General features: G+C 46.0%; 3 protein-coding genes across 4 annotated transcripts in view; all 3 read left to right on the forward strand.

Moving 5' to 3' along the window:
- Positions 1-545: 545 nt before the first annotated feature.
- Positions 546-6,489, forward strand: Ecscr (endothelial cell surface expressed chemotaxis and apoptosis regulator). The gene is made up of 9 exons (XM_050135112.1): positions 546-700; positions 1,372-1,431; positions 1,990-2,127; positions 2,475-2,546; positions 3,267-3,380; positions 3,754-3,852; positions 4,024-4,060; positions 5,875-5,971; positions 6,151-6,489. The coding sequence occupies exons 1-9, from the start codon at positions 628-630 to the stop codon at positions 6,157-6,159; spliced, it is 699 nt and encodes a 232-aa protein (XP_049991069.1). The 5' UTR covers positions 546-627; the 3' UTR covers positions 6,160-6,489.
- Positions 6,490-16,169: 9,680 nt separating this feature from the next.
- Dnajc18 (DnaJ heat shock protein family (Hsp40) member C18) lies at positions 16,170-50,217 on the forward strand. 2 transcript variants are annotated; one of them, XM_050135077.1, is made up of 8 exons: positions 16,170-16,313; positions 18,435-18,621; positions 22,398-22,543; positions 32,877-33,062; positions 36,830-36,939; positions 37,895-38,004; positions 39,550-39,722; positions 46,343-50,217. In XM_050135077.1, exons 1-8 carry the CDS (start codon positions 16,274-16,276, stop codon positions 46,465-46,467), a joined length of 1,077 nt encoding a protein of 358 aa, XP_049991034.1. In that variant the 5' UTR covers positions 16,170-16,273; the 3' UTR covers positions 46,468-50,217. The 2 variants fall into 2 exon arrangements, with proteins under 2 accessions (XP_049991034.1, XP_049991035.1); XM_050135078.1 differs by lacking the exon at positions 16,170-16,313 and adding an exon at positions 16,834-16,930.
- Positions 50,218-54,296: 4,079 nt separating this feature from the next.
- Spata24 (spermatogenesis associated 24) overlaps positions 54,297-59,176 on the forward strand; it is an 8,934-nt gene continuing 4,054 nt past the window's right edge. Inside the window, exons 1-4 of the mRNA XM_050135081.1 lie at positions 54,297-54,469; positions 55,603-55,668; positions 55,860-55,990; positions 56,083-56,153. Of these exons, the coding sequence (XP_049991038.1) occupies positions 54,353-54,469; positions 55,603-55,668; positions 55,860-55,990; positions 56,083-56,153 (385 nt within the window). The 5' untranslated portion in view covers positions 54,297-54,352. The remainder of the gene's footprint in view (positions 54,470-55,602; positions 55,669-55,859; positions 55,991-56,082; positions 56,154-59,176) is intronic.

Raw genomic sequence — 59,176 nt, forward strand, 5'->3', positions numbered from 1 at the left:
AGAGAGAGAGAGAGAGAGAGAGAGAGAGAGACAGAGAGAGAGACAGAGAGAGAGACAGAGAGAGAGAGAGAAAGAGAGAGAGAGAGACAGAGAGAGAGACAGAGAGAGAGAGAGAGACAGACAGACAGACAGAGACAGAGAGACAGAGACAGAGAGAAACCCAAAATAAATCTTAAGTCCCACCCCATTTCATTCACCTTCCCCTCTCCTCCCCTTGGAGTGGGTCCAAAAAACGACAGTCTTCCCAGGGGTAAGTAAATGAGCCAGTAGTGGCATAGGCCCAGAGACCTGGAATTCTGGGTATTTGTCCAGACATGTCGCTAGTTTAAATAACCATCCCCTAACCTTGTGTCAGGTTGGTGGGATACCTATAGAGGATTGAAGACACAGTAAAAGACTCTAGGACCCTGAACCATAAGGTGGCCAAGTGTGCTCCCCTTCTACCATGGGGGTTTTAGACAGCCAGAAGACCCAGTTTCCCTCGTGAGCTCTGCTTGGCAGAGTTACTAAGGTAGTCTACATATTTGGTTTGATTGTTTTGAGACAGGTAGATCAGGCTGGCCTTGAACTCGCAGCCATCTGCCTACCTCTGCCTCCGGAGTGCTGAGAGCAAAGGCGTGCGCCACCATGCCCAGTCTGTGTATTTTTGCTTCTCTCACAGGCTACAGCTCTCAGTCCACGACGACTCAGACCTCCCCAGGTAAGGTTCGTGGTCTACTCCAGCATTTGTGCCGAAGGATTTAGAAAGGTATTAGACAGGGAGTGCTGGACTGTTTTTCTTTTCTTTTTGGTTTTTCAAGACAGGGTTTATTATGTAGCCCTGCCTGCCCTGGAACTCTGTCTGTACACCAGGTCAACCTCAAACTCAGAGAGCGGCCTGCCTCTGCCCCCAGGTGCTGGGACTGAAGGCCGTGTGTACCACTACCTCTTGGTCTGTTTCTCACTGAATACAAGTGATGTGAGCTTGGGCCAGAGGTCTCTGGGGTTCACTTCTCCAGCCTAGTCTAACATAGCTTGCAGAGGGAAGAGATGAATAGTCAGAGGCAGAGGAGGGGAGGAAAAGAGACAAAAAAACCCAAAGCAAAACCTAGCTTCAGAGAGGGAAAGAAGGGCACAGAATGGTTGGAGAGCAGCGTAGCAGACCCCTCAAATGATGTGTTTCAGGGCTCTTCAGGAGTCTGAGCCCCTAGCCAGTTTCTCTCAGCTCAGGTGAGTGAGTGAGTGTGGCCTCTGAGAAGGCCAGCTCTAACCACCCATGCCATCCCCAGCCATTTAGACCTCCTTGGAGCTTGGGGGTTCTCAGATGGGCAAAGGGTATGACATCACCAGACCTGCCCCACTTCCTCTCCCCATCTCCTTCTGTTCTTGCAGGAGACCAACCTTCCTCAGGGCCCGGCAGTTCAAGGCTTCTGCTTAGCACCACTTCCCCAGGTACTCCGCTGCCAGGACTATAAATGGTGCCCAGAGAGGGCCCAGGAAGAACTTGGCCATGTCAGCTCTGCAGGAGAATGTAGACTTGTAGCAGAAGGAACAGGGCCTTACACTGGTGATACCAAAATAGGGAAGCAAAAGCAGGTGTCACAGGACCCGTGCAAACATCACCCGCATCCGACATCAGCTCTGGAGGACCCTCCCCACAGGCAGTGGCCTCAAGATCTGAACCTGTGAAGGAGTGAGATGAGCAAATGGAGGTTGTGGGGTGGAAGGTGGGGAAGATGGGTTCCAAGATGAGCAAGCTGCAAAGACCAAGGTTCAGAGGTGAGCCAGAGAATGGCTCCTTCAGGAACGGAAAGCAGGGATGCGAAGGAGGGCAGGATTGGAGCACAGGTATAGTGCTTGCCTAGTGTAAAAGAAGTCCTAGCTTTATAACCATAAACACACACACAAGAAAAGAAACAGAAAAAAGGAGGATATGTTAGGCCAAGAAACCCTCCCTGTGTATATTCTGGCTGATGCTTTGAGGGGGTCATGTGTGCTCCCAATCCACAGAAATTCTACAGAAGGCCTCACAAGTCTCCTTCGTATCCAGTCAGCCTGTAACGCCCAGGCCAAGCACCACGGATAGTCACACCCTTTCCTTGCCTGGCCTGACATCACTACAGCCACAGAAGCACACACTGGGACTTGGTGAGTACCTAGGGCAGGCAGGCAGGAGGTGGTAGACCCTAGATATGTCTGGATGTGTTCCTTCTTCCTTTAGTCAGATGGCCTAAGTGCTGGATGGAGGGTCTAGAAGCGACACCAGTGGTGCCCTGGTTTGGAAAATCATAAGAGAGCATTGGAGAGAAATAGAAAAAGAAAGTTGGGCCTTCTCATTGTCCAAGGTTAACAATCTTGAATTTGGGACAGAGAAAAGAATAGACAGGAGAGGGTAATGGGAAGGGGACTCCCAAATGCAGAGCTGGGAAAGGGCTAGACCCTTCTCAGGGCATGCTGGGAGGGATGGGAACCCTCCGACTTGGCCATTGCTTCAGGTGCAGGCACGGGAACCCCAGACAGCGGTGGCGGTGGCAGCAGCAGCAGCACTGTCAACAGCACAAGAGGAGGTATGTCCAGTGTGTGTTCCCAGCAAACAGGAATGGTCAGACATGCCTATTGACCATTTCTTTTCGATCATTTTTTGATCCTTGGACATTTTCTACTCCCAAGCTTATTCAGGAGGTGAGTAGAGATAAGGAAATAGGATGGCAAGTAGGTCTGAAGTATGGGACTTGTACAAGGGAAGAGGAATGTGACATTGGCTCTCTCCTTCATCACATAGGTCCCAGGGTTTGAACTCAGACCATCAGTCTTGGTGGCAAGCACCTTTACCTGTTGAGCTATTTAGTCAACCCAATATCATTTTAAGAGGACCAGAAACCTATGCACTCTCCCTAGCACCCTAGTTCTTTGGGTCAATGCCTTCTCTCTTCCCATCTTCAACTGTTGGCAGAACAGAGATGGCTCTACATTGCCCAGTATGTTTTTCCTGTTCCTGCAGCATAAATCCTTTCTTCTGGGCACTAAGGGATGGTGGGAACATCTTGAACCTTCTGGAATCCTCTGAACCCAGTAGTGTAACCAACCGGCAGAGCTATTTATGCAGGGACATGAGATCCCTAACCTCTGTCTTTGTCTTCAGGTGGTCTAGTCAGAGGCAGGGAGGAAGTCTTTTCTAAGGGCTGTTAGCCCTCTGCAGGCTCTTACCTCGGGGATCAGGAGAGATCTCTCTTTGCCAGCTCCTGCCAGTTCCCTTCACTGATGCACGGACACATACTCTATTTCAGAAATGTCTCTGAATGCTACTGCCAGTTCAGTAACCACAAGCCTGCAGACAATGGAAGATGTGAACATCCAGCCCAGCCCCACACCACAGCCAATGATAACTGTGATGGCCTTTGGTGAGATGGCGGGGAGGATGGGGCATGAGAGGGTGGGTACTCTGCCTCAGGACTGACTTAGACTCTGGATGGGAACGCGAGTTCAAATCTCATCGATTCATTCTGGGATGGACTTGCTGGTGAGCAAGTCTCTCATGGAAAGAAGTCTTCTCTGGCTTTCTGACCAGCTCTTCTTGGCTAGGGGTACCAGCTAATACAGAAGCAGAATTCACTTCACTCTGAGTAAATATATATATATCATGAACACACACGCACACACGCACGCCTGTGCGAGCGCGCACACACAAACACACACCTTACCAGGGAGGGAATTCTAGACACATCCTTATTGCCACACCTCTTCCCCTGTGCTCCCCATCTCTTCCCTGCTCAGGTGTTATCAGCTTCATTGTCATCCTGGTGGTTGTGGGGATAACCTTAGCCAGTGTGGTCAGTCTAAGGTTTATGTGTCGGAAGAACAAGGAGTCTGAAGGTAATTGTCTTGGCTTGCCAGGCTCCCTTGACCCCTGTGTCTAGGGAGCTGAACAAGGGGCTCAGGCTGACAGCACATGAAATGGGAAGGGGTGCTCGGGTGGCTTTGAGAGGAAGTCTGGGATCTGAACTATAGTGTGTGACCCTAATTTGTGTCCTTGGGATTTTACAGATCCACAGAAACCAGGCAGTTCAGGGCTTTCGGAAAGGTAAGATGTTAGAAGTCTATGAAAGGAATCTTCTATCTAGCACACACACTTCTGCCTCCTCGACACATGCTGCACCCACTCACACCACTTGCAGACATATGCCCCACAGTCCTGCAGACTTCACTGAAGCTGGGCCAGGCTGGCAGGCTCAGGTGAGCAAAGATAAGGGAGGCTCTTCAGCACCAGAGCTCAGCTTCTGGTGTCTCTTCATGAAAAGTGCAGGAGCGCAGATTCTGGCCTAAGATACATCCTCTCTAAGCCCAGGAAACATTTTCTCTGTGGTTTTGGAGCCTGTCCTGGAACTAGCTCTTGTAGACCAGGCTGGTCTCGAACTCACAGAGATCCGCCTGCCTCTGCCTCCCGAGTGCTGGGATTAAAGGCGTGTGCCACCACCGCCCGGCCCCAGGAAACATTTTGAAAACCTACTCTGGGGCTGGAGAGATGGCTCAGTGGTTAAGAGCATTGCCTGCTCTTCCAAAGGTCCTGAGTTCAATTCCCAGCAACCACATGGTGGCTCACAACCATCTGAAATGAGATCTGATGCCCTCTTCTGGCCTGCAGGCAGACACACAGACAGAATTTTGTATACATAATAAATAAAATATTAAAAAAAAAAAGAAAACCTACTCTGAAGCAGGGTGGGGTGGCTCACACCTTTAATCCCAGCACTTGGCAGGCAAAGACAGGCAGATCTCTGAGTTTGTGGCCAGCCTGATCCACAGAGCAAGTTTCCAGGACAGACAGGGCTACATAGAGAAACCCTTGTTTTGGAAAACGAAACAAAAACAAACCAACTATACACCATACAAAATGGCATAAAACTTGTGATATTGTCTCAAATCTTTACAGTAATTCTTTTTGTTTGTTTTTGAGACAGGGTCTCACTGCGTAGCTCTAGCTGTCCTGGAACTCACTAAGTAGACCAAACTGGCCTTGACCTCACAGAGGTTCACCTGCCTCTGGCTTTTATAGCAATTCTTTAAGGGACATTTGACTTTATTTTACACATTAAAAAGTTGTCAGTGCCAGAGATGCAGTTCAGGAATTAAGCATGTACGTCTCTTTCAAAGGTTCTAGTTTGGGTTCCCAGCACCTACATTGGGCAACTACAGTCACCTGTCGCTCTAGCTCCAGGGACTCCACTGCTTCTGTCCTCCAGGGACACCCGCACTCCTGGACACCCTCCCCCTCCCAACACATACATACATATAAGGTTTAAAAAATTTAAACTTAATCTTTTAAAAAATTGGGGCTGAAAATGTAGCTCAGAGAGTGCTTGTCTAGTATACAGAAAGCCCTGGGTTCTAGTTCAGTTACTGTGTAGTCTAGACCTGGTGGCACATAACTGGAATTCCAGGCAGGAAGATTGGAAATTCAAGGTCATTAGTGTCTCTGTGGCCAGGGACACGGGAGACCAATCTAAAAAACAAACAGACAAATACCACCAAAATAAAGCGAGCAAACAAACAGAAACCAGGTTGTAACTTTGTCAACCTCAAACAACTAAAGACTGCTGTCTTGCTTAGAAGAGAGCCTCACAGGGCCTGGGTTGGTCACTATGTAGCTGAGGATGGCACTGAGCCCCTCATCTCCCTACCTCTTACCTGCCAAGCGCTGGGTTTCTAGTTGTACCACCAACCCAACTCGCAAAAGAACAAAAACATACTAGCTTTAAGTACAAATCTCCTGGCTTTCAGAGTATATTCTCATTTTATCATGACCCGTCCCTAAATACATTTGTCTGTAATGAAGATGGAAGGTACGGTGCCCCCAAGTTCCCTTTACCCCCTTGCTCTGTCCCCTTCCCATCTCAGCCGGTCCACAGCCAATGGAGAGAAAGACAGCATCACCCTCATCTCCATGAAGAATATCAACATGAATAACAGCAAAGGCTGCAGTGCAACGGAAAAGGTACATTCTTAAATTTTCTCTCCTTCCCCAAATTCACCCATTTCCTCCCCTCCCACCCCCAACACTATTTTCAGGCTCTGGTTCCTTAGACAGGCTAACACCATGATCAAAGTCTCTTCCCCTGCTTCCCTACCTTGCCCCTCCCAAGTTCACTATTCCTCATCATGACTGTTTTTCAGATTCTCTAAAAGTGACCCGGAGTCCCTATGGGTCACAATGTGATGCAGCTGCCCAGTGACCACGAGGAAGAAGAGATGAGATGAGATTGCTGGAGGCAAGAGTCGGCATATAAGTTATTTTGTTTCGTGTCTGCCCCAGCTCTAAAGGACATTGCATTCCTCTAGGATCAGAAACAGCGCACCGTGTGAGAGACTCCATCCCAGTACAAGCCACTCTAGCATTTGGCCTGCTCTTCCTCCTCCTCAGAGACTAAGGAACGAGGAGTCAATAGAGCAAGAGTCAAGGAAGGAATGAGGTAGACTGATCGATTCTGCTCACATTAAAGTTGTTTTTCTGGCCTGGAATCCAATTTCTTTTAAGGTCTATGTTGCCATCTACCTATTTCCTTCCTGGCTTTCTTCCTGTTTGTCTTTCTTCCTGTCTTTCTTTTCTTCCTTTCCCTTTCTTTTTCTCTCTCTCTCTCTTTCTATGAGCGTGTGCTTGAGCGTATGTATGTATATGCACCATGTACATGAAGGAACCCACAGAGGTTAGAAGAGGTCATGATCCCCTGGAACTGACTTACAGATAGTTGTGAGCTGGGTACTGGGAATCAAACCAGGGTCTTCTTTGAGAGCAGTCAGTGCTCTTAACTACTAAGACATCTCTTCTCTCTTCTCTCTCCTCTCTCTCTTCTCTCTCTCTCTCTCTCTCTCTCTCTCTCTCTCTCTCTCTCTCTGTCTCTCTGTCTCTCTCTCTCTCTGTCTGTCTCTCTCTCTCTTTCTCTCTCTCTCTCTTTCTCTCTCTCTCCCCCTATATAATTTCTTAGCAGCATTCTAGCAACTTCGGTATCTTCTCTCCTAGGCCAGACATGCCTGTGTGTTTCTACCTCTGTAGGTAGTGCTGAAAACTTGAGGGAGTTTTTGTTAGATTTACCTGTTACATCTTTCTTTCTTTCTTTTTTTCTTTTCGAGACAGGGCTTCTCTGTAGCTTTGGAGCCTGTCCTGGAACTAGCTCTTGTAGACAGAGTTGGCTTGAACTCACAGAGATCTGCTTCTACATGTCTTTTCATTTACTAATTTAGTTATTTTCGTGTGTGTGTGTGTGTGTGTGTGTGTGTGTGTGCGTGTGTGTGTGGTAGTTGGGATTGAAACTCAGGTGGCACTCTACTGCTAAGGTATATGTGCTGAGGTATACTTTATATTTTGAGACAGTCTCACTGAATTGTGCAGGCTAGCCTTGAACTTACTCTGAGGTTAGGTGGGCCTTGAATTTAATAATCTACTCGCCTTAGCTTCCTGAGTACCTGGAATTACAAACTGTGCAACCAGGCCCCAGCTTTACTGATCTTCTTAGGTAACATGGAAGCAGTGAGTAACCACTTCAACAGAAGAAAGAGAGGCCATAGTCGGTGCCCAGTCATCACCAATAGTGAATGGAATCAGGCCATCAGGATGGTTCCGTGCATGGGGGTGCCTGTTGTAGGATGTTTGTACACTGTGTGAAAATGTATTGCTATGATTGGTGTAATAGAAAGTTGGACAGCCAATAGCTAGGCCAGAGAAGAGGCAGAACTTCCAAGAGGAGAAGAAACTCTGGGAAGAAGAAGTCAGGGTTGTTAGCCAAACACAGAGAGGAAACAGGAGGTACAAGATAGAAAAGAGGCAGAATATAGATTAATATAAATGAGTTAATTTAAGTTATAAGAGCCAGTTGAGACAAGCCTAACTAAGGCCAAGCTTTTACACCCAATAATAATTCTCCATGTTATTATTTTCGGGTTTGCTGTCCCAATGAGAAAGCTTGCTGCAGGTGCCTGCCACCAAGATTGGTGACTTGAGTTTAGTGCCCAGGACCCAAAGGTGGAAAGAGAGAACCAACTCCTGCAGGTTTTTCTCCAACTTCTACAAGAACCTACACATATAAACACACACATGCAACAGACAAGCAAGAAATCCTTCTTAAATTAATTTTTAAAAATTAAAATATAGCTCGGGTAGTGGTGGTGCATGCCTTTAATCTCAGCATTTGGGAGGCAGAGGCAGGAGAACCTCTGTGAGGTCAAGGCCAGCCTGGTCTATACACTGAGCTCCAGGACAGCCAGGGCTATGTAGAGAGACCCTATATCAAAAAAATCAAAATAAGAAGAGAGAGAAATAAAGAGAAAAAGAAAAAAAAAAAGAAATCTTCAGGAAAAAGAACACGAGAAAGACAGCTTACCTGACAAAGAAGCTCTAGGGCTGAGTGCTGACAAATGCCCTCTGCCTGCTTCAGCGTGAGCAGGCGTCATTTTGGTCCTGGCATGGGAGGGAGACTGGAAAGGTTTACAAGGGCAGGTAGTGGGGCTTCGTACACCAAAGACTCACTTTGCTCTGTGCAGCTGATAGGCTTATTTCCTAGAAACAGAATTAAGGATCTTAGGTACACTGTGACATCACATGATCTTTTTTTTTTTTTTTTTTTTTTACACATGATCTTTTTTTAATTTACTTTTACGTGTATGGGTGTTTTGCCTGATATTGTCTATGTTCTACAGAGGACAAAAGGTCACTGGAGTGACAGATGGTTGTGAGCTGCCATCAGGGTGCTGGGAATCCAACCAGCAAGAGCAGCCAGTGTTCTTAATGGCTGAGCCTTCTCTCCAGCTCTGTGACATGACTTTTAAAAAGGAGAGGAAAAAAGGAAAGATATATCTTCCTAACAATAGCTGTGTGCTACTATGTTAGTTTGGAAAGGACAGAGGGAATGGTTCTGTATGTGTCTGCAGAGTGTTTAATTTAGAACCCAGAGAGAATATCACGTACTTAATCTGCAGAAACAAAAAGCCATTTTCTTCTGGCTTAAACTTCACAAAGTGATATGAAAGAGGAAGAACAAAAACTTGTATTCTCCCTACCCCCATCTTGTTAAAACTGTAACATAATCATTTTTTCTCTCTTTTCTTAAATTTATTTTTAGATGTATGGGTGTTTTGCCTGCATGTATGTCTGCACCATGTGCAGTGCCCACAGAGGCCAGAAGTCAGGTCCCCTGTGCCTGGCATTACAGTTGTGAGCTGCCATGTGGGTGCTGGGATTCAAACGGATTCCTCTCCACCCCAATCCCCCCAAAAACTATTAAAATAAAAATTTGGAGAGGTTGGGTTTGATTGGAGAGATTAATACCAGAATTTGGGAGCAAAGGCAGGCAGATCTCTATGAGTTTAAGGCCAGTTGGCTTTACATTGATAGCCCCAGGCCAGCCAGGGCTACAGAAAGACTTTATCTAAAAAAAAAAAAATCCACTTGGTGGTGACATGCACCCTTAATGCCAGCACACGGAAGGCAGAGGCAGGCGGATCTCTGAGTTTGAGGCCAGCCTGGTCTAAAGAGTGAGTTCTAGGACAGCCAGGGCTACACACAGAGACCTTGTCTCAAAAAACAAAACAACAACAATAAAAATAATGCAAAAACAATACCAATGCAACAGCAAAAACAATAATAATGAAGACAAGATGTGGCATTTACATTCATAATCTTAGCACTCTATGAGACTTGGGCAGGAGACTATTAAGTTGGAGGCCAGTCCGGAGCTGCATTGTAAGACAGTGTCTAAAGAAAAGAGCAGAAGAGATGGTTCTTCAGTTAAGAATGCTTGCTGCTCTTCAGGGGACTGGAGTTACATTTCCAGCACAAAGATCAGGCAGCTCACAACCATCTGTGACTCCAGCTCCAACAATCTGATCCTCTGTTCTCAGCAAGCACACTCGTGTGCGTACACACCCACAGAAGCCACATAAAAATTAATCTTAAAAAAGTTAAAGATGGGGGCTGGAGAGATGGCTCAACGGTTAAGAGCACTGACTGCTCTTCCAGAGGTCCTGAGTTCAATTCCCAGCACCCACATGGCAGCTCACAACTGTCTGTAACACCAGTCCCAGGGGATCCAACACCCTCACAAAGACATACATACAGGCAAAACACCAATACAAAAAAAATATATTAAAAATTTTAAAGACAGTGCACATCTTTAATCCCAGTACTCCAGTGGCAGGAGGACCTCGGTGAATTCAAGGTCAAGTTCTGGCCAGTATGGCTGCACGGTGAGACACTGTTTAAAAATAGCTGTATTCTAAAAAGAAAAGATGAGTAGGAGCCAAAGACGGTGTGAGGTGACTCCGGGCAAGTCCTCAGCATGCTGTGGACTCCCTCCTCTTTGTGTATTAGGAGAAGGAGCTGTACTTTGCCTCGTTCACCTCACTCTACAGGGCAGTAGAATGGGGAAAGGAACTTGGGAAGACTAATCAACAATTGTAGCGATCAGCGTGGGGTACCACTTCCCAGACCACACTTCAGAGCCGAGGCATTTGTTCCTAAGCTGTGGGCTGCTGAGGACACATGGCTGGCTGATGGTTGGCTGGTGGTTGTTAAGGGCCTTGGTTTTTCTTGCACATGATCATCTTCCCTTACTTGTTACAGAAACATTCATTAATAACCCTTTGGTATACATATCTCAGTGTCTCAGAGTCCATTTCCTGGAGTATTCATCCTATATAACAACACTATAGTATTTTCTTATTTAATTTTGAAACAGAATCTCCTCTATCCCAGGCTAGCCTGAAGCTCACAATGTAGCCAAAGATAACCTTGCCTTTACTCCCAAGTGTAGATATGTACTACCGTGTCTGGTTTTATGCAGTGCTACCAAACTCATGATTCATGCATGTCAAACACTAGCAAATGAGTCACACATCTGGCCCTAATACTACAGTACTTTTTTTCCTTCCTTGTGTGTGTGTGTTATGTGTACTTACGTGTGTGGGCACTTGCGTTTGTCAGTGGGAAGGCACATGTGTGTGCATGTGGAGGCCAGAGGTTGACAGCCACGCAGGTCTTCTTCGCTCACTGTCTGTGCTGTGGATTCAGGTGGGTCTCTCAGTTGAACCCAGTGCATCTTAGTCTGGCCATCTAGACATCCAGCTCATCCCAGAGAACGCCCATCTCCTACTTAGCTAACACTGGGCTCACAGGCCGGTCCCCATGCCTAGCCAGCTTTTATAGGGTGCAGGAGAGCTCTGACTCTAGTCCTCAGGCTTATGTGGCAAGTACTTTTACCCACGGAGCCATCTATGACCACACACTACAGTGATTATTTTTTAGAATTTCAGGCACACTTATTTAAATTGTATCTCCAACAGCACATGCTTTACTGTCCAGTAACAGTTAAAAAGTTTATCACGGACGTAGAACTCTCCAGGTGACATAACAATGTCTAGAAGGCTTGAATTCTGTTAGAACCATTGTCATTCTGCCCTGGCCACGTGGTTCAGCTGCTGAGCACACTGCACTAATCAGGTCAAGGACATGGGTGGATTTCACTCTGGTTAACTCATGTGCCTTCTTCATTACAAAGCCACAGTTTTTCCCGACTCTGGATAATGTACTGCAAATGTGAGCTGTTAGTCATAAGGTATTTATATATGGGATTGAAGGAATGCCTGGTATTAATAGCCTTGAGACTGCCAGGCTCTTACCCTACTGCTGATGCTGTACTACACTAGCCACTATGATCTTCCTGTTGCTAAGTAACAATACTCTGGGGAGGGGTCCAGGATGAACTCATTTAACGCTAAATCCTGCTTGTCTTTGGTAGGATCCTATTTTGTATGTAAATACAAGAGTCTAGCTCTGACAGGAAATCCGAGTGCCGCCCTCTGCTGCTCCTGTAGCTTCCCTAAGCTTACATCTCTTCCTTGATGTCTAGACAACAGGATGGTGACCATTTACAAGACAACTTCCTCCCTTTTCTTATACAAGACTACACAGTCCTAAAGCAGGAAGCTGTTTCTCTCTCTCTCTCTCTCTCTCTCTCTCTCTCTCTCTCTCTCTCTCTCTCTCTCTCTCTGTATGTGTTCGAATGTCTTTTCATTTCTTTGCTCAACCTATAGCAAGCAACACACCAGCTCAGGTACACAGGCCGTAACTAAAAGAAAGAAGGTTTACCCAGTATCTCTCTTTTTCCGGGCCTGGATGGGGCAAATCTCACGTCAGCATCTCTAAAAGCAAGCACACTGATAGAAAACTGGCTGCAGCTCCGTTGCCCTTACCTGTCACATAATTTCACAAAGTCAGGTCAATCCTACTAAAGTCTATGTAAACCTGTCAAAATACCAAAAACCCATACAAAACAAAACAAACAAACAAACAAAAAAACAACAAAAAACTTGTGGTCCTGATGGCCAGCCACATGGATTTCTGAATAGTCTGCTTTTCTTCAAAACCTTTTTCACCTATTTCCTTTCTGAGAACTGCCTTGGAGATTCCAGTTCTCTTCCCTTATTTCCCTCCAAGAGGTTCATTTTTATTTTTTAATTACGTGCACGTGTGCATGTGAATGCGCATGCCCATGAAGGTCAGAAGAGGACGTGGGATGCCCCGGGGCTGGAGCTACAGGTGCTTGTGAGCCACCTGACCCAGTGTTGGGAGCTGATCTCTTCAAGAGCAGGACATAATTTTCGCAGCTGAGCCCCTTCTCCAGCCCAGCTCATTAGGAATGGCTATGAGCCACCATGTGGCTGCTGGGAATTGAATTCAGGCCTCTGGCAGAGCAGCCAGTGCTCTCGATGGCTGAGCCATCTCTCCAGCCCCAGCTCACCTCAAGGACTACCTTTGCTCTTGTTGTGGTTGCTTTCCCTTGGCTCCTCCGCCTCATACAAACACAGATGTTGACTGCCAGTAATGATTTCTGCTAAGTGATGTGAACATAAGCAGCAGCTGGCACAGAAGGGTTCGCAGGGTTGGAGCTTGGGGTTCTAAATTTGTCCAAGGGATACAATCAGAGACAGACGAATCCAGAAATGTCAGTAGAGGCATACAGGAGCCAATGGGTATGTTTTTATAGTAATTATCTGAGAAGGTTGCAATGCCATTACCACCCCCTTTTTCTTTCCTTCCTTCCTTCCTTCCTTCCTTCCTTCCTTCCTTCCTTCCTTCTTTTCTTCCTTCCTTCCTTCCTTTTTTTTAGAGAATGGGGAGAGAGTGCCTCAGTTTTCCAATTTTGCCCAACATTTTTTTGCCTTTGGATTTTTGTTTTTCCAGACAGGGTTTCTCTGTGAAATAGTCCTAGCTTTCCTGAATCTAGTTCTTGTAGACCAGGCTGGCCTTGGACTTACAGAGATCCATCTGCCTGTTTCCCAAGTGCAGGGATTAAAGGCATATACCACCACAGCCTAGCTGTTCAACACTCTTAAACCTAGACTCTGAGACCAAGTCATTCCATAATTCACGGTACTTCTCATTCTAGCCAGATACTTCTGAGTTCTGATGGTTCTCAGACACCTGTGATTACCTGCAGACTTTAACCCCGTGCCCTGGAAATCCAAGGCAGTTACCCTATCTCAGTTGGCCATCTTCTAAAAGCAGGCTGTCTACAATTCCCAAAGCAGAAAACCTTTTTTATGTACAACCATCTGATGCATGATTCTGATTGGGCCATAGAGCACGAGTGAATCCTTCAGGACCCAGGCTTCTGTCTTCTTGCTTGTGAGCCTTCCCTTTAACCACTGAGCCATCTCCCCTGCCCAGATCCAGTTACCTGAAATATATGAGTTGGTCATAGATCCAGGGCCTCAGAGTTGGGCCTTCAGCTTATCTCAAGGTCTGGATGCTTTTGTCTTTCGAGTTTACCACAGTCCACCTGGCTGTGAAGCATAGTCCTTCCCATACCGATTCACCCTGTCAGACTTTTTTGTTTGAGACAAAGTCTCATTATATCTCAGGTTGACTTCAGACTAGGATCCTCCTGCTTCACCTCCTGGGTGCTGGTACTCCAGATGTGTTCTAACACATATGTATTTTGTTGTTGTTGTTTGTATTTAAGACAAGGTTTCCTGTATCCCAGATTGCCTTGAACTCCTGAACATTTGTGTCGCTATGCCTGGCTTATCCTCTGATCTTTTTTTGAAATCGGGAGTGGGACAATCAGTTTTAGTAGCAGGAGCCAGGTGCTAGGACAGGGGGGGATAGCAGCTTCCTATCCCTTTTTGGTAGTGTTATTCTTTTTTTCCTATTTGTAGTAATAATCACCAGATATACAGGCAGGAGACCTAGTTAGACATACTGGAGACTTATGACATGCCTAATACAGACTCTACACTAATAATTTACAATGTCAAACTACAAAGAAATTTTTTTTTTTTGGTAGCCGGGCAGTAGTGGCACGTGCCTTTTTAATCCCAGCACTCAGATGGCATTGGCAGGTAGATTTCTGTGAGTTCAAGGTCAGCCTGGTCTACAGAGCTAGTTCCAGGACAGGCTCCAAAGCTACAGACAAACCCTATCTTGAAAAAACTAAACCAAACCAAATCAAACAACAACAACAAAAAAAAAAAAAAAAAGGAAAAAGGAAAAAGAATTGTTTTTGCTCTGCCACGCTAGTCTGTGGTATCGGCTGGCATTTATCAAATACCAGACAAATTGTTAAGCATTATCTTCTTGTATCCACCAGCAATGCTAGGCTAATCTCTTAACCATTACGCTGTTCCTCCTCCTAAATCAGATAATGCTCAAATGTGGAGACAGCTGTCCTCTTCTTGCTAGTCGTGGCGGCGGGGGCAGGGCACAATGCTATCTTTCGGGGCTCTGTTTGTAACTGACATTACAAACAGCACAAGCATTTCAGGGTGCATTAATCTGGGAGCTCTCAATATATGCTTTTTTAGGTCACAAAATATAAATCAGAAACGCTTTGGTTGGAGGAGGGCAATGCAGCTTTCCTGGCTGTGCCTCTCTTCCCCCTCCAGCTCCTCATGGAAGATACCAGAGGCAGTCATACACTGAATCTCAAGGATGCCTCAACTCTGACAGAGGCCAAAGCAGAAGGAGAAGGAAGTTGGTCAGGGCTACACAATGAGTTGTGGCAAACTCCCAGCTACAACCTGTATCCAACTTCTGAGCCAGTTCTTGTTCCCGCTGAGAGGCCTTGTTCTCCTGGAGTTCCAAGTGGTCGTGAAGTCTGTATGCCAGGCTCTGCCAGCGGGAAAGTACTAGAGCCACATGTCCTCTGGGACTCTTACCCTTCTGTCTGGGTTCAGGGCTATGCATCCCCATGTAAACCCCATTTTCCCAACAGCCTAAAGTAGCAGGTTGACAGTTTTCTTGAATAAGATCTAAGCGAATTCTGGGTATTTTTTTTCCAGATAATTTTCTGAAATCCTGATCATTTTGCCCGTTTGTAGACCTGATTTTTGGCTTGGTGATTAGATTAGGTTTGGTGATCCCCACCTCATCACCTTCCTCCGTGGATTGTAAGGGAATGAGGAGAGCAGAAATTCCCCTCTGAATCATGCGGAAGAATTGCTCTGAGTCTTTGCTAGACTTCCCGGAAAACAGGGTACGGAACAGAAGGAATAATTGCTCATTTCCTCTTTACAAACTTCTTAGAGCTGGCCCTTCAGAAAAGAGAACGGGAACAAGAAAGAACTGGGAAAGAGGAGACGAGCCTCGGAGGTTCATGAGTAGAATGGCATGAAGTAAACACAAGGGCTCTGATGGCGGCTCCCAAACTTAACGCCCCGCCCCCCCTTTGGTCCCTCTGAGGACTAAGGAGCTTGGATGAGAGGAATCAAAACTACTGTCTAACTATACTAATTTCACCCCACTTTTCTTTTCTTTTCTTTTTTTTTTTTTTCGGCCATTAAACCTCCCAGAATGAGTTTAGCCTTCCCCAAACCATCTTTCTATCCCCAGGGCCTAGCATAGATTTTGCACAGAATAGGCACTGGTAGATACTTAAGAGGGACATTCCTGAGGGTGTCACCGGTTGGCCTGCAATGTGTGAAGCCGTTGCCCCCTAGGACCTTTGTATGTTCTCAGGATCAGGCAGGAAAGAAGCCACTTTTCCCAGCTATAGATGAGTCTGAGTCTGAGCCAGAAACGCAGAAACGAGCCAACTAAACCGTCCTGACCTCACTCTGGGGATCCCGTCCCTTCACACCTCTGCATCTCCGCGTTTCTCGCGCGGGCCCCGTCGGGACTTGTAGTCGCGTAGCCCCGCAGCCTACATGAACTAAACTACAATGACCAGCGTGCCCCGCGCCCCGCGCCCCCTCTCTTTCAGCCTCCGGGACTTGAGAGGCTCAGCCGACCTGCTGACTGAAAACCGATATGGCGGCCACTCTGGGCAGCGGGGAACGCTGGACCCAAGGTACCAGGTTCCGGACTGGAGGGTGGGACAAGGCAGCATTCCGGAGAGATCAGGGATGCGGGCTCCTCGGATCTTAAGGCCGAGATCCTGGACCAGATGGAGGCTTGTGGAAAGATGCTAAGCCTGGGAAGGGCTCGGGTTGCGGTGGAGGACGGCCCAGGGCAGCGGCCGGGAACGCTGGCCCCGGCTAAGGCTGTAGCTCAGAGCTCAGTCATCGGCTACTAGTTGCCTCAGAGCCCCCAGCTCCGCCCCGGTCATGCCCCATCCAGAGCCCCCGGCTGTCAGGCCAGTTTTGACCTCCTGTGATTCGAGGGCGCTTAGGATGCTGAGTTCCGTAGCTTACCTGCCCTTTATGGATAACTCCTTCACGTTAGGCCACCCGACTCTTTAGTCTCGGTTTAATCTCGTTCCTCAAGGCTTACATCAGGGCCAGTAGGCAGTCTGTCCTTTTCCACCCTACGGTCAGGCAGAAAGTTTTGATCCCGATACCTATCATCTGTCCTGCGCTATGCTGATTCTGCAGGGGGAATTTGACAGACGCGGGTCCCTGAGCTCACAGAACTGTCAGTCCACTGAGAGAGTTTGACCGGTTAACAGCCTTTTACAAAACACAGCCAGTAAGTTCCTGGGTTACTACCGCAGCAAGGTTGGGGGTTTGGGCTGCACACTAACAAGGTACTCAACACAGCCTGGATGTCAAAAGAAGCTTCGTTTTCTCCAAACATTACATATAAAGATATGAAGGATGCCTTAAAGGAAGAGTGTCAAAGATCTTAAGTAGGAGTGAAAGATGTTTTTAAAGCCTTTTCGGGTCTGCTGACAAGACAGGAGTGCCCTGTCCCTCACTGGCTTGCCCTGTACATTTTGTAAGCTTCAGGACTTACTGAGTCCTCTTGCACTAAACTATAACCTTTGTGTGGTGGGAATTGGTCTGACCCATACAGCCCCCGATATGTCTAGCCCGGTGTCTTGGTTCATATTAGTTCTACAGATGTTCGTTTTACTTTTTTAAAAAGATTTATTTTATTTTTAACTATGTGTAAGTGGGGGAAGAAATATGTCCCTGGGAGTTAAGGAGCCCTTTGAAGCCAGAGGCATCAGATCCACCTGGAACTGGAGTTACAAGAGGTTTGAGCTGCCATGTGGGTGCTGGAAATCAAACTCAGGCTCTCTGCAAGAGCAGTCTAAACTCTTAACTGCTGAGCCTTCTCGCCAGCCCGACAAATGCCAGTTTAAGAGAATTAAACGACTCCATTCTTTCTTGTTTGTTGTGTTTTGGTTTTCATTTGTTTTTGAGACAGGGTCTGTCCATGCTTCAAACTTTAAGGGTAGGAGCCTTTGCAAGCAAAGTATTCTTTTATGAGCGATGTCACCTCTGGCCATGTAGCACAAAGAAATGGGCCTCTCTCCACACTGCTCTAAAGGCAAGGTCTTGGGTAGAATTGCCTCACAAGCCCCTCTTCTGTATCTCAGTTAAGAGCATTTGTTGAACAAGCACTATCAGTATGGTGAAAATTTGGGGCTTTGTGCTTCTGGCATTTAAGTTTCTTCCTCGGGTGCATCCTGTATTCTCTGCGTAGTATTCCAGGCAAGACATTTGTTGGAGTTTTGAATGGAAGTTTTGAAGTCTCCATGATGTCTGTAGTCATCTAAAGACACTTCTCCACCCTTCTCCGCCCTTCTCCGCCCTTCTCCACCCTTCTTCACACTTCTCCATCCTTCTCCACTCTTCTCCACATTTCTTTGCTCTTATCCGCAAGCTGCTTCCCAGAGAGCGGAGGCAAGCAGCAAAATTACAGAGGCAGACATAGTTGTGCATGGTTGTAATTCCAACCTAAGAGAAGCCGAGGCAGAAGGTTTGTGAATTTGAGGCCAGCCATAGTGAAACCTTGTCTCAAAAAGTAAACAAAAGCCGGGCGGTGGTGGTGCACGCCTTTAATCCCAGCACTTGGGAAGCAGAGGCAGGCGGATCTCTGTGAGTTCGAGACCAGCCTGGTCTACAAGAGCTAGTTCCAGGACAGGCTCCAAAACCACAGAGAAACCCTGTCTCGAAAAAAAAAAAAAGTAAACAAAAGTCTAAGTTGGTTTGAACTGGAGGTTGATTCGGCTGTTGGCTTACAGCTTACATTGATGCAATTAGAAGAAACAAATACCCAGAAGACCGACGACCTGGCAGTCATGATCCCTGTGGTTGCTGTAACTGCATGAAGGCACAAAAGGAATCGAAGTCTGAGAATGAGAGGACACAGCCCCGGCAGGGAGAGGGGAGCTCCACTTACACCGAGGAACAGCTACTTGGGGTCCAAAGGTAAGCCTGCAGAACAGTGGTTCTCAACCTTCCTGATGCTGTGACCCTTTAATACAGTTCCTCATGTGGTGAACCCAACCACAACATTATTTTGTTGCTACCTCATCGCTGTAATTTTGCTACTGTTATGAACATAATGTAAATAGCTGGACATGCAGGATATCTGATATGAGACTCCATGAGAGGGTCGTTCGAGCCCCAAAGGGGTAGAGACCCGCAGGTTGGGAACTGCTGTTGTTGGGTTAAATAAAGGATTTTATAGAAGAAAGTGCTTAGAGGAATGTCTGTCTCAGGAGGGGCTATGCGTAGATGTTTTCCCTGCACGTATGTCTGTGCACCATGTGTGTACAGTGCCCGTGGAGGCTCAGGACTTTGGACACTAGAACGGGAGTTAAAGGTAGACAGTTTTGAGCCTCCATGTGGGTGGTGGGAATCAAACCCAGGTCCTTCAGAAGAGCAGCCAGTGCTCTTAACCACTGATTCATCTCTCCAGCCCCCATGATCGTATTATTGAAAAACACTAGCTTCTTGACTTCGAATGAAAGACTGGGTAAGAATGGAGTAAGAATGGAGTGTTAGAATATACTGTGAGTTGTGTGATATGCTTTAGGAGAAGCCGGGAAAACAAAGTAAGAAAGCAAGGGCTGGGAGTGTAGAATGTAGCTCAGTAGTAGAGAGCTTTGTCTCGCAGGCAGGAGGCCCAAGGTTTCATCTCCGGTACATTAAAATAAAAAAGATGTCTTTTAGCCAGGTGTGGTGATCCAGGTTTGTGATAGCAGCTGCTTAGGAGACTGAGAGCAGAGTGTTCTCAGGGTTACGGCCAGTCTACGACAACATGAGTTCAAGACCATCCAGGGCAACTAGGGAGACCCGGTGTCAAAATAAGAAAGTGCAGAGTGGACTGGGGATACAGTTCACTGGTGGAGTGCCTGCCTAGCACTGCAGGACCCTGGGTCCAGTCCCAGAATCGCAAAACAGACAAAAAAGAAACTAGAGGGTAGGCCTGGTGACATAAGCCTGTTGTCACAGACGTGGGAATATCTGGGGTTTGAGACCAAAACAACAAAACCCTACATAAGAAGGATAAAGGAAAAATACAAGAACAGATACAAATGAAATAGAAAATGGGAAAACAATAGAGAAAAACCAATGATGTCATAAATTAAATCTTTAAAATGTCAACAAAACTGATGAACTTTTAACTATACTGTCCAGGGAGAAAAACAAATACTCACTCAAATGACTAAAATCGGGAATGAGGCATGCCTGGTTGTACAAACCTGTAATCCCAGCACTCTGGAGCAGGAGGAACAGACAACTTCCAGGGTAGCCAGAGTTACACAGAGAGTTGTCTGCCCCTCAACACACAGACATACACAAAATCAGGACTGAAAAGAGAGGACAGCACTACCCTTTTTTTATTATTAATTTTATTTTTATGCCTCTGTGTGTGGGTGTGTGTACATGAGTGCAGATACACGCAGAGACCTGAAGAGGGCATCAGATCCCCTGCAGATGGAGTTATAGGTAGCTGTGAGCCACCTGATATGGGTGCTGGGAATGCGAGTTTGAGGCCAGCTTGGTCTGTATAGCAAGTTTCAAGCCTGAAAGAGCTATATTGTGAGAGACCCTCCCTCGTTGTTATTTGTTTGAAACATGGTCTTTCTATATGCTGGGACTAAAGGCATACACCTCTATGCCCTAGGAGACAGGATTTCTCTGTTTAGCCTGGTCGTCCTGGAACTCACTCCGTAGACCAGGCCTCAAACTCAGAGATTCACCTGCTTCTGCCTCCTGAGTGCTGGGAATAAAGTTATGTGCTTCCACTGCCTGGTAAACCTGGGAAACTCTGTCCAAAAAAGTGAGACAGGGTTTCTCTGTAGCTTTGGTGCCTATCCCGGAACTAGCTCTTGTAGACCAGGCTGGCCTCGAACTCCCAGAGATCCACCTGCCTCTGCTTCCTGGGTGCTGGGATTCAAGGCGTGCGCCAGGCTTTAAATTTTAAACTTGCAGCCGGGCAATGGTGGCACACGCCTTTAATCCCAGCACTCGGGAGGCAGAGGCAGGCAGATCTCTGTGAGTTCGAGACCAGCCTGGTCTACAGAGCTAGTGCCAGGACAGGCTCCAAAGCATAGAGAAACCCTGTCTCGAAAAACCAAAAAAAAAAAAAAAATTTTAAACTTGCTTCAAGACTAACGATGAAGACCACCTGACAGATGTGAGGATGAACATGGATCTCAGTGGGATAGGCTGAGAGTCCAGAATAACCCTCACGTTTATGGGCCCTTAAGTCTCATTGTTGTTGTGTTTATATAAAGTTTCACTCTGTAGACAGACTTACTCCCAGTAAGTGTCCTACCTCAGCCTATCAAATGCTTGCAATGCCAGGTGGCATGAGCCACCAAGCTTAGCTCTGACCCGTTATTTGTTGATAAGGTGCCCAGACATTTTAATGGAGGAAAGAATAGTCCTCAGCAAAGGTTTAGACAACTGAATATTCATATGAAAAGGATAAACCTGGACCCCAGTTTCATGAGCACAGAAAATCAATTCAAGGCAGGTGTGAATCTCTGTGAGTTTCAGGACAGCTAGGGCTACACAGTGAGACCCTGTTTCAGAAAGAGATGAAAGGATGAGAGAAAGAAAATGTAATTTTAAAAATAAGGCAAAGAGTGGGAAGGAAAACACCTGCTATCGATCTCTGGTTTTGATACATGCCCATAAGAAGTCATTCTCCACTACACGGAGAATTGGGGCTGAGCCTGGACTACATGAGAGTCTATCTGAAGAAAAAAAAGACCAAGCATTGGGTGAATGCTTTTAGTCCCAGCACTTGGGAGAGACAGACACAGTTAGATCTTTATGAGTTAGGGGACAGACTGGTCTACATAGAAAGTTCCAAGACAGCCAGAACTACATGAGAAAATCCTGTCTCAAAACAAAATGAAATCCCTCCCCATGTCCCTGAAGGGAAAACCACTTACACAGTTTTGAAAGATAGCCATAAGGGCAGATGTGAGAACACACACCTATAATCTCAACATGTGGGGAATGGAAGCAGGAGAATTAAGACCTCAAAACCTGTGATGTCTGCACCACCTGGAATCAAGGTTGGGCAAGGGCCTGGGGATTAAAGAACACACAGAGACAGGGGTCACTTTTGAAGCAAGAATGCCAATTTTATTATGTTCCCAGGCAGCTTATATAGTGCTCTCCTTGACTAGTGGTCACACCCTAGCTCTCTATATTTTTCACTGCAAGCCCACCAGAAACCACTTCCTTGTTGTCAGGAACTCATGAGGGTTCTGTGCTCAGAGTAGCTGCAAGCATAGGAAAACAAGTTGTTTACTCTGGCAGGCAAGGGGTCATAGAAAGTTCAGAGTCTGAGGGTCTGCAGCTCCCAACAAAAACCAGCCTTAGCTACATAGTGACCTCGAGGCTAGCCTGGGCTGCTTGAGATGCTGTCTTAAGAAAACAAAATAAGATAGCTAGCTAATTCTTCTAGCTTTGCTGTTCTTTGGTTAACTTTCAAGATCTTAGCCTGAACTTTGGCATAGAGGCTAACATGCTTCTTCTGCCCACTTATATGACTATAAGAGGGATAGAAGAGTAGACCCAGAGGGACTGTGTGGAAGGTCTGGATAGGATGATTTGAATGCTTATATTTTGTTGGGTTTGTTTTGGAGTTCACAGGTTGGAGGGATTTATTGTTTGGCTATTAGTTATACAAATAGAGCCTCTGTAGATATACACATTTTTAATTGTTTTCTTTTAAGAATCAAGAAGTGCAGAAATTATTATGAAATTCTGGGAGTTTCTTGCAACGCCAGTGATGAAGAACTTAAGAAAGCTTACAGGAAGCTCGCCCTGAAGTTTCATCCTGACAAGAACTGCGCTCCTGGAGCAACTGATGCCTTCAAAGGTTTGCCCTTGAGCCCATGCCCATCTGCCCTTGTAGTAGTGGTGATAGCAAATTAGTTTGTTTTTAAATCTTTTATTATATTTATTTATCTTAGCAGGGGCATATACATGGAAGTCAGAGAACAACTTTTGAGAACCAGTTCTCTCTTTCCATTCCATGGGTTCCAGGAATTAAGCTCAAGCCCCTCTTACCCACTGTCTTAGAGTTTCTATTGATGTGAAGAGATACTACAGCACACGCGTACGCACACAGACATACACACACACACACACACACACACACACACACACACACACACACGCAGAGAGCTTTTTGCTGTTTATCTTTGGAGCCTGTCCTGGAACTTGCTCTGTAGACCAGGATGGCCCCAAACTCACAGAGATCTGCCAGCTTCTGCATGTAAAGGCATGTACCACCACTGCCCGGCTGACCACGGCAACTCTTAAAAAGGGGAACATTCAATTGAGGTGGCTTGGTTACAGTTTTAGAGGTTCAGTCCATTATCATCATAGCAAGGATCTTGGCGGTGTGCAAGAGATGTGGTGCTGGCTACATCTTGATCAAACTGTAACAGGAAGTGAACTGAGACACTGGGCAGTATCTTGAGGACATATGAGACTTCAAAGCTGCCTCCACAGTGACAAACTTCCTCCAGTAAGACCACACCTACTCCAATAAGGCTACATCTCCTAATAGTGCTACTTCCTTTGGGGGCCATTTTCTTTCAAACCGCCACATTCCACTGGCCCCCAAAGTTTGTAACTATATCATAATGCAAAAATGCATTCAGTCTAACTTCAAAAGTTCCCATAGTCTATATCAATCTCAGACTTATTCAAAAGTCTAAAGTCTCTTCTGAGATTCATACAATCTCTTAACTCTGTTCCCCTGTAGAATCAAAATTAAAAAACAGATCACATACTTCCAAGATAAAATGGCACAGGATATACATTACCACTCCAAAACATAGGGAAGGGAGCATACCGAGGAAATACTGGACCAAAGAAGACCAAAAACCAGCTGGACAAACTCCAAATCGCATCTCCATGTCTGATGTCAGAACTCTCTTCAGATCTCCAACTCCTTTCAGTTTTGTTGATTGCAGCACACTTCTTTCTCTTAGGCTGGTTCCTCATCCCATTAGCTCTCCTCAGCAGGTGTCCCAAGGCTCTGGCACCTCCAGCATCTTGGGGTCTCCAGGGCAATACAGCCTTCACCTTCACACAATGGCCTCTCTAGGCCTAGGCCTCCATTCAGGGCCACCCCTGACACATGCATGGCCTCAGTTGCTTTCCTTAGTTTCAGAGGCAAATCCCATAACTCCTTTCTTCTATCCTTAACCGTAAAGCCTAAACCACGTGGCTGAAGCTTCTAAGTTCTGCTTCTTGCTGGAACATGGTCCCTTTGTTCAAGTACATCTTCACCAGATTTCTGTTTTTGGTTTTTACCTTTACTGCCTAAGCTGGACTGTCCTCAAACTTGCTCTGTAGACCAGGCTGACCTTAAATTCAGAGATCCACCTGCCTCTGCCTCCCAAGTGCTGGGATTAAAGGTGTGCGCTATCATGCCCAACTTGATACATCCTTAATAGTGATTAACACAGTTCTTTCCTGCCTTCATCTACTTAGATTGATCTCTGTCTGTCTGTCTATCTATATACACTTTTTTTTTAAGGAAAAAAGTTTTGTTTTTTAAATAACATCTTTTGTAGGGTGGAGAGTTGACTCAGCAATTAAGAGCACTTTTTTTTTCTTTTTTTTATTTATTTATTAAAGATTTCTGTCTCTTCCCCACCGCTGCCTCCCCTTTCCCTCCCCCTCCCCTAATCAAGTCCCCCTCCCTCGTCAGCCCAAAGAGCAATCAGGGTTCCCTGCCCTGTGGGAAGTCCAAGGACCACCCACCTCCATCTAGGTCTAGTAAGGTGAGCATCCAAACTGCCTAGGCTCCCACAAAGCCAAAAAGTGCAGTAGGATCAAAAACCCATTGCCATTGTTCTTGAGGTCTCGGTAGTCCTCATTGTCCGCTGTGTTCAGCGAGGCCGGTTTTAACCCAGGCTTTTTCAGACCCAGGCCAGCTGGCCTTGGTGAGTTCCCGATAGAACATCCCCATTGTCTCAGTGTGTGGGTGCACCCCTCACGGTCCTGATTTCCTTGCTCGTGCTCTCTCTCCTTCTGCTCCTGATTTGGACCTTGAGATTTCAGTCCGGTGCTCCAATGTGGGTCTCTGTCTCTGTCTCCTTTCATCGCCTGATGAAGGTTAATATTCAGGAGGATGCCTATATGTTTTTCTTTGGGTTCTTAAGAGCACTTTTTGTTCTTGCAAGAGGACCTGGGCTTTATTCACAGCACCTACAATGTGGCTCACAACCATCTATAACTCAAGTCCCGAGAGATCCAATGCCCTCTTCTGACTTCAGAGGGAGTCAGATATGCATATACATACACGCAGGCAAAACACTCATACACATAAAATAATAAATAAACCTTAAACCATTTCTAGGGCCTGGAATTCAGTGGTTAATATCGCTTGCTACTCTTGCAGAGAACAGCAGTCTGTTTCTAAGAACCTCCCAGGTTGCTTACAGTAGCCTGGAACTCCAGTTCTAGGAGAGCTGCCGGAGTCCAGCTGCAAATGAGGGCAGGGTCTGAAGTGGGTGTGTGCAGGGGCGGAGATGGAGAAGTCAGACACAGGGCACTTCACAGTGTTGTTTCATGGGAGGTGGACAGAGAGGAAGCGTATCTCAGGGTGGCTTGATCTACTCTGACAATCTGCATCTCTCATAGACTTTATTTAGACTCCAAATCATTTCCTCATAGACTTTAATAATTGATTACAAAGTCTTGTCATGCTACATACTTATTCTAAAGTCTTCCTTGATTATATAAGCATATCAAAATAAAAAAACAAAATGAGCAAACAGTAACTTTCATGAGAACTAAAATCTAACATGATAAAATCAATTATTTTAACTCAATTACATTAATTTTGTAATCAAAAATCTTCTGTTCCTGCTAGTTCTTTGTTTTTGAGGCAGAACATGAAAACCTAATGATTCAGTTATAGTTTGTCAGCTTCTAAAATTTCCCTGAGGTTTTCTTCTTTAATGATTTTTTTTCCCAAATCCTATGTCTTATACTTACTAATACCACTTAAGTAATAGGTTCTATAGAAAACTCAGTTTCTAGCAGAGGCAGGTGGATCTCTGTGAGTTCGAGGCCAGCCTGGTCTACAAGAGCTAGTTCCAGGACAGGCTCCAAAGCTACAGAGAAACCCTGTCTCAAAAAAAAAAAAAAAACAACAACAAAAAATTGTGTGTGTGGAGTGCCTGGTGAGATGGCTCAGAGATTAAGAGCACTGGCTGTTCTTCCAGAGGACCTGGGATTTAATTCCCAGCACCTCATGGATGGCAGCTCACAACTGCCTGCAGCTCTAGTTCTAGGGGATCTGGCATCCTCACACAGACATACATGCAGGCAAAACACCAGTGCACATAAAATAAAAATAAATAAATAAACAAACAACATAAATATCATAGGAAGAAGAGGCAGTAATGCAGTTAGTAATTATACAGCCCAAACATGACACCCCAGCGGAACCACGTTGTCATGGAAAGTAAAAAGAGAACCTTGAGGTCCTCAATGAAGGACAGCAAAGGGGGCTACAACAGAAGCACGGGTGGATTTAGTGACAAATCCAGGTTTGTACAACAGGCTTTATGGGTAGCAGCAAGAGGCAGAATAAATGCTTTTGTAAAGGATATTTACAGAGAGAGGAGGACTAAAAGTTGGAGTAGGCCAACCAGGAGTGTACCAAGCAGTAAAAGTTTGAGGGAATAAGGATTGAGGGTCATAAATAAATTTTTGTTTGTTAGATTCAAAATATGTTTTATAATCAAAACTAGGGTTATTAAGGAGGCATTAAAAGGATAATAATGTACAGTTAGCAAAAGTTAGTGGCAAAGCCACAAGAAAACCATTTAGGAAAAGTTTCTCTAGAGGCAATATGTGTCCGTCATTACCCAGTGTTGAAGGGTCAGGACAAGCAAGGTTCCAGAAGGCAATGGCAAAAGAGTAGTCTCATATTTACTATCCTTAAGGGCAGGAAGCATAATTTATAGAGTCCAAAGATTTCTATTATATACATATTTGTTATGAGAGGTAATAGTTACTCCACCAGGGAAATTAGCAACCAAAGTATGTTGGGTAACCAAAAACCAACCAGTAAATGGGGAAACGGAATCACTGTAAAAACAAATGGGCGCTGGGCAGTGGTGACATATGCCTTTAATCCCAGAACTCAGGAGGCAGAGGCAGGCAGATCTCTGTGAGTTCGAGGCCAGCCTGGTCTAAATAGAGCTACTGCCAGGACAGGCTCCAAAACTACAGACAAACCCTGTCTCGAAAAACCAAAAAACAAAAAAGTAATAAAAGAAGGAAAAGCTGGAAGGAGGAAGTATATCTTAACTACTATGATCAGCATTGGAAAGAAAGAAAGGATTAAACAGTTTAGTAACAAAAAGACAAACCCTGTCTCGAAAAACAAAAAAAAAAAAAAAAAAAAAAAAAAAAGAATTGCAACGAAGGGCGACTAGGCAAACGATGTAAAATCATTTGTCTGTGAGAGTGACAGGTAGACAAGAGACCATTTGCTGTAATACACCCATAGGTTTATGAGCAGTAGGCAGTGTTATTAGATCCTATGGTTCATCAAGTTTTATGCTTTGTAATTGCTGTTTATTAATAGCCTGTTCCACAATTGTCAGTGCCTTTTTTGCTTCATCAGTTAAGGAACAAGGAGACAAGGATGTCAAATAAAGGCGTAAGTTCTTCAGTGGTTAACTTTTTTTTTTTTTTTTTTTTTGAGGCAAGGTTTCTCTGTAGTTTTGGAGCCTGTCCTGGAACTAGCTCTATAGACCAGGTGGGCTTCGAATTCACAGGTCCTCTTTGAGTTTTATTAGGACTCAGCTTATATGTCCTTTCTGACCATGGAAAAACAAGGCCCCCCATTCCCTGGTTGGGAAGTAGGGCTACCTCTGAGGAACTGAGTAGTTGTTTTACCTTGGAGGGTGGCAGCAGCCCTGAGCAAAAGAGGGGGTGAAATCAACACAAGCCTTCAGATAATCCGAAATAGTTCCCAGTCTTCTGACAGATTTTTACCAATGGCTTTTGCAGGCAGTATTAACATTCTCATAGGCCAGTTGTTTGATAATTACTTCTGAAGCCTGCTCCTGAGGTGTCTGGTCATAGCATCAGTGAGCCGAGAGATAAATGACTCATAAGGCTCAATCCCCTTTTTTGTTTTATATTAGCCACCTCCTGGGAAGAAAGAGTAGAAGCAGGCAGATTTCTCCAAGCAGCAATAACCAAATCAGACATCAAAAGCAAACCTTTCTGGGTATGTTTACCTGTTACCTAGGATCAGTCCATTGGCCCGCTCCCAACAGCATAGAAAGATCTAGATCCTCTTCTCTTTCTGATGCCAGCTTCCTTTTTGGCTTCTTCCTCATATTCCTCCTTTCATAATAAGAAATGTCCTCCTGGTAGGCACACTTTAGCCAGTTGATGCCAATCATTAGGAATCATCCAATAAGTACCAAAGTTCTTCAAAAATGCGGTAACATCAGGTGACATGGCCCATAGCTGGCAACTGCCTCCTGTAGTTCTTTAACAAGCTCACAAGGCAGTGGTTCTCAGGAAGGTTCATCATTCTCTATCCTCTTTGTCCCCATAAATAAGAGGGGAGCATCTTAAAAGAGGTGCCAGAAAGCTTGAGTTCTGAGCTTTGATGTTTGATCTCTTTTTTTTCTAAGAGGAGGAGCAGATGACTTATCATAAGGGGGAGGCCAATCTTTATCATGATCTCGCAGCTTCTTCTAAATCCTGGGCATCATGAGGATCTTAGGGCTCCTAAGGAGCATCCTCAGGATCAGATTCTTCTGAGTCATTATTTAACAGATCAATTAAATCTACATGTTTTAGTTCAGGAGGCTTAGAAGGAGATTTTATGTTAACAACAGAAATTCTTTCAGAAACGTTGTCGGGGAGATCTGTCCCTTCTTCTGCAGTCAGGGCTTGTTTAATAAGGGTCCACAAAGAAATGCTTGAATAGGCATCTCTTTAGGGCCATGCTTAGTGTACCAATATCCTACATCTTTTCCAACTTCTTTTTCAAACTTTTAAGTGGGTGGATGCAAGAGCAGCAACAGAGAAATCAGACACAGGACACCCCTTAGTTTTGTTTCACGGAAGAGGGACAGAGAGGAAGCACATCTCTGGATGGCTTGACCTACTCTGACAACCTGCACCTCTCACGGGCTTTATTTTATTTATTTATTTGTGTTTTTTTCGGAAAAAAAAAAAACAAACAAACAGGGTTTCTCTGTGTAGAGAGCCTGTCCTGGAACTCACTCTATAGAGTAGGCTGGCCTCGAACTCACAGAGATCCTCCTGCCTCTGCCTCCCGAGTGCTGGGATTAAAGGGGTGCGCCACCACTGCCCAGTCATCATAGACTTTATTTAGACTCAAAATCATTTCCCCATAGACTTTAACATTGATTACAGTCTTTTTCGTGCTACATACTTTTTCTAAAGTCTTCCTTGATTACGTAAACATATCAAAGTAAAAAAACAGAACAGTGAATTTAATGAGAACTGAAAACTAACATTGTGATAAAATCAATTCTTTTAACTCAATTTTTTTTAATTGGTGTTGTAAAAGTCTGTGGTTACAGAACTTAGACAAAGATGTCTCTATTTGTTTGACTAAGTTCATAGATCAGAACTTATTTCCTCCTACCTGTTATATCACGCTTCTACGGTATTACTTATTAATCTACTGTAATGTGAATAGCTGATCTTTCTACTGAAATCTAATTTCTTGGTCCCTTGTTTAGATTCTTTCTTTTATATCTACTGTAAGACCGCCATCCTTTCCCTTGACCTCTGAAGTACCATGCTCTTCGCTTTATTCCTCCTACAGTCAGAGAAGTCCTGATCTGTGAGTCTCCTCAGGAAGCCAGGCAGTTCACTGAGCCAGATGTTTCTCTTTGTGTCTCTGTCATAAACCCTTGTTTTCAGCATGGTCTCTATCTTTATCACAATCCTGCAATGAGCAGAACATCAAGGCTCCTAAAACTGCTTGCTTAGCTCAGGAGGGCACCAGGCCTGTCATTAATATTTCCTGCCCATGCTAGTTTCGTGTTTCTGAGACAGAACATGAACACCCAATGATTCAGTTATAGTTTGCCAGCTTCTAAAATTTCCCTGAGTTTTTCTTCTTTAATGATTTTTTTCCAAATCCTGTCTCAAACTTACTAATACCACCTAAGTAGTAGATTCTATAGAAGACTCAAATATCTTGCCTAACTAATTCTCCTAGGGAACCATCATAAATTTTATTCTTACTAACATCAGCTTTTATAAGAATTGTTACATTATCCCAGTTCTAGCCTTAAGTAAGGGGCTCTTCACAGCAATGAATTCGAACACCAAGCATTTCAAAGACACAGGCAAGAGTTGTGTAGGAAATTCCACCAGGGCTGTGAAGGGTCAGTCCAAGTCGTCCGAGCACTGGAGCTTTGTCAAGCAGCTCCTATAAGACGCGTGGCATCACCAGAGACCCAGTGTCCTCTCCTGGCCTTTGCAGCTGCTCACTTATACATACACATACATTTTTAAACTTGTTTTTTTTTTTAAAGATTTATATATTTATTATGTATACAACATTCTGCCTCCATGTATGCCCGCATGCCAGAAGAGGGCGCCAGATCTCATTACAGATGGTTGTGAGCCACCATGTGGTTGCTGGGAATTGAACTCGGGACCTCTGGAAGAGCAGCCAGTGTTCTTAACCACTGAGCCATCTCTCCAGCCCCTTAAAACTTGTTTTTAAGATGACCTTCTAGATAACAAGTGAATGAATCAAGTTGGCATGTCCTGTGACACTTAGAGGTCGGGAACTGTTTTCACACAGCTTCCAGGAGCACTTCAAACTTCTATGACCAGGGAACTCCTTGTTCATGTTACATGTTATTGGCATGCTGGTAAGAAAACACCATACAGCGAGGCAGTGGTGGCACATGTCTTTAATCCCAGCAAAGGCAGAGGCAGTCAGGCAGATCTCTGTGAGTTCAAGGCCAGCTTGGTCTAGGAAGTGAGTTCCAGCACAGCTAGAGCTGTTACACAGAGAAACCCTTTCTCGAAAAACAAACTAACAAACAAACAGACAAACAGAATACTGATCTAAAATCCTCAAGAAAATCAGTATAATAATGTTTATATAGAGACAGCTGAATACCAGCTTTGTCTCCTGCTTGGATTGCTTGCTGTGCTAGGGATTGAAGCCAATGGCAATAGCCGTGACCTAAATCTCTCTAGCCCTTGATGGAGAGTTACAATGTAATAAAATACTAAGAATTAATCAATCGAGAAGCCCACCATGCTGCCCCTGGTGTGCAGAGGGCAGACAGTCCAGGAAGCACAGAGACAGCACCACAGCCCAGCATGCAGCTGAGCACTGTGGGAACTGAGTGGGTGGTGGAGCAATAGGAGAAGAAGAAGCAAGCAGGCAGGTGGCAGAGAAATGGAGGACGAGGAGTTTGTGTGCTGTGAAGCGAGGCAGAACTGGACTCCTGAAGACAATTGCTGTTCTTGCTCCTTGGGAAAAGGTGAATTGCACTGCCCACCAATTGAGACAACAGCAAATTTCAAGGCTAGTGGACCCATGCCTTCTTCCTTTGAGAAAACTGACCACTGTGTGAGTAGGTGACTCCCAGAGCCTCATCCTAGCCCAGGAAGAAGAGCGGTTCCTTCTTTCGGACTTGTCCTGCTTTTTCCTTCTCATCATTCTACCAGGCCCAGCTTCTGTGTCTTTATTGTACTAAACCAAAACAAAACATAGCCCCATAAACCTTTCTGTATGTTTGGTATTTTGAAAAAGAAGAAAAAAAGACTTGAAAAAACTTGAAAGTCTTTTTTATTTGTGTGGATATGGGTATGTGGGTGTCTGAAGGCCAAAGGACAGCTTGCAGGAGTTGGTTCATTCCATGTGGTTCCATGTAGACCATGTGGCTTCCAAGGATTGCACTCAGTCATCAGGCCAAATGACAAGTGCCTTTACTCACTGAACCGTCTGTGGGCACCTCTGGAGAGATAGCTCAGTGTTTAAGAGCTCTGGCTTTTTTTTTTTTTTTTTTTTGAGACAGTGTTTTTCTGCTTAGCTAGTTTTAATGCAAACATTAGAGTTTTATAGAAGAATCCTAACAAAGTGCTCCTTCTGACTGTTGACACCAGCAGACACCTGAATCTGTGTGTGTATGCCACAGCATGTACAAGGAGGGCAGAAGAGCCTCTGCCTGCCTGTTTTTGCTTTTCTAAGACTTGAGCCCAGGTTATCCTCAAACTGGCCACATAGCTAAGGGTGGCCTTGAGCACTTGGTCCTCCTCCTCAAGTGCTGGGGTCACAGGTATAGTGTTCTGCTCTCGCAGGTACATTTCTCAGATCCAGAAGACTGTTTCTTAGAATGTGCTCAAGTGAGACTCTGGTGAGCCTTTCAGGCTTTTGTTAGTTTGTTTTTGTGGTGTTTTGAGACAGGGTTTCTCTGTGTATTTCTCTGACTGTCCTGGAACTCTCTCTGTTGACGAGGCTGGCCTTGAACTCAGAGATCCACCTGCCTCTGCAACCTGAATGCTGGGATTAAAGGCGTGTGCCACCACTGCCTGGCAGAACACCTTTCTTTTAAATTTCTGTTTCTGTTTGTGTGTGCTTATTTGTCTATGTGTACAGATGTCCATAGAGACCTGAACAGGTGTCAAAACCCCAGAAACTAGAGTTACAGGCTGCTGTCAGTACCTATTGCAACGTTGAGAACTGAACCTGGCTTCTCTACAAGAGCAGCAAGTGCTCTTGACCTCTGAGCCATCTCTCCAGCCCCCCAAATTCTATTTTTGAATAACAGGAATGTTAGTCATTCATTCCTTCAACATTCTGACATTATTGGCAGCCTCAACATTCTGACATTATTGGCAGCCTCGGGTAGGGGCAGGGCCCCAATGTCAGGAGAGCTGAATGACGTGAGAACGTTGGCTAGGGGTCAATGCTCACTTCAGTAGCAGTTCCTAGTTGTTGGGTGCTAGTGCTGTTTCTGTTTTATCAAGATTATGAGCAGTCTCTGGGGGGGAGTCCTTCAGGGGAACTTTGTAGGCCTAAGTACCTCTCTTTGGAGTTCTGTGCAGCAGTCTAGCACCGGCTCCGGGCTTCTTGCCATCGCTGCTGCAGTGGTCACCCCCCGGCGCAGCCAAGGATGTGCTCATGTGCTGCTTCTTGTTGGTTACAGCAATAGGAAATGCCTTTGCGGTCCTGAGCAATCCCGACAAGAGACTCCGCTACGATCAGTATGGAGATGAGCAGGTGACTTTCACTGCACCTCGAGCCAGATCTTACCATTATTACAGGGATTTCGAAGCTGACATCTCTCCAGAGGAACTATTCAATGTGTTCTTTGGAGGACATTTTCCTTCAGGTTGGTATTTTTTTTTTTAAGTTTTTCCCGCATGTATGTCTATGCGCCTTCTGTGTGTCTGGTACCTGCATGTATGTCTATGCGCCTTCTGTGTATCTGGTGCCCGCATGTATGTCTGTGCACCCTATGTGTATCTGGTGACAAAGGTTAGAAGAGGACAACCCTGGAACAAGAATCACTTTTGTGAGTGGCTGTGGATGTTGGGTTCTCTGGAGGAGCAGCCAGTGCTCTTGACCACTGAGTCAAGGTTATTATCTTTCCCCCTCTCCCCCATGACAGAGTTTCTCTGTGTAGCTTTGGAGCCTGTCCTGGTACTAGCTCTGTAGGCCACGCTGGTCTCGAACTCACGAAGATCCATCTGCCTCTGCCTCCCGAGTGCTGGGATTAAAGGCATATGCCAGCTGACCTGAGGTTCTTATCTTAAAATTAAAATTATTATGGTTTTTTTTTTTAAAGACAGAGTTTCTCTGTATAGCCCTGGCTGTCCTGGAACTCTGTAGACCAGTCTGGCCTTGAACTCAGAGATCTGCCTGCATCTGCCTCCTGAGTGCTGGGATTAAAGGTGTGTGCCACCATGCCAGGCTAAAATTAGGATTCTTTCCACAATTTATTTATGGATCTCAGCAAATTCTTGTTTGAAGATCTGAATAGAAGAACATCAGTGCTAGAGAAACAGCAAGAATTTGGAGTGAGCTGAGTGGAAGGTGACGAAGTCTCTAGCCTCCAGCTGTGCAGAATTTTGACCATATCATCTGATTTCTTTTACTGTAGTCACCCACCTGAAAAATGGGGCTGATATTTCAGGACTGCTATGAAATATAAAATATATATATATATATATATATATTCATATGATATAGAGACTGAACCCAAGGCAAAGTCTAAGTGCCCTGGCTGGTTTTGAACCCCTTGTGTACCCACAATAGCCTTGAACTTGCTGTCCTCTTATCTCAGCCTTTCCAGTGGCTGTGGTTGCAGACTGTACTGCTATGCCTGGCTGAAGGACTAGTCATGCCCATCAGGGTCAGGTAGTTACAGAGAGCTTACAGACTAAATACCTTTCATTAATGCCATCATCACAGAATTGCAGTTACAAAGAAGTTAGGCCTCCCCCCAACACAAATGTTCTTTGAGAAAAGAGGGGACCAGGGAGAGGGGGAGACAAGATAAAATAAAGGAGAGAAGTGAATATGGCCTAAGTATGTGATATTCATGTATAAAAATTAATGCTGGGGCTAGTGAGATGACTCAGCAGGTAAAGGCTCCTCCCACCAAGCCTGAAGACGTGATTTATCTCTGGGTCGGACATGGTGGAAGGAGAGACACAGTTCCTGAACATTGTCCTTTAGCCTCCATACATGTGATTTGTATGCATGTATACATGTGCACATGTGGGCGTGCGCACGTACACAAACACAATCTAAAATAAATGTAATATTTTCAAAAGTTCTGTCAGGCAGTGGGGTACATGACTTTAATCCCAGCATTTAGGAGTTAGAGGCAGCAGATCTCTGTGAGTTCAAGGCCAGCCTGGTCTACAGAGTGAGTTCCAGGACAGCCAGAGCTACACAGAGAAACCCTGTCTCTCAAAACCAAAAAGAAAAACCAAACAAACAACAACAACAAACCCACCACCATCAGCAACAACAACAAAACAAAAACAAAATATGTATCTGGGGTTCAGTGTGAGGGTACTGGCTGCTCTTTCAGAGAACCTAGGCTGGAGCCCTGGTGCTCGAATGGTGACTCACAAACATTTGTGACTCCAGCTCCAAGGGACTGACTTCTGCAGGCTTGCATGTGGTACACATGTATACAGATAGAAACACTTGAGCTCTGGAGGTTGTGGGGAGTTGAGGGGAGGGAATGGGAGGAGAGGAGAGAGAGAAAACTGTGGTGGGTATGTAAAATAAAAGATAAAAAATGTTAAATAAAGCCCATATTTATTTATTTATATTTATTGTTCTTTTAAGACAAGGTCTCTCTATGTAGGCCTGGCTGTTCTGGAAAGCTCTGTAGTTCAGTTTTGCCTCAAGCTCACAGAGATCTGCCTGCCTCTGCCTTGAGTGTGAGGATTAAAGGTATGTGTAATCACACCCAGCAACATAAAATAAATATTTTTTAAATATTTATTTATTATGTATACAATATTCTGTCTGTGTGTATGCCTGATGGCTAGAAGAGGGCGCCAGACCTCTTTACAGATGGTTGTGAGCCACCATGTGGTTGCTGGGAATTGAACTCAGGACCTTTGGAAGAGCAGGCAATGCTCTTAACCACTGAGCCATCTCTCCAGCCCCCATAAAATAAATATTTAAACAAACAAAATCACATAAATTTGGGGTTGGAGAGATGGCTTAGTAGTTAAGAGCACTTGCCCATGTAGAGGACCTGGGTTCAATTTCCAGCACACACACACACATATACACACACACATATACACACACACACAGCTTACTCCCATCTGTAACTCCTTCTCCAGGTGCATCCTTGTGATGCCTTCTGGCCTCTGTGGGTACTGTGTTCATATAGTGCACAGACATGCAAGCAGTCAAAACACCTGTCTTAGCCAGTGTTCTGTTGCTATGAAGAGACATCGTGACCAAGGCAACTCTTATAAAAGGAGGTGTTTAATTTGGGGCTTGCTTATAGTTTCAGAGGGCTAGTTTATTATCTTCATGATGGGAAGGCATGGCAATAGAGCAGTAGTGAGAACTCCGCAGCATGATCTACAGGCAGCAGTCAGAAACAGGGAAACTGAGCCTGGCATGGACTTTTGAAACCTCAAAGCCCAACCCCACTGACAGTCTCTTCCAACAAGACCACAGCTACTTCAGCAAGGCCACACCTCCTAATCCTTCCCAAACAGTCCCACTAACGGGGACCAAACATTCAAATGCATAAACCTGTGAGATCCATTCTCATAAAAACACCACATACCCATATACATAAAAATAAATCTTTTTAAAAAATCATAATGAGCCAGGAGGTAGTTGCACACACCTTTAATCCCAGCACTCAGGAGGCAGAGATAGGCAGATCTCTGTGAGTCTAAGGCCAACCTGGTGTAGAGAGTGAGTTCCAGGACTGGCTCCATAGCTGCGGACTGGGAAACCTTGTCTAAAAAGAAAGGAAGGAAGGAAGGAAGGAAGGAAGGAAGGAAGGAAGGAAGGAAGGAAGGAAGGAAGAAATCGAAAAAAATAAAACGATAGTAAGTTGAATTTTTGTGTTAGGGATGCAGCCAGAACCTCCAGCATGGTTGGCATGTATCCCATGCTAAGCTACACACCAACACAAATTGTATTTTTTTGTTGTTGTTTTTGCTGTTTTTGTTTTTTAAGATAGGATTTCTCTGTGGAACAGCCCTGACTGTCTTGGAACTCTGTAGACCAGGCTGGCCTCAAACTTACAGAGATCCACCTGCCTCTACCTCCCAAGTGCTAGGATTTAAGCCATGCACCACCACCACCTGGCAATACATTGAATTTTATGAGTGGCTATTAAAGATGGTAGTGCCTGGGCTGGGAAGATGATGGTTCAGCGGTTAAAAGCACTGACTGCTCTTCCAGAGGACCTCGCACACCCCCTGCCCAGCTGGCCCTTTGGCTCACCTGTTGTCTTCTTTTTCTGCTGGGCCAGATAGGCAGATGCCCTATCTTTAGCCTTCTTGGGAACAAGACTTTGAAAAGAACCAAAAGGGAATTACCATCTCATAAATGTTTTCTCTCTCTCTTTCTCCTTCCCTCTCTCTAATATCTGTTTTTCAGGAAATATTCACATGTTCTCAAATGTGACAGATGACAGTCACTATTATCGCAGGCGACCCCGCCATGAGAGGACACAGACACACAAGAGAGAGGAAGAAGACAAACCTCAGGTGTGTGTGCAGTCGAGCTCCTACTCGTGGCCATACTGAGCCTGCTCCTGTGGTATATAATCAGTCCTGGAAGTGCAATTGAGCTATGCTGGTAAAACGTACTTTATGCTATGATAAGAAGAGCTGGATAACTGTCCCGAATTGGACAGTGTTAGTAATCCTCCATCCCTAATCCCTTTTCATGTTTTCCTAGGATCCCAGTTTTCCTGTAAGGCTGTATTTTCTTTCCCTCCCTCCCTCCCTCCCTCCCTCCCTCCCTCCCTCCCTTCCTTCCTTTCTCTGTCTATTAAGGATTTTTGTTGTTGTTGTTTGTTTGTTTTGAGATAGGTTCTCTCTGTGTAACCCTGGCTATCCTGGAGCTCTCTCTCTGTGGACCAGGCTGACCAGGAGAGTCTCACAAGAAGCTCAAAAGGCAGTGCTGCTGGGATCAGACCCAGGTTCTCAGGCTTGGTAGCCTCTTGACTTCTGAGCTATCATGGTGGCCAAACACTCGTGTACATATTCAAAAACAGCAACAACAACATACTATGCCTCTGGCTTGTTCACAACCCAGAGAGAATGTGCCCTTTCTCCAAACAGTAGTTAATAAGATGTGTGATGAACCTCGACCCCACGTTGTCAAGGGAGAATGTGGTCGTCTTTGACACAAGTTGGATGTCACCAGTTTTGGACAACAACAGCAGAGTAAGAGCTGCTTAACCCTGGCCACTGCTGGAGTCCCATCCGTGTCCGGCAGGCTTACCTAGAGATAAGGGACAGTGGTATTATTGATGGTCCAGGTCGGAGGGGCTTCCTTTAGCCTCTCTCCAGAGAGAAAATGAGTTATTTGGTTCTAGGGTGAAGTTGGGCCTTCCGGGCAAACCTTAACCTTGTGGACACTCCTGTGCAGTGCATTAATTATCTGTATTCCTTTGGGATGGTGTATTCTCACACACTTCACTATTTTCTTTTACAGACTCCATATTCCACATTTGTTCAGCTGCTTCCAGTTCTGGTGATTGTGATTATTTCTGTCATTACTCAGCTGCTGGCCACTAACCCCCCATATAGTCTATTCTATAAATCGTAAGTGGAATATTTCCAATTTTTTTCCTTAGTAACAGCTTAAAAAATGAAAGACTTAGCTAGATGGTGGTGGTGCACGCTTTTTATCCCAGCACGTGGGAGGCAGAGGCAGGCGGGTCTCTGTGAGTTTGAGGCCAGCCTGATCTACAGAGAGAGAGAATTCCAGAACAATCAAAGATACACAGTGAATGAAACCTTGTCTTGAAAACCTGTTTGGCCTATTAGCTCATGCTTATTACTAACTAGCTCTTAGCCGGGCGGTGGTGGCGCGCACGCCTTTAATCCCAGCACTCGGGAGGCAGAGGCAGGTGGATCTCTGGGAGTTCAAGCCAGTCTACAAGAGCTAGTTCCGGGACAGGCACCAAAGCTACAGAGAAACCCTGTCTCGAAAAACAAAACAAACAAAAAAAAAACTAACTAGCTGTTACAACTTGAATTAACCCATAACTCTTATCTATGTTTAGCCACGTGGCTTGGTACCTTTTTTCAGTAAGGCATTCTCATCTTGCTTCCTTTTGCATCTGGCTTGCAATTGTGTCTGGTCTCTGCCTTTCTTCTTCCCAGGATTCTCCTAGTCTGCTTGTCCCGCCTATATTTCCTGCCTGGTTACTGGACAATCAACATTAAACCTATACAAGTGAGAAATCTTAACAGTGTACAAGATCATTATCCCACAGCACCTTACCTTAGGTCTCTCTTGTTTCAGCCACTGTTTCATATTCCAGGCTAGCTGGGCTATGTGCTTCCAGCTAACTCTCTGCTCTACTTCCCACCTTACTGGAGAAGTGCTGAGATTACAGATGCTTCCCACTTTGTCTGGCTTTTTACATGGGTTCCAGGTATCAAACTGAGATCCTCAGGCTTACATGGCTAAAACCTTTACCTGCTGAGCCATTTCCCCAGTGCCATGTCTTCCACAAATTATTCTGAGACATGGTCTCATACAGCCAAGACTAGACTTGGACTCCCCGAGTAGCTGAGGATGACCTTGAACTTCTCATCCTCCTTCTACAGAGGTGTGCCACTACTAGTTTTATTTGGTACTAGGAAAAAGTCCAGGGCTTCCTGTATGTTAGGCAAACATTATACCAACTGAGCCACATCTACAACCCTCAAAACAAACTTTTAAAGGTTTAGTCATTCTACTTTTCACACAGAAAGACTTGTAAGAAAGGCGAGCCTTGGGCTGGAAAGATGCTCCAGTTAAGAGCACTGACTGCTCTTGCAGAGGTTCTGAGCTCAACTCTCAGCATCCACATGCTCACAACCATAACTGGAGCCCTATGGGATCAGGTACCCTCTTCTGCTATACCTTACCAAAAGAGAGAGAGAATAAACTGTAAGCTACTTTGGTAATTGTCAAATTGCTTGCTTTCAATCTTTGGTCACAGTGCTTCTAAGCCCTTGCTGACCCATCCGTACTCCTGCCTCCCACTGCCTATAGTGCTAACAAATGTTAGGAGATGCTGGCAGTCATGTTTAGAGGCCATCTAAGAGTAAGATTGACAAGTAGCACTAGCTGATGTGAGCCACTCTCTGTTTCAGAACCTTGGGCTATACCATTTCTAGAGAAACGCAGAACCTGCAGGTGCCTTACTTCGTGGATAAAAACTTTGACAAGGCCTACAGAGGAGCTTCTCTTCGTGACCTGGAGAAAACAATTGAGAAAGACTATATTGACTACATTCAGACAAGCTGTTGGAAGGAGAAACAGCAAAGTAAGTAAGGCCAAGCAGGCTGTCATGAGGTCTCCCAGCCTTCTGACCCCCTCCTTAAACAGAGACAGAGCAGACACTCACTCAGATAATACCGCAAAGAATGGACGTTTATTGACATGTGACCAGGACTGGAAAACTTAGGAACTTGGGCATCATTGTATTCTCCTGTTGTATCTTCTTCTCTGCCGCCTGCCCCCACAGGGGGATGGGCTTACTACATAGCCCTAACTGACTTGTTTGTTTGTTTGTTTTTTGTTTTTCAAGACAGAGTTTCTCTGTAAAACAGTCCTGGCTGTCTGGAACTCACTCTGTAGACCAGTCTGGCCTCGGACTCACAGAGATCCGCCTGCCTTTACCTCCCAAGTGCTAGGATTAAAGACGTGAGCCACCACTGCCCATCCCTGACTTGTGACTACTCACTGTGTAGTTCGGGCTGGTCTCAGAAATCTGCCTGTTTCTGCCTCTAACCTGCTGTTATGCAGCCCTGGATTTTTGATCCTCCTGAGGACTTAGATTATAGGTATGTACTAGCTCTTCTGTCTTACTACCTGCCTTTTTTTTCTTTTTTCAAAAAATTGCTTTTATCTGTGCAAGAACATGTACAAGAGTCTAAAGAGATGGCTCAGAGGTTAAGAGCACCTCCTGCTCTTCCAGAGGACCCACATTCAATTCCCAGTACTCACATGGCAGATCACAACTGCCTGCAACTCCATGATCTAACACCCTCTCATAGATATACATCCAGGCAAAACACCAATGCACATTAAAAGAAGAAGAAGAAGAAGAAGGAGGAGGAGGAGGAGGAGGAGGAGGAGGAGGAGGAGGAGGAGGAGGAGGAAGAGGAAGAGGAAGAAGAAGAAGAAGAAGAAGAAGAAGAAGAAGAAGAAGAAGAAGAAGAAGAAGAAGAAGAAGAAGAAGGGCCGTGTACAAATGCACAACTTGTGTGTGACAGTCAGAGGACACCTGTGGGACTTGGTGCATCCTAACTGTTGCTCTTGTTGCCAGTCACTGGACCCATTTTGCATCCCAAGCTTCTTCATAAAGTTCTCAGTGCTATCTGGTTTCCTTCACAGTCCCTAAATCACACATTACCTAGAAAGAAATTTGATTGAGCCAGCCTCCCTTTTTGAGTGATACCAGAAGTTTAGTTGCTGACTTGAGCCAAGCAGTGGTGGCACATACCATGATCCCAGCACTCGGGACAGAGGCAGGCGATTCTAGGAGTTAGAGACTAGCCTGGTCTACAGAATTTTAGGACAGCCAGAACTACACAGCGAGACCCTATCTCAAAAAAGCAAAACAAAACAAAATCCAGTAAGAACAAAAGAAGTTGTTAGCCTGGAATCTGGTGTCTTGTTGCTTGTGGAGCATAGAAGAGTGAGTGACTCCTGCTGGCTTTTCAGTAGCGTGGACGTGAAAGAGCTTTCTTCTCTCTCGCTCACAAGAGACGGTGTCTCCCGCTTGGCTTACAGCTCCAGGTGTTACGGGGCGTCCTGGCAGTAGCCCTGTCTCAGCTAGTAGTTTCATTTTAAATTCCAATCAAACTGCCCCCATGCGCAATTTAGAAACACACACACACACACACACACACACACACACACACACACACACACACAAAGTAACTGCATCTTGGCTTTGCAAACTGGGCTCTGATCGATTATTCTTCAAACCATAATGCATCTTTTAAGCTTTATTTCTAGATGTCTTTAAGTGTATACTGATAAAATTAGTCCTTTGGTCACAGTGCTTCTAAGCCCTTGCTGACCCATCCGTACTCCTGCCTCCCACCGAGTTAACCCACCCTTCCTGTGTTTAAAGCACTTTGCTCTTCCTGCTAGCACGGTACTGATCAACAGCATTAGTGGTCCATAGGTGCATGCCGGTTCCCTCTCCGGACTGCTGGCCCCAGAAGCAGACTATCTTACTAATTCTGTGTCCTGGGCTGCAGGCACAGTCCTGACTTCAGGACAGGAGCTCCACACATGCCAGAGAAGATTCTCCTACTGCAAAGCAGGGCGCTGAGGAGGAACGTGAGGAACGGTTCAGTGCTGGTGTCTTATCCCTCCCCTCAGGGACTTCGCCTCTGCCCTCCATTTCTACAGGGCAAAGCTGGCTACCCCCCAAATGAGGGGAAGTTAAATACTTCATTGTTAAATTAATTTTGTTTGTTTGTTTAGGGATTTTTGAGACAGGGTCTCACTATGCAGACTGGGCTGTTTAAATTGGGTTTTATCTTTTAAAAATCAGGAAAGATCTGTGTGTGGTGGTATAGGAAGGCCTGTGATCCCAGGACTAGGGAGGCAAAGAGAGGAAGATTTTGAGTTTAAGGTCAGACTGAGCTTCATAGTAGTAAGACTCTTAGGAAAAAAATCAGGTTGGTGAGGTGGGTCAGTGGGTAAAGGCTCTGGACACCAAGCCTGACCTGAGGTCAGTCCAGGACCCAGAAGTGGAGAGAGAGAACTGATTCCCACAAGTTGCTCTCTGACTACCACATACATGATATGGTTCATGCATGAGGGTACGCACACACAAAAAATAAATAAAGGGAATTTGAAAAGAAAGAAAGGAAGAAAAAGAAATAGGGAAAGCATTTGGTATATAGTCCAGGTGGCCTCAAACTCAGAGATTCTCTTGCTTCTGCTTCTGAGTGCTGGACTTAGAGATGTTTCCCAGCAAGACCTACCCCAGGAAAAAATTTAGGAGCAAGAATCTATGTGGATCTAAATCCGGTGAAAGCCACAGTAATGTGTCCTTACCGCCCCTCTGTGATGGGCACAGGAATGGTTTGGATTTATTGCTTTCTGCAGGAACTACACGAAAATCTTCATTTTGCATTCTTCAGACCCTCACACACATAAGAACTCATATGACACCACATACATGTGCATGTGCACACATAAACACACAAGCACAGGTGTACACACACACCACATACATGTGCATGTGCACACAAACACACAAGCGCACAGGTGTACACACACACACGCTTGTGCATGCACATGTATCGTATTCTACTTTGCAGCATTAAGATGCAATGCAAAAAGATGAAAGATTTCACCAAGAGTGGTGTTTGAGCTTTTGTTCCCGTCCACACAAGGCTTGTTCAGATCTGTGGCTCTGTCCAGGCACAAGTGAAGACTCTGTGAGAGCCACAGCTGGTAGGACAGGCCTGTAATCCCGCCCTGTAATCTCTGGGAAGCTAAAGCAGGAGGATCACAAATTCAGGACCTGCCGTGGCTACAGAGTGAGTTCAAGGCTAGCCTGGGCAACTTAATAAGCACTATCTCATTTTGCTTTTTTGTTTTGTTCTGTTTTAAAAAAGAACTGAGGGTATGACTTGGTGGTTTGCCCAGCAGTATATATGAAATCCTAGGATCCACCCTCAGTTAAAAACAGCCACACACACACACACACACACACACACACACACACACACACACACACACAAATCCATGAATGAGCCTGATGTGTGCGGTTCACCAGTTCTGAATGGAGGTTCTGTTCCTAGCATTTAAACACAATGGGTGTGTGGAGCCTCCACACCACTCCAGTGCCATTTGAGAAGCAGCATCTGCCCTCTGAATCCAGCAGCAAGTGCAGCCAGGAAGGTTAAATTTAGCACTTTGAGTTTGTAAAAATAAACTCACTTGAGAACAAAGTTCACTCTTGGCAAAATACCAAATGGAAATTTTATCAAGGGTAGCCATTGTCTTTTAAAATCTTTATTATTCCTTTATTTGCTTTTCCCTGGAATGCCTAATATGGGTGATTTTTTGTGAGTAATCCTTTACTATGGATGATGTCGACATGTTCTACATACTGCCAGGGAGAGAGGCCCCATCGTGCTGTGTGGATACAAGTGGCTGTCAGGAACCGCCTCCCGGCCCGGGGCAGAGAGGGGCTGAGTGAGTCTTGACCTGGACTGAGCACTTCTTTCCATCCCTTAGAGCAGACACAGAGTGGGTAGAATCATTTCCTACTGAGAGGTTTTGTGTGTGTGTGTGTGTGTGTGTGTGTGTGTGTGTAGCTTAGTGCAGGGCCTGGCACATAGTGAAACCCAGGCTTATACAGCTTCACACAGTAGATTGAAGGACAGTGTCCCCTGGCCTAGGTCATGGCTAGTTACAATTAAAGAGGACATTTTTTTCTCCTTTGCTTTGTTTTCTCCTTTGTTAAGGAGAAACTGTATTTTCTTGATCCTGCTTCTTCCAAAGACATTTTTCTTAAACTTCACTTAGTGGTTATTGAGTGCTGGGGCCGAAGCGACGGCTCAGTGGTTCAGAGTACTCACTGCTCTTCCGAGGCCTCCATTCCCGGCACAAATGTGGAGTGACTCACAATTGTAACCCCAGCTCCAAAGGATCCAGCACCCTCTTCTGACCGCAGATCTGTGTGTGTCGGTGCATGGTGTACATATATACACTATATGAAGCACTTATACATACTCGTAATTTTATTAAAGATTCGTTCATTTTATTTTATATGTGAAGGTTTTGTCTGCATGTATGTCTGTGCACCACATGTGTGCGTGGTGTCTACAGAGGTCAGAAGAGGGCATTGGCTCCCCCGGACCTAGTTATGGATAGTTATGAACATCATATGAGTGCTGATAATTGAACCAGGTCCTGTAAGAGCAAAAAGTGCTCTTAGCCTTTGAGCCATCTCTCCATCCCCCCAAATATTTTTTAAGTTATTGAGTATTAACAGAATTTGTTAGAAGTATTATATTCTTTGAGCAGGCCCTTGGCTTGTGCCTCTTCATTGCTACAAAGCAGCATTATCTGCCCTGATTTCAGTGAGCTTTGTGAAGGCAATCCATGTCTCATGTGACAGGTATCTCTCTTCAGCTTGTTACAGTGGCTGTCAAGATAGAAAATACTAGGCTTCATTAGTCTCTCATTCCTCTGATGAGGACTTCTGAGAATGAGACACAGAAAAGTCAATAAACAAAACGGCTTGGTGCAGTGAGGAGCAGAGCCGCAGAGTCTGTCCTGGACACAGTTCCTTTACTGACTGTAAAGAACGAGGTGCATGCAGACTGATTCACAGAAGTCTCCTGCATAGCCTTCCTGCCTGCCAAAGAACCCTAGGAAGGAATGCTGAGCACCTAGTGGGGTGCAGGAGCAAAAGCTTAGCATTTGGGTGCCGTACACGACCCTCCACAGAGCCCCATCACCTGCAAGGTGATTGTGCCAAGGCAGGCCCTGGCATGCAAGCACTGTGGGCACCCGCACCAAGGGTAAAAAGCACATTGTTCTGCAGCCTGGGAGACCTACTGCCTGCCAAGCCACTGCTGGCTGGAGTCTGGGCCTGCAGTCCAATTGTTCAGGGAGGGTTGTCGTGCTCATCCACCCCACCCTGGAGTCCTGCACCTCCGCTGCACTTTGGGCCTTACTTGGTGTAAATAGAATCATTGTGAGCAGAAATGCCAGGCAGTGTTTTGTGTTGGTAGACATTTATTCGGAGGTCCATGCCCATTGTTCCTTCTGGCTGAAGGCTAATTCCTGCATTTGGGTAGTTTGCTGATTAATCAGACAGGTGTATCTTGTTCTACCAAGATAAACAAAAGCTGTCAGCAAAGATGATTAAGGATGGAAGATATATTTCAAAATGATTAAAATAGCATTTTCATAAGCATGGTTCTTTAACAGCTGCCTGCTGCTGGCAGCCCTGAGAAGCCACGACGCCCATCCAAGCATGCTGTCCTGCTAATATGCGGCACACATGACATGTTTCCAAAGGTGCATCTCAGGAGCTCCCCCTAAGAAGGAGAAACTTACAAGAGAATAAAAACTTAGACCAAGAGCCGGGCGATGGTGGTGCACGCCTTTAATCCCAGCACCCAGGAGGCAGAGGCAGGCGGATCTCTGCGAGTCCGAGACCAACCTGGTCTACAGAGCTAGTTCCAGGACAGGCTCCAAAGCCACAGAGAAACCCTGTCTCGAAAAAACAAAACAAAACAAAACAAAACAAAAAAAAAAAACCTTAGACCAACAACCATGGAGTTGGGAAACAGCAGAGATTATATTCCAGCTAAAAATAGAATGGCCTACTCTATCATGAGGAGAAAGTGAAATTTATTTAGTCAAGGGCACAGAGGCCACTGGTCTGAGATGATTTCACTTTTAAAAGAGCCATTTGAGTTGTGGACCCTATATGTGGTGAGAGGATGAAGAAAGCTTCCGCCTGACCCTCTGTAGATGCTCAGCTTCCAGAGTAGGCCCCGTGTCATGTGTGACTTAGGGCCCTGCAATGCCGAGGGAAGAATGAAGCAGCTGTCTTTGTTCGGATGACAGGAATAGGCGACGCGGCTCCAGGCTCTCCCCCTGCTGTCTGATCGGCACTGGAGCAAGGCGCGACCATCTCCTCTTTCAGCACCTGTGCAAGCTTCCTAAGCCCAGGGCCAAATGTTTTGTTGATAAGAACTAAGCCTAGTGCTCTTATGAGAGCGCAGACTGTGGGGTCGGGTCCCAGGCGGCTTTCCCCTCAGTACCTGGTGCCGTGCCCATCGGGCTCCTGCAGGGTGGAGGAGTGGTATGGAAGTAAGGCCTGTGTGGTCTAGGGATACTGACGTGAAAGCGCTCGGCCTTGGCGAACCAGCACCTGTCGTGTCTTTTCAGAGTCAGAGCTGACCAATCTGGCGGGGCTGTATCGAGATGAGCGGCTGCGGCAGAAGGCAGAGTCACTGAAACTTGAAAACTGTGAAAAACTTTCCAAGCTAATCGGCCTCCGGAGGGGCGGCTGAGACGAAGACGGCCTGACTCAGGATGGGGGTTTCTTACTTGTTACTATTTACATTGCAAATCCATTTTATAATACAAGTTAGGAGATGATGAACACTTACTATCTGCTGACTTTGTTGGGCAGAGCTGCAGGACATGGAGCCACGCTCGTCACCATCCAGTTCTTCCAGGCCGGCTCCAGGGCAGGGGCAGTTCATCTCAGTTACGGGAATGGAGAGCAGGGCATCCCAGAGAAGACCCGCATTTCTGCCTTCATCCTTGCAGCAAAAGCCCACTCCCTAGGCATTTCTAGGCTCGGCCAATGCACTTCACAGTTACTGATGGCGTCTGCTGAGAGTCACACCTCTCTGCCATAGTCGCCATCCCCCAGTGTTGGGTTTTCCCCTTCCTAAGGAGAGTAGAGAGAAACTGAACTGTTTGGCCAGTAGTTTGGTGTTATCCAAGTTTGTTGAGGCAGGAGCATTAGCAAACTGCCTGATTTGTGGTTTCTTTTCTTTCTTTTTTGGGAGAAGGGCTCATTCTGTAGCCCAGACTAGCCTGGGACTCACTATACACTCCAAGATGGCCTTGAATTTGCAATGTTCTGCCTAAGAGCTGGGATTACAGGCATCAGATACCTTACCCAGTAAGGTTCCTTTTACCTCCTTAGTCAGCTCTCTCAAAGGGTCTAGAAAGTCAAATCTGTGAGCAGGCTAGGCGCGGTAGCGCACACCTTTAATCCTAGCACAGGCAGAGACAGACCAATCTTTATGAGCTCAAGGCAGGGCTAAGGAAGAAGGTAAAATACAAGACTGTCAGCTCCTCGGTGTAGATTCCTGGTCCATTTTGCAACTAGAGAGCACTGTGTCCCTTCCCCTTTAAATCGTCATTTAGTATGGTAGGTTGTGCCCTGAGCACAAGTATGCACAGAAGTGCAGTGGTCAAACCCAAGAGGAGGCTTGGGCCTAGAGACCCAAAGGGAGGAGCCTGGCTCTGTGGCACGGAGGGCTAATACTAGCCTTAACAATCACTTTGTTTGACTCAGAGTCCTGTGCATTTTAGTACGAGGTGGTCTTCCATGCATTCAGTATTTATGGAGTGTCTACTACAAAGCAATGGTTTTCACATGTCTCTCTCTCTTTTTTAAATTTATGCCTCCTCAAAATTTGCAGAGCTGGCATTCCCTCTTTCATGAATCAGAACAGGACAAATGGTTGGCCTGGGTCATGTGACTAGGTGAGGAAGTACAGAACGTGAAAGATCGTCCTGTTTCTCAGATGACTCTAGCCAGGTTGGCAAAGCAGAGATTTTCCCTGGAATGCTTCTGCCGTCTGGAACACCTCTGCCACCAGTTTGCACCCTTCAGGACTGCTACCCTGCTGATCTTTCAGAAGCAGGACCAGGACTGGAGAGATGGCTCAGTGGTTAAGAAGAGCCCGGCTGCTCTTTCAGAGGACTCAGGTTCGATTCCAAATACCCACGTGGCAGCTCACAACTATCTGTAACTCCAGTCCCAGAGTATCCAGCTCCCCCTTCTGGCCTTCACGGTCACTGCATGCACCTGGTGCACATACATACATGCAGGCAAAACACCCATACATGTTTTTTAAAAAGTAGGACCCTTTCATACAAATCTTTTTTTTTTCTACCACTAGACGACCAGGGATCATACAAATCTTTCAGAGGAAGAAAAAACAGTTCTTTCTAGAACTAAGTCATTGATTTCCCAGACTGGGTGGTTGTGCCTTCCTGTGGAGGGCAATGCCAGATCTGAGTTCCTGAGCTGCCCAGATTGTCATGAAACTGACTTTGAAAGGTTACTGGTTCATATTTCATTTCTTTTTAGATAGGGCCTCATGTATCCCAGGCTGGCCTCAAAGCCTGGCCTTGAAATATAGCCAAAACCTTTGAACTTTTTTTTTCTCTAGACAGGGTTTCTCTGTGTAGCTCTGGCTGTCCTGGAACTCACTCTGTAGACCAGGCTGGCCTCGAACTCAGAGATCTGCCTGTCTCTGCCTCTCAAGTGCTGGGATTAAAGGTGTGTGCCACCACACCAAGCCCCTTTTTATTATTAATCATCATCATTATTTATTATTATTATGTTTTGTTTGTTTCAAGACAGGGTTTCTCTGTGTAGCCTTGGCTGTCCCGGATTTCACTTTGTAGACCAGGCTGGCCTTGAACTCAGAGATCTGCCTTTGCCTCTGGAGTACTGAGACTAAAGGTATGTGCCACCACCCTGAAACCCTCCTGCCTCTACCTCCTGAATGCTAGAGTCACTCCTGGCTGCTGTGCTGCTGGGGAAAGGACCTAAGGCATTGTGCATGCTAGCCTACTAAGCTACATCCCCAGACTTACCTTCCGAATTTTTTGAAAACCTCTTTAACCTATGAGCAGCAGGGAATTTACTTTGTAAAATGTGCCAGGCACGGTGAAACACACCTTTAAACCCAGCACTCAGGAAGCAGAGGCAGATAGATTACTGTGAGTTCTAGGCCAGCCTGCTCTACATAGCAAGTTCATAGTGAAACCCTGTCTCAAAACAAACAACAGCAAAAACCATGCGTTGTAAAAATATACCCATGAACCAGACAAGCCTGTGGAGAGCTCTTAGCCATGAAGAACGCAAAGCTCTCCTCTCCCAGCCTCAGCCTGGGCTAGAAAGTGGCTGGATGCCATGAATAGTTTGTGGATTTCATGGCAGTGATGAATTATCTTGGTGATGACCTCAGAGTCAGTCTAGCCCAGCTCCATTAAATGTCACACCGACTGTCTGTTCTCATAGCCTGGTGTACTGTTTTATTTACTGCTGATGGACTACAGTACTCACATCTGGTTTCCTCAAGAGGGCCAGACTTGCTCTGGTTGAAGGGTAGTTTAATCTATTTGGCACTATGTAGAATTGCGTTAAACTCTTAATTTCTTGCTTATAATTTAGATACCTTGTCTTCATATTGATAAAATAAGCTTTGTACTCTTGCCTCTGTCTTTGACGAGGTTTCCTGGCAGTGTAAACTCTTTAGCTATGGCTTTTCTAGCTGCCAGTGCGGCTCACAGTTTGAGACCCAGGACTGAGACTGTGATGGGAGTGAGGGCTCACCCGGGGCCAGGAACTGACGTTCAGATGAAGTGCTCTCTTTAGTGAGAGGGAGAAGGAAGCTCCTACCGGTGAGGAGCAGGGCAGCCGGAAGGAGCCCCTGTCCTTGTTCATCTGCTCAAGCAGGAGCCATCTCAGCCTCACTGGTCAGCTCAGGTAAGAACATAGTATCACCGTGCATGCTTCCGGGACCTGTTAGGCATGACAGGAAACGCCATGCCCTGCTGGCATCAGGGCCCAGCAGGCTGGCTGAGCTGCAGCTGCTTTCATTCTCCTCATCACTGTGCTCAGAGCTAGCGCTGCCAGGGGCACCTTGAGATCCCAGCACTGGCCACACAGCCACCCGTTGTCTGCATGCACTGCCCTCCCAGGAGCTGGCACTTAGTTTGTATCACTTCAAGTATTAGATTGGTGTCCTAATTATTTATTTTGGGAAAGGACCAAGTTACTATACATCTTAATGTTTGGGCCTGCGCTGTTGGTACCTCATGCAGTGGTCACCAAGTTCCTGAGTCTACCTTTGCATCACTCTCAGTGTTTGGAGGTGGGAGTGTTCTGTGACCAGAGTCAGGAATGACACATGGGAAAATGCTGAAAAGTCTGGCCACCTGATCATTGCATCTAGAATGAGTGTATTTTAACAAAGTAAACATTAAACAATTTTATATACAAAATGCGACCTTATGGCTTTTCTTTGTTTGGCTTTTGTCCACTACCTCATGCGTGGAGTCACTTTGGACCAAAGATTCTCTGTGGAAGTAGTCTGTGTTTAGAATCGTACATAATGCTAATGGGATGAATTCCAGACGGGGGGGGAGGAGGGGTTCAAGACAGGGTTTCTCTGTGTAGTCCTGGCTGTCCTAGAACTTCATCTGTAGACCTGGCTGGCCTCAAACTCTCAGAGATCCGGGCTGGAGAGATGGCTCAGTGGTTAAGAGCATTGCCTGCTCTTCCAAAGGTCCTGAGTTCAATTCCCGGCAACCACATGGTGGCTCACAACCATCTGTAATGAGGTCTGGTACCCTCTTCTGGCCTGCAGGCATACACACAGACAGAATATTGTATACATAATAAGTAAATTAAAAAAAAACTCTCAGAGATCCGCCTGCTTCTGCCTCCTAAGTGCTAGAATTAAAGGTGTGTGCTGCCACCTCCTGGCTAAGGATTTTTTGTTTTGCATTTATCACCTTTTCTGTGTATAGGTGTTTTGTCTGCGTGTGTGTATGTGTGCCATGTGTGAGCAGCGCCCTTGCAGGCCAGAAAGGGCATCGGTTGTTCACCATGATGTGAGTGACAGACAGAACCTAATGTGGGTCCTCTGAAGGAGCAGAAAATGGGGTTTTGGCTTTGGAGGGGGGAATTTGGAAACACAATTTATATATAAAATTTTAGCAAGAAACAATGTAAAAATGACAACACACATTAAAAGTGAAAATAAGCCTGGTGTTGGTGGTGTACCCCTCACACTTTTAATCCAAGCTCTCAGGAGGCAGAGGCAGGCGATTTCTGTGAGTTCAGAGTCTATAGAGTTCCAAGATAGCCAGAGCTACACAGAGAAATCCTGTCTTGAGAGAGAGAGAGAACCTGTTGATAAAGACCAGTTCCTATCCTGAAATAACTGTATAAAACATGATATCCTCAAGTCAAATACCTAGGAGCGACCTAATCTTTATTTCTCTTCAGAGAGAACGAACCCACAGAGAGCGCCTATAGGTGAAGGATGCACCTGTACCGGAACCGGAGTGACTTCTGCTAAGAATTCCTTCTGTACTTTCAGATAGCAGTCCAGTGTACCACAGCCAATCTAGATCAAGCCTAGATTTAGCATCAGAAACATTGGTGCTACCCAGCTCTTTCCTGGCTATATTCCCAGTGGGCCATACTTAGCAAAGTCTTGGTTTAAAGATACCATTCACGGTGTTTGGTATTTACATGGTCCAACTGGTCACATGTCCTACTTGGCTCAACATACATGTGAGACTCAGTACAGCTGAGTTTGAGAACTTGCCTGTATTTTAGGTGGGCTGGGTCAGAGGCAAATGATACCTCGGACGTCTAGATCAAATGCCGAGTGCAGTGGTTCTCAACCTCTGGGTCAAGACCCCTTTGGGGGGGTCACATGTCAGATGTTTACATACAGTTAATAACAGAAGCAAAAGTCATGCATTAGTATGAAACAGTGTTATGTTTGGGGTCACCACAACGTGAGGAATGGATTAAAGGGTGGCAGCATAGGAAGGTTGAGACCACTGTCTTATTGGTTTTCATTTTGGGGTTGTTTTTAGAAGGGGGGGTCTCAGGAAGCCCAGACTGGCCTTGAACTTCTTCTCTTCTTGCCTTGACATCACTAGTGCCAGGATTCCAGGTGTGCAATACTCCGCCATGGAAGTCTGACTTGTTCCCTCCAAAACATCTGGAACTTCTGATTCCATTAGACTCCACTCCAAAACCACCATCCACTTACACCGTAGCAGCTTTACCCCCTTACCTAGAATATTTCAGTAGCTTATTTCATCCCCAGCATTAACATCATCCAAGTTCTAATCATAGCTAGCATTTTGAAGATTTTGCTTTTTTTTTTTTTTTTCTTGAGACAGGGTTTCTCTGTGTAACAGCCCTAGCTGTCCTGGAACTAGCTCTTGTAGACCAGGCTGATCTCGAACTCACAGAGATCCGCCTGCCTCTGCCTCCCGAGTGCTGGGATTAAAGGCGTGCGCCACCACCGCCCGGCTATTTATCTTTTTCCTAGCACTGCCATAGCTCTACTACTATTTCTTATAGCTGACTATTGACGCACTGGTCCGCTAGACCAAGTTCTAGTCTGGTTTTGTCTGAGATGAGCCGTGAAGTGCCACTTTCCAAAATGAGCTGCTCGCGGAGAGTCTGCTGAGGGTGGTGACTCAGAACCCCGGGGAAGATGGCTGGTGCACGCTGAAGTCAAGCCCGAGCCACAGCGTGCAAGGCAGCAGGAGTGACACACGGAGACTGGGAAGAGACACCATGGCTAGGCAGCGCACGAACATTTCAATGGGGCTGGCTGAGAGTTTCCAAGTTCAGTCCTTTATCGTCATGGTGGGAAGCATGGTAGCAGGCAGGCAGACACGGTACTGGAGGAGCTGAGAGTTCTGCAGCAGGAGACTGTGCCACGCTAGGCCTAGCTTGAGCATGTAAGACTTCAAAGGCCCTACACACACACACACACACACACACACACACACACACAGTGACACACACACACACACAGTGACACACTTCTTCCAACAAGGCCACACCTCCTAATTGTGCCAACCACTATGAGCCAAGCACTCGAACACTAGACTATGGGGGCCATTCCTAGTCAGACCACCACAGAGACATGTCTAAAACACCACTATCCACAAAACTAAAGATAACAACTACATAGGTGTGGTGGAACAGGCCTATAATTCTTTCCTACAATGGAAATTATCACTAAAGATGTTTTTTTTTTTTTTTTTAGAAAAAACAACAACAATAAAAAAAACTTTAAAAATTTTTAGGCAGGAGGCTGGAGAGACAGCTCAGTGGTTACAAGCATGCATTGCTCTCCCAGAGGACCAGAGTTCACTTCCCAGCACCCACATCAGATGGTTCACAACCATCCATAACTGCAGCTGCAAGGAATCCAGCTCCTCTGGCGTCTATGGGCACCTGCACACATATGCACGCGCACACACACACACACAAAACATTTAAAAAATTAAATACTTAGGCACATGACTAGAGAGATGACTCAGCATTCAGGAGCACCTGCCCTTTCAGAAGGCCCAGGTTCAGTTCCCAGCACCCACAAAGTGGCTCACAACCATCCATGACTTCAGTTCCAGGGAATCTAAGGCCCCGTTTCTGAGCTCCCACAGGCACTAGGCACAGATATACATCAGGCAAAACACTGATACACGTAAAAGTAAAACATTTTTTTTCTGAAATTCTTAGGCACATAGGTCACATTTTGAGAACCAGGCAAGGCTAGTGGCAATACAGGACAGTATAGACTATAGACTATGCCCACATGAGGTTTCTACTGACTGCTTCTCTTGCCAACTTCCCACCCCCTTGATTTTTTTTTTTTTTTTTTGAGACAAAGTCTCATTATGTAGCTCTGGCTATCCTGGAATTTACAGAGGGTGAAGATTAAAGGCATCTGCCACCATGCCCAGCTTGTTTGTTTTAAGATTTATTTATTTATTATGTGTACAGTGTTCTGCCTGCATGTCTGCCTATAGGCCAAAAGAGGGCACCAGATCTCATTAAGGATGGTTGTGAGCCACCAACCACCAAACTAGCCTTGAACTTGCTATGTTTGACAATATGTATGAAAATATGACTCTGAATTTCTTATCTCCTGCCTCTACCTCCAAAGTGCTGGGATTACAGGCTTTCCATGCATGCTAATAAGAGGCACGCACTCTTTCAACTGAGCGTCTGTATTTTTGTGGGCTTTGTTATTTTGAGGCAGGGCTTTTCCATGTAGATCATGGCTGGTCTTGAACTCACAATCTTCCAGCTTCCTGAATGCTGAGGTTTCCATCTTAAACTACCAAGCCCAGTCATTTGTTGCTGCATTGTTGAGGGATGAATCCATCCTGGCTCTTCCCCGGCCAGCGCTCTACCCACTGCGCGACACGCCCCGGCCTCGAGAAGCTTTCTGAAAGCCGGTCCTCGGCCTTGTTAACAGAGGAAGTCCCCGCCCCCGGTTGCCAGGGCGCTCTGTGGCGTTGCAGTCTCATTGGCTGGCGACGGGTAAGGCGCGCAGCGGGAGGCCATTTCCAACGAGCTGGCGGGGGCGAAAGATGGCGACGCCCCTTGGGTGGTCGCAGGGGGGCTCCGGATCTGTGTGTCTCGCCTTCGATCAATTGCGGGACGTGATTGAATCTCAGGAGGAGCTGATCCACCAGCTGAGGAATGTGGTAGGCAGCCAGAGCTCGGGGAAAGGCCGCAATTGGACGCCTCCCCCGCGGGGGCGAGGCCAGGCCCTCTTTGGATTAGGGGGCGTGGCTAGAATACAGTGCGGAGGGCGTCATCCCGGAGGCGGGGCTCACCTGGCTGCTAGGGGCAGAACCAAGAAGAGCGGGACTGGGGGTTGTGGGGGGCAATACCTGCCTGAAGTTAACCCAAATCAGGCAGTGTTCCCCACTCTGCCTGGTTGCTGAAGGGACAGGAAGATGCTCATTGAACCTCAGTGTCTCCACTTTTAGTGGAAATGACCTCACTGACTCCCAAAGCCTTCTGCGCACAGAAACCAGAACATTAAGTCATCCTCCTCCCCAGTGTCAAATGCAGTCCTATACGAATTTGGCCTTTCCCGGTGATGGTTTAAGGGTCTCCAGACCTTTCGGTGTGCGTTTGTTTCCAGCCTCAGTTAGTGGGTGCCAAGCATTGGCGTCACAGGTTGCCTCGGTGCTGGCAAGCAGGAGCCAACAGTTTTTGTTTTTTTCTATTTTCGTAACAATGTTGAGATATTTCTCTAGCTCAAAAAATAAAACTGGCTTCACATCTATTTTTCACTCTAATGATTTTTAGACAGTTTCTTCCCTTCTGTGCAGTTAGATTCGAGGGGGATTGTGAGAGGCATACTTAGCCTATTTCCAAAAAAAATGTATGCTTCTATGGGCACTGAATTCCCTCCAATTCCCTGAGGGTCCCCAGATCTTTCTCTTGGCAGCTCACTTTGGCATGTGTGTCCCCACCATCTGGAACATTTTTTCTCTTCTCATATTTAGCAGTCAGACATCAGGATTAATGCCACTGTCTCTGAGAGGAATCCTGGCCCTTAGTAAAGCTGGGTCCAGGGCTGTTCTGTGCACCACAGTCCGCTGGGCTTTCCCCCACGACATACAGCATGAGCTGTCTTCATGAGGCGGCTCGCTCCTTGCAGGGAGCACTTAGGACTGGGCCTCAGTAAATCTCTGGACCTAAAATCTCCTGTCCCAAGGCCTGAAGTCCTGGACATCATCCCCTTATCCATCCTTGTCCCTGGTCCTTAGAGAGCAACCCCTCCCACCTTAGTCCCAGCCCCTTCCTGAGCCGGGCTCTGTTGCAGATGGTTCTCCAGGACGAAAATTTTGTCAGTAAAGAAGAGTTCCAAGAGATAGAGAAGAAACTGGTGGTGAGTAATGGTGTCTGCAGACTCCTGATTTCCTCCCGATTCCCAAGATCCCGGTGTCTGGGCAGGGTCCTTGTAGTGAGGCTGAGTCTTCCTGCACCCAGGCTTCAGCACCTTTGAGAAAGGGGGTTAGTTAGGGGACCCTACAAGACCCAAGGTGTCTTGGGATAAAGCTGTAATCACCTCCCCTGCAGGAAGAGAAAACTGCTCATGCCAAAACCAAGGCTCTCCTGGCCAAGGAAGAGGAGAAATTGCAGTTTGCCCTCGGAGAGGTGGAGGTACTGTCCAAACAACTGGAGAAGGAGAAGCTGGCCTTTGAAAAAGCGTGAGTGAGTGGGCCCCAGGAAGAGGTGTGGAGGCTGGGGGCTCATCTGCCTTCTACCTGCCCACCCTTTCATTGTAACTTCCCCTGCGCAGGCTCTCTAGTGTCAAGAACAAAGTCCTGCAGGAGTCTAGCAAGAAGGACCAGCTCATCACCAAGTGTAATGGTAGGCGGGAGGCCCGTGCTGCCCCTCAACATGGGCTCTTTCCCAACAGCCCAGGGCCTGTGACAAAATCAGGGTTCTACCCCAACTTCTGCCCCCGGCTGAGGATACAGGCAAGTCCAGGCGGGTCACACCCTCGAAAATGCCTTCAGGGACCAGGCAGGCCACGGAAATGACGGATGAAATTGGTGTGCGATATTCTTCACAGCCATAAAGGAACGGGCTTGTTCCCATTTTTCTTGAAACATACAACCTTCTTAGTCCACCTTCTGTTTTTTCCCATTTTTGATAAGTGTTAGAGATAGTGCACCCGACTGACAACCTTGCTTCTAGAGGAGTTGTAGAACAAGCTCAGTCCTCCTGGGGAGCTGGTCTTCCACTCAGGATCAAGGGACTCATGAAAGCCGTGCCCCTCCTGTGAGAACAGGGCCAGGATCCCCACATCTTTTAGGAAAGAATCTAGGAGCCAAGTGTTGTGGCAAAGGGTTCTAATCCCAGCACTCAGAAGGTGGAGGCAGGAAGATGGGAGTTTGAGGCCATCCTGGACGGTGTAAGACCTTGTCTCAAGAGCAGAAAAGAATTTTCAAGCCAACTTTAACAGGAAAACTCTGAATTATTAGCGTAGGCAACTAACTTAGGCAATTTGAAAGAACTTTATTCACGGAGTAAAATCTGCTGAGCCGCTGGATTTCAGCTGGATTTCAGCTCTGCCATCTGCTATGTACACATCTTTGGCCACTTACTGGTCCGTGGTGTGCTCTGAGCTGAGGGGCAGCACCTTTCAGTTCCAGAGACTGCTAGACTTGTTACTTAGCCTAAGAAGTGTCTATGAATTCCATGCAAGGAATCTGTTCACTCTCTGTAGCAGATCTTCAATAGGCCAGAGACGGCCTGAGCCCAAGAGGGTTAAGGTCCCTCCCTAAGCCTAACAGATAGTCACTGTCTCCCCGCACCCCCAACTCCTGGGTCCTTTTCTCCTCCCCTATCATCTCCCCTACCTAGGGGTTGGAGAGATGGCCTAGCAGTTAAGAGTGCTGACTGCTCTTCCAGAGGACCTGGGTTCAATTCCCAGCACTCACATAGCAGATCTGACACCCCTCACACAGACATACATGCAGGCCAAACATCTCCCTTATCCAGAGAACCCAGAGAACTGGAATTATTTCCTGGTATAGCCAGAGATGTCTTTCCTTAGGTATTTTTTCTACCAGAATCAGCCCAGGCCCTAGGGCTCACCGTGTGTCGTGGGGTCAGGGTCTAGCTGCCTCTCCACAAAATGTCCTGTACCTCTCTAATGGGCTACAAGCCCTCACCTAGCCATTACGGTGCTGTGACCCTTACTTTAATCAATACTCCTACCTGACCCTTTGTGATTCAGTTTTGTTTTTATATTTACATAGGTTTTTTTCTTCCTTCCTTTCTCTTTCTTTAATTTTTTTGAGACAGGTTCTCTCCGTGTAGCCCTGGCTGTCGTGGAACTTGGTATGTAGAACCAGGCTGGCCTTGAACTCACAGAGATTCTTCTTCTTCTGCCTCCAAATACTGGAATTAACAGGTGCCACCAATGCCCAGCTAGTCACACAGATTTCTAGTTCTTTCCCAAAAGAATTCTAGATGCAGTTAGTTTCATATTATCCAGAAGACCTTGAGAACCAGACTCCATGGCCCTGTCCTGCCGTGCACTGAGCTCCTTCCTCTCGCCTTCATCTCTGTCTCTTTCCTCTTTTCTACTCTGTTCCTCTGGGACCACATTTTATCTGAACTGATAATGCACCAACATTTCTGCACGGTTGGAGCTTGTACGGTAGTTTCCTCTTCTCCTTCCTTCCTTGTATGTGTACATGCCTGTTTGTATGTTCATGTGCGTGCAAGGACCAGAGGCCAAAATTGGGCAGCTTCCTCAATCACTCTCCCCAGTTTTATTTTATTTTATGTGCATGAATGTTTTGCCTTCGTGTGTGTAAGTATGTATGTATGTATATCTGCACTGCATGTGTGACTGGTCCCCACAGATACAGAAGAAAGTGTCCAATTCCCTGGGGCTGGAATTAGTGTGTGAGCTGCCACCATGGGTGATGGGACTTGAAACGGGGTCCTCTGCAAGAGGAACAAGTGCTTTTACCACTGAGCTGATTCTTCAACCCCCTGACATTTATTTTAAAGCAATGGTTTTGTGTTACAGTTCGTGTGTGTGTGTGTGTGTGTGTGTGTGTGTGTGTATACATTGCACCCTATATGTGTGGAGGTGAGGGAAGATTTGGCCTTCACATTTTCCATCCACTGTGTGAGCCCTGGAGATTGAACTCAGGTCCTCTATGTGTTCAGAAAGAACTTTAACCAGCTGTGCCATCTCGCTGGCCCACTGCCCTGGCTGTGACAAGGTCTCACACTGAACCTGAAACTTGCCAGTTTGGGCTAGACTGCAGTCTAGCCATCCAGAAAGCCCCAGGGACCCACTGTCCGGATTACAGGGACACACAGTTGCACCCCCCATGGGTGTTGGGTATCTAGATTGTGTGCTCACATTTGTTGTGCAGCAAACACATTACCAACTGAACCCCCTCCTCAGCCCTCATTCCACTTACCTTGTATGTGCTCGTGTGTGGGTGGGTGGGGTGCATGTGTGCACCTGCATATGGAAGCTGGAAGACAACCTCCAATTTCATCCTGAGGACTGGTACCCACTTCCTTTAAGAAAGGCTCTCTTGCCTGGCAGCGGTGGTGTATACCTTTAATCTCAGCACTCGGGAGACAGAAGCAGGGGGATCTCTGTGAGTTCAAGGCCAGCCAGGTCTATAAGAGCTAGTTCCAGGACAGGCTCCAAAGCCACAGAGAAACTCAAAATCTCATGCTTGCAAGGCAAGTGTTTTACAGACCAAGCCCTTCTCAGCCTCCAATTTTTAAAAATATTTTTCAACCTTCAATGACTTTATTTTTAGGTTTATTCGTCTTAATATTTTGTATGTATGGATGTATCTTTTTAAAAAATATTTATTTATTTATTTATTTATTTATTTATTTATTTA

This window comes from Alexandromys fortis, unplaced genomic scaffold (genome assembly GCF_014885135.2).
Source record: "Alexandromys fortis isolate MF-2015 unplaced genomic scaffold, M_Fortis_MF-2015_v1.1 scaffold_25, whole genome shotgun sequence".
Taxonomy (NCBI): Eukaryota; Metazoa; Chordata; class Mammalia; order Rodentia; family Cricetidae; genus Alexandromys; species Alexandromys fortis.

What these genes read in the sequence shown, in the direction of transcription:
- Ecscr (XM_050135112.1), top strand. Translation starts at nt 628, where the DNA reads ATGCCCAGTCTGTGTATTTTTGCTTCTCTCACAGGCTACAGCTCTCAG. An exon ending in GAAGCACACACTGGGACTTG is followed by an intron (nt 2,128 to 2,474) that starts GTGAGTACCTAG and finishes CCATTGCTTCAG; the next exon opens with GTGCAGGCACGGGAACCCCA. An exon ending in GAAGAACAAGGAGTCTGAAG is followed by an intron (nt 3,853 to 4,023) that starts GTAATTGTCTTG and finishes GGGATTTTACAG; the next exon opens with ATCCACAGAAACCAGGCAGT.
- Dnajc18 (XM_050135077.1), top strand. Translation starts at nt 16,274, where the DNA reads ATGGCGGCCACTCTGGGCAGCGGGGAACGCTGGACCCAAG. An exon ending in CGGGGAACGCTGGACCCAAG is followed by an intron (nt 16,314 to 18,434) that starts GTACCAGGTTCC and finishes GTTGGCTTACAG; the next exon opens with CTTACATTGATGCAATTAGA. An exon ending in TATAGTCTATTCTATAAATC is followed by an intron (nt 38,005 to 39,549) that starts GTAAGTGGAATA and finishes TCTCTGTTTCAG; the next exon opens with AACCTTGGGCTATACCATTT.